The sequence below is a fragment of the Mytilus californianus genome, unplaced genomic scaffold (assembly GCF_021869535.1).
Source record: "Mytilus californianus isolate M0D057914Y unplaced genomic scaffold, xbMytCali1.0.p SCAF_13, whole genome shotgun sequence".
In the NCBI taxonomy this organism is placed as follows: Eukaryota; Metazoa; Mollusca; class Bivalvia; order Mytilida; family Mytilidae; genus Mytilus; species Mytilus californianus.
The window spans coordinates 41,318,287-41,390,375 of record NW_026262615.1 but is presented as its reverse complement, the minus strand read 5'-3'; the positions used below and the strand labels follow the sequence as shown (position 1 = coordinate 41,390,375).

The 72,089-nt window shown below is 32.4% G+C and overlaps 1 protein-coding gene and 1 long non-coding RNA gene across 4 annotated transcripts; both read right to left on the bottom strand.

The window, feature by feature from the left end:
* Nucleotides 1-759: 759 nt before the first annotated feature.
* Nucleotides 760-3,832, bottom strand: LOC127723681 (uncharacterized). Its single transcript, XR_007992201.1, has 3 exons — nucleotides 3,747-3,832; nucleotides 3,234-3,530; nucleotides 760-1,548 (listed from the first exon to the last, which is right to left on the bottom strand). It is a non-coding gene; the product is annotated as an uncharacterized LOC127723681 (long non-coding RNA).
* Nucleotides 3,833-29,690: 25,858 nt separating this feature from the next.
* On the bottom strand, nucleotides 29,691-67,150 carry LOC127723680 (uncharacterized). 3 transcript variants are annotated; one of them, XM_052230417.1, is made up of 10 exons: nucleotides 66,155-67,150; nucleotides 64,196-64,520; nucleotides 62,438-62,527; nucleotides 61,916-62,212; nucleotides 57,695-57,754; nucleotides 49,444-49,848; nucleotides 40,549-40,620; nucleotides 35,031-35,436; nucleotides 33,228-33,283; nucleotides 29,691-29,915 (listed from the first exon to the last, which is right to left on the bottom strand). In XM_052230417.1, the coding sequence occupies exons 1-8, from the start codon at nucleotides 66,824-66,826 to the stop codon at nucleotides 35,231-35,233; spliced, it is 2,127 nt and encodes a 708-aa protein (XP_052086377.1). In that variant the 5' UTR covers nucleotides 66,827-67,150; the 3' UTR covers nucleotides 29,691-29,915; nucleotides 33,228-33,283; nucleotides 35,031-35,230. The 3 variants fall into 3 exon arrangements, with proteins under 3 accessions (XP_052086377.1, XP_052086379.1, XP_052086378.1); XM_052230419.1 differs by lacking the exon at nucleotides 40,549-40,620; XM_052230418.1 differs by lacking the exon at nucleotides 57,695-57,754.
* Nucleotides 67,151-72,089: the final 4,939 nt, after the last annotated feature.

The window sequence follows — 72,089 nt, the reverse complement described above, 5'->3', positions numbered from 1 at the left end:
TTTTCCCTTTTGATAATCGAAGAAGGGTTTTTGAATTATTAATAAAGGGGCAATGAACACGAGTTCTGCTCATGATTCAGTTCAAAGGAACGAATTATTTTTTATTGAAAAATTGAACATAAAATTTATAAAATGCACTTTGTAGATTATTCTGTATGCCAGATATAATCTATCAACTTTAATTTATTTCATCTGGATTTTTTTTAAAGGAAGATGAAGATCATTAATATATATTTTTTTATATTATTTTTAGTTAAACTGTCCTTTGAACTGGATTGCTAGAGGGCCTCTGGATATTGTTAGAACACTATGGACAAACATATATTTCTGTGGTTTCAATTTTAGTTAAAATAAATATTAAAACAATGTTTCTTTCATTGACATTTATTCAGAAACAATTATTTAACCTGAGATATGTGGTTTAATATGTCTCTGATTAATTCAATTAAGAATCACAACAGTTACTATGAACTATTCTTAAGAAAGTAAGGATGACATTTTTTATGAGAAGAGTAACTGAAATGAAACCATGGAATATTTTTTGGTCCATTCTTACAAATATCAGGAGTGTATCCACCAATAAAACCGGTGGACGTGTTAAATTCAAACAGTCAGCTTCTAGAGACCACCATTTACTTAAAATAAATAACAGGAGGGGCATCACTGTTTATATCCTGACGGGACACTACTAAATTACAGCACTGATTTTAACTGTACATACATTGTACAGATCTCATTTTAACTGTACACACTTGAAGGTTTTCAGCTGTTCACTCACGCTGGAGTATATACACTCAAAAATGAGTCCACTCCATGACGGGAAGATAGATAGATACATGTCAGGCAGACACGATATTTAACAAATGACCGCTTTTTCAATGATATTTTCATAAACTGAAACTCACATTTTTATTAAACTTTCAAATTTGTGCCCAGTCACACTGCTTACAAATCAATAAAAAGGGGAAAACATTTGTTCAGTCCAATTTATGATCACCGTCGTATTGTTGTTGTTGTTTTGGGGTCGAGTTATTCCCCTTTAAACGTCCTATTTTTCGACTTGTTGAATCGTCACTGGGCCGGTTTACCTGTCGAGTTTTTCTATCAGTGGGCTTTTCTTCAACAAAATATCAATAGTTATTATCTCATCTATAGGAATAGACGTTACTATTTCGTGTGTCATTTCAATTTACATTTATTTATTTTCAAGTGTCACTTCCGCGGCCCGTATTTTCATCTTTCACCACCAAATTTGCAATGAAATATTGTATTTTCAGCCTTTTAATAATAACGTAGTGAAAGTTTGGAACCTGTCGCATCAAAAGGTATACTTGGTTTAGAATGGGAAACAGGTTAAATTTCTTTACGCAGCTTTTTTCGTGACGTCAATGCCGTTTCTAAAAATTGCCATTTTTTTAATGGAAAAGCACGTGAGCTTTGTCGCATTTTCGACGCCATTATGAGAACTGCTGCCCGGCTGAAAGGACATACGGTATCCATCATAAACCAAAGTCTGGTTATATTTGTTTTTCCTTAATTTTGATATATCTAAAAAAAAATAACATTTAACTTTAAAGATTTGAATAGAATTAAGTGTTTACTGCTTGTTGTTTGTAAGCCATTTCTGTAGTTTGATTATTCGTCATTGTCTCCATTATTGTCGTTTTTTCGATTTTTGTTTTTATTGTTGTTTTACCGGGTTTTGATTTTGTATGCTTGTTCTGTTTTGCGCGTTCTATTTTGTTTGTCTGTTTGGTGTGTTTTTAACACACAAAAGAAAAAACAGCTTCACTAATGTAGAAGACTCTTTGCATGAACATGATGAATAAAAAGTCGAAGAAATTGATTCTTTGCATTTTGCCTGACACGACATCAAGCTGCAAAGCAGGCACAGATTGCTAAATAAAGGCAACAGTAGTATACCGCTGTTCAAACGCTGCTAAACATATTTTGTACCGTTTAATTGTAATTTATATCTAAATCATATATCAATTTTATTTCATTCTTAAGAATACTAAATGAGAAAATGTAGATAGTACAAAATAAAATTGAATCATTCATGATTTGTGTCTCTGTGCTGAGTGGTCTTGCGTTTGTTTGTACTGTACTCCTGTCACGCAGTGTTGTCACTTTAGCAATATTTTTTAACATTGCCATATAAGCGGGAGGTTTGGCAAGCCATAAAACCAGGTTCAACCCACATTTGTTTTCTTAAAATGTCCTGTACCAAGTCAGGAATATAGCAGTTGTTATCAAATAGTCCGTTTCTATGTATGTTGGCGTTTGTTTTTGTTGCACTTCAGTGTTGCTGTTGTTCCGTTGTTTTCCTTTTATAGTTGATGTGTTCCCCTCGGTTTTAGTTTGTAACCCGGATTTGTTTTCTCTCAATCGATTTAGGACTTTTTAACAGCGGTATACTACTGTTTCCTTTATTGTCCCTTATGAAGGAAAGAAGATGTGTGTTTTCCTTCAACATGGTTGAGTGACTTTATTCTAATTTTACTGTTCAAAGTATGCATAAACAGCAGATAACAGAAAATGAAATAAAAAATATTGAATCCATGCTCGACTAGTGTTTCACAATATGAATTTAAAAAAATTGTTACCATTGAAAACTAAAATGGTTAAGCCTAATTTTGGACATAAAAATAATATTTCTGGTCTTCTCATATTTCGGCAGCTACCTCCTTGCTAAAGTGGGACTTCCATTTTGCAGTGTAGGGTGTCTAAATACGAAACCATTTCCGGTCGAAATAGGGATGTAAAACTTAATGCCACGTTTAGGAAAAATGCTAAGATGTTTATACGTAAAATAACCCATAGGTCCGCAGGTTACAGGCTGCAAGACAAAATATCAAGCAATATCCAACACACCATTAATTTCAAGCGGCAGTTCAAACTTTCCGCCCTCATTCCGGTCGACCCTTACCTTGCAGAATATTTCTGTTGTAGGTAACGTTGATTTGTTCTTGTCCTGAACATGTTTGAAAAATTTCCCACTGAATGTTAGGCAATATCAATATTTTGACATGCACTTTTTGTTTTCTAGCATATCAAAACTAAAAAATACTATAGTCTCACGGTTATTGTGATACGTCCAATGTTATATGTACATACGTAGACAATACAGACGTTTATTTGGATCTTTATAGCATACAATATAAATTTGTTAAAGGGCTAAGTAAGATACTCATAATGGTGGAGTACATATTAAGTGATTATGATTCACAAACCTTCATTAGCATTCAAAATATGAAGCCTGACATCAACAACGCAAGGTATTTCTGTATTGATATCACAGTCTTCTATCATTTTCGTAAGGAAGGATATGACCGCAGCTTCAAATGCTTTAGAATCACTAAGTACATTTGCTGCTATTGTTGTCAACATATTCAAGGAGCCTTTCCGTACAAATTTCTTCTTAAATTGTTCATCTTTTTCTGATGGAATTCGAAGAGTTGCTTCTACTGTTACGAGATTCCAGTGCTTAGGAGTTGCTATTTGCCAAAGAACAGGACATTCCATTGCATCTAAGTTAACACAGTAATATTTTATCTCTTTTGTAACAATTAACAACCAAAGTTATATTATCAGATGACAATTTCTTTATAAGATTTAGTTATGTAACATTGCTATTAGTTAAATCTATTAAACTTATTTTAACATTATTTCCCTTTAAAAATACACTACATGCGAATCATTGTAGGAGACGTTACAAAGTACTAGATGTAAGAAAGAAATTCTACCTGCACATGTTTCCTCAGGTACAAGTAAGTTAGCAGGTCTTTCATACTTCACTAACAGTGTTAAGTTCTGTATTGCTCTTAATATTTCCACTAAAAATGAAATCAAAATTCAACAACAATAAAAATAGGCTATTAAGAATATTCATATTTAAGATTTTAAAAACTCAAATGAGTAGTCTTGAAAATTACACTTTCTAAAAAATTCAAAACCAAGTCTTTGTATTAAAACCATAATTCAGTAAAATTTTTAGATTAGTTATGGTCTTTTTATTGTACTTAATTTCCATTGGCATGTGGTATAGCGACAATAAAGTCAATAAGAGTTTCATGTTCCCGCTGTTTTTGTAAAGTTTTGGACATATGTCCCCAGATGTAACACAAAAAGGTGTTGACTTCAATTTCAACCTAGCGATTATTGTTTTTACCATTATTTTGGACAAAGCGACCACAAAATCATAAAGCAGTGTATTTTATTGTGGCATTGTTGAAATGAAAGTTGGTACATGTTATTCATACGGTTTGAAATAAACATTTATACACAAATGCGTTGCTTAAAAGTCTTTCTATCTTTATCTGACCTTAACATTAGACAAACTGTTCCTGATACTGTTAGCACTACAAACTGTTCAAACTCTGAAAAGACCATATTTTGTGCTCGACCATGAAAGGTCGAGCACAGATTTTACTTGATAAGACTCGACACTATCTCGACAGTACTTAACTGTACTTAAATGTACTCGACTTTGGTCTCGACTGTACTTAATAAGTCTGATTCAGTATTTGGTATTCTTGGTGTAGTCTGAAATGGTCTCGACAAAGTCTCGACCAGTCTCAACATGTCTCAACTTGTCTCGACCAGTCTTGACCTTCAAATTTAGTCTTGACTGGTCTGAATCAGCCCATCTAACTCAATTATATATTGATCTTACAAAATTCAAGGTTATTTGGTAGTTTGGTTCATTGCTGTCAAATTAAAGGGTTTAATAAATAGATAAAAAAAGCTAGAATTTCTGTTCGGACTAAATTTAAATAGTCATGTTTATAATTTTTTAAACTTTTTCAAATCAACTTAGATTTTCATCAAACTATACAGCTATCTCAATTATACATTGATCTTACAGAACGCCAGGTTGTTTGGTACTTTGGTTCATTCCTGTAAAATTTAAGGATTTAATTGATAGGTAATTTTAAATAAGCTAGAATGTTCAGTTCGGACTGAATTCTGTTAGTCACCTTTAAATTTGTTTATTTCTTTTTCAAATTAACTTAGATTTTCTTAAAACTATACAGCTATCTCAGTTGTATATTGATCTAACTGAATCCCAGGTTGTTATGTTGTTTGACATATTGCTGTAAAATTTAAGGATTTAAATAATCAAGGTAAAAAAGCTAAAATTTTCAGTTTGGACTAAATTCAGATAGTCATCTTTAAATTTTTATAGCTATTTCAAAGCAACTTGGATTTTCATCAAAATCTACAGCTATCTCCATTATATATTTATCTTACAAAATATCAGATTATTTGGTAATTTGGTTTATTGCAGTCAAATTTAAATATTAAAATTATAGGTATCTATCTGAATTTATTCCAAACTGAACATTTTAGCTTTTTTATACTTATTAACTAAGTCCTTAAATTTTACAGCTATACACAAAAATACAAAACAACCTGGTATTCTGTAAGATAAACATATAATAAAGATAGCTGAAAAGTTTGATGAAAATCCAAGCTGATTTGAAAAAGAAATAAACAAATGTTAAGGTGACTATCAGAATTCAGTCCGAACTGAAAACTAGTTTATTTAAAATTACCTATCAATTAAATCCTTAAATTTGACATCAATAACCAAACAACCTGGCATTCTCTAAGACCAATATATAACTGAGATAGCTGTATAGTTTGATGAAAATTCAAGTTGATTTGAAAAAGTTCTAAAAAAATTTAAAGATGATTATCTGAATTGAGTCCGAACTGAAAATTCTCGCGGTTTGTACCTAGAATAATCCAATACTTAAATTTGACAGCAATACACCAAACTATATAACAACCTGGGATTCAGTAGGATCAATGTATATCTGAGATAGCTGTATAGTTTTATGAAAATCTAAGTTAATTTGAAAAAGTAATAAACAAATTAAAGGTGACTATCTTAATTCAGTTCGAACTGAAAATTCTAGTTTTTGTACTCATTAATTAAATCCTTATATTTGACAGCAATAAACTAAACTACCAAACAATATGGCATTCTGTAAGATCAATGTATAATTGAGATAGCTATAGAGTTTAATGAAAATCCAAGTTGATTTGTAAAAGTTATAGAATTAATTAAAGATGACTATCTGAGTTTAATCAAAACTGAAAATTCTTGCTTTTTTTACCTAATAATTAAATCCTTTAATTTGACAGCAATGAACCAAACTACCAAGTAACCTGGAATTTTGTAAATTCAATATATAATTAAGTTAGATGGGCTGATTCAGACCAGTCAAGACTAAATTTGAAGGTCAAGACTGGTCGAGACAGGTCGAGATTGGTCGAGCCTTTGTCTAGACCATTTCAGACTACACCAAGATTATCAAATACTGAATTAGACTTAATAAGTAAAGTCGAGACCAAACTCGAGACCAAAGTCGAGTACAGCTAAGTACAGTTAATTACTGTTGAGATAATGTCGAGTCTTATCAAGTAAAATCTGGGCTCGACCTTACTGGTCTTTTCAGACTCTGAGCAGTTTGTAGTATAGGGATCTTGTTCTTTGCAAATCGTCTTACCCAAAATGTCTTGCAATTAATTGGATATATCGTTAAAAAATGATAAAAGCACTTTAAAAATGTCGTGCGTACGAAGCGCTAGTTTAGATTATCCTTCATCCAGAACTCTCAAACCTAAACATTTAAAATATAGGGATGTGTATGTACGTGGAAACGTTAAGACTTAAAAGGAATATCATTCAAAATCCTACCCTTTAGCTTAAACTCAGTTTTTAAATAGCAGCTGTCCACATGACCTTTCAAATATTAATCCCAAATCAATTACGATTTCCCTTACCGTATAGAGTAAGGTTGATAAATCTTTGGCCATATGATTAAACCTATAACATCCGAAAACAAAAATGTTGCCCAACTATCAATCTCCCAACACCTAATCGAACTCTGAGTATTCTGTTGCCCTGATATCTGATAAAGTCGATTAACGATGTAATAATCCATCTTTGTTTTTATCTTTATTATACTTTTTGTACGTTTAACGGCTTCTGTGAGGATGTCTTAATGTGACAGGGATTGATAAATATACAATATGTTGTTAACCTGGTTTTCACAACTGAGTAAAAACTTATATGACATTAATATGACTTTCAATGTTATTTGAAAACGTAACGTATATGGTATGTTTATTTCAACGTACATACCTGAAACCTGTTTATGTTGTGCTAGAGGCGGAAGTTCACAGCTCAATGATACTGAAAAACGTATTGAAGCAGTTTTAGGCAATCTTAACTCTCGCAGATAAATCACAATTAAAATGAAATTTACCTTGTAAAAATACTTTTTTTCTAAGCTATCAAAATTTACATTTCTCTGTCATGGCATTAAATCCATTATTTATACCAAATACAGTTACTAGTATATAAAAATATCCAACAGCGGTATGATTGTCAGTATTACCACTATTCAACAGAGTCAAAATGACGTGCAGGTAAGCAACTATAGATCCCCGCAAGGCTTTCAGCGATGAACAACACTATAAAATAGTTCATCTATAGACCGCCTCGACATGACAAAATATGAACCAATTCAAATAATACACCAACGGCCGGTTTTATGACAAAACAATAATTTTATATATATCGAAATACTACACAAGCTTATATTGGTTTATTTTTGTGTCTTTATATATAAAATGCATTAAGATTCACAAACCTTCAGTAGCATTTAAAATATGAAGCGTAACGTCAACTCGGCAAGGTATTTCTGTATTGATATCACAGTCTTCTATCATTTTTGTAAGGAATGATATGACCGCAGCTTCAAATGCTTCAGAATCACTAAGTATATTTGCCGTTATCGTTGTCAACATAATTAAAGAGCCTTTCCTCACAATTTTTTTCTTAAATTGCTCATCTTTGTTCGATGGATGTCGCAGAGTTGCTTCTACTGCTTCTAAGTTCCATTGCTTAGGAGTTGCTATTTGCCAGAGGACAGGGCATACCATTGAATCTAGGTTCAAAATAGTATTATTGTATGTCTAATTTTTACAATTTACAACCTCAATATATTAACAGATTATTGAATCTTCATAAAATGTTGGACTATAAAGTTGCCGTCAGATAAATGTAAAAAATTATTTCTTTCTATACAGTGTTTATTTCTGCCTTAACAATACAAAGAATGCTTAGTATCAAACATGTATCATAAGCAACTTAAAGTATATTAACTGTGTATCCGCCATCTTGGATTGTACAATAGCAGTACACAATCGGTCTAGTTATTTGCATTAATCTGCAAGTTTTGAGACAGGGTTGAAATCTATGTGTAAAACTGTTTATTTGTATAGAGAAAAAGTGGTTTATTGCACTATCCAAATGTTTAAACTTATACCATGTATACCAATATTTGTGTTTTGTGGAATTAATTTTTCAACTTGCAGGTGTAAGGTGGAACAAATCTTATATAACAAAATTATACTGGAATAGTAGGGAAAGTTTCCTATTTTACTTGTAGCAAGGAAATTGGTTCGGTGACACCATATTTTCGTTTTATTTTCTTGAAGCATATTATGAAAACTATCTTTTCATATTTTATTTCAAAATTCTATTTCATTGATCTTTTTTATTCACAAAAATGTGTTTTTTCATGAACAATCTTTGCAAATTTAGGCAATTTTGTACGACTTGTAGGTTGAAAAATAGCACGGTGACCCATACTTTTTATTATATTTTTGAAAAAAGCATAGTAAAATCGTCATTTTGACAAAGTATACGAAAATTCTATCTGAGGAAATATATACCGAAGATCTACCTTAATAATGGGCTACATATATAAGGCTGTTCTACCTGCAAATATTTCCTCTGGCACGAGTAAATTAGCAGGTCTTTCATACTTCACTGACAGCGTTAAATTCAGAATAGCTCTCAATATTTCCACTAGAAACAGAATCAACATCCATCAAAAACAAATGATAAACTTTAAGAATATGCATATTTAAGATGTTGTAATCTCATTTGAGTAAATATCACACTTAAGCTTTTTTCGTTCAAATCTTTTGAACGTTGTGTTCACCCAATTCAGACATAAATAACTGATGTTGATAGAAATAAAATAAGATTGACACAGACAGATGAGTAACAAAAGGTTATAGCAACCTAACAGAGAAACAAAATAAAAACGAATGAAAAATAATGCACTTGGAATAGTTACAAAATGGTCATAGAAACAACGAAATTGAATAATTCTTACCTGTTTTAAGAATCTTAACTTCAACATGTTCAGTGTTTTATATAGATATGAAAAAAATAAGTTTACAGTTTAAACCACAGGAGCCATTAACACTCAAGGGTGTACAATTGATTCCCACTGATTTCTGTTTAATCTGGTATATGGTTTCTTACCCTATAAAACAAACTGAGATTGTTAATGCTTTATCCTTTATTCATTACAAATATGTTGACTAAAGCCTCATATGCAAACAATATCATTATTATTATTATACTACAGAACTTAGAATTCACAGCATACTAAATATGTTTTAAAATTACTATCACAAATGGATTGACCGATACTAAATTCAATAGGGATATGTTTTCACTGTTTTACATCTCTATATATACCAGAATAGTTTTATGAAAATATTTCCGATTGTGTCCTATCCCTGATGTAGGTTAATTTACTAAGTGTAGATTTGGATAACGTATAATGTTTTTGAAACAGCGAGACGCTTACCCTGTCAATTCATATGATCTTGCTCGTTTAGGATTTTAGACGATTACCTCCGTTTTTGTTTGTTACCTTGTTTTTATCTTCTGAACCAATTTATAAAATTTGAGCCTTAATACCGTTATACACTAGTGTTGCCTAAATTCATTTCATCTTCCATGCAACTCCCGTTCAGTCGTCAATAAATCTAAAAGACATACCATTCCGTTCTGAAAAATTAATAACATCCTTGGCTTGTGTTTTGTCTTGGTTTTCCTTGACTTCCTTAATATCTGTCCTTTCAGTTGGCGTCCTAAGTGTTGAAAACTTCTTGCCTGAGATTCCCTCACTTCTTCGCCCTTGTGTTTTATACAGGTTTCCAGCTTCTTCTCTGTATTTTGTAATTTTACTGAGAGTGCGTGTTGTGCTTGTGCTGTGTTCAGTAGTGTGTTGTTTGATATCTTCTGTATTACTGATTGACATTCTTTCAAGTCTACTTTCCATACCCTTTAAATGACTATCATTGTTATAACAGGAGGATTTCAATTCTTCTAATACCTGAAATTTAAAAAAAGGATGTATTACAGACTTATTTTACAAAATTGGATAGATTGATTTTAGGGAGAACGACATTTGTTTTTGACCAAAAAAAACTGTACATTTGCTCGTTAAACTATAATCATTACATAGTAAGGTACATTAATACAAATAATTCTATTAGGTTACCTATATAACGCCAACCAGTTTAATCACAGTGCATCTACTTATAGCACAGACATAAAGATACACAAAACTGGTTGTTCCGCGTTATACCAATCTTATGTATACGACCAGGTAAACTCAATTTTTGACAGTAAATCCGACGTTTTACGCAGGCCACTCTTCATATACAATACGGAATAAAATAATCGAATATAAATGCCCAAATTATGGTTAAATGAAAAAAAAATCTACCGCTGCCATGAATTATTTCTTAAATATTACTGCCAAAAACTGTACATGGCAGGCATGCATACATTGCTTGATATTAATGGCATTTTATTTTATTAAAAATCATTTCAAATACAATTTATTTCCAATATTCTGTTACAATTACCTTATTAGCTCAGAAGAGCAGAGTTAGGGTCCCTGTGTTACATTCTCACTCCTGTCCAGGGAAAACAGGCGAGATAAATGTCCACTTTACTTATAAAATTGCATATTGTAGCTTTTTTATATCAAATTTACACAAAGTCAAAGACACCTAACAGTATACATTAATTCGATTACACTTGATCTATAAACAGTTATACCGGTCTACAACAAGGTATGTACATTTTTGGTTAACATTGTAAATTTAGATAAGTTGGTAAACATAATAACCGTTTTTTACAATTGAATGTATCGACACGTTAACTAACCATTGTAAAAGTACACACTCGACCTAGTAATTGCATAAAAACTATCTGATTTATTAACTGTACCATATCATTATTAATATCTGGTTCTTTATTTTGTAAATAATTTAAATTAAAACGATGTTTTCTTTTAGTGCGCAAATGAAATTGTCTAATAATTCTAATATTTTTCCAAGTGATGTTTTCAAACTTTATTAGATTTCGAATTCACATATTGTCCATATTAGGATATTGTCAAATAAAATTTCCTGTAAAGGTCTGTCATAACAACCGTGGATCATATTTCTCTCTTTTTTTAAATTCTATCATTAATTGGTAAATCTTTGTACATTTATAAAAGAGATGAGTTTGTGTTTCAAGAAGATTGTTTGCAAAAATGGCAGTTACCTTGAACCAACGAATGCTCAAATTGGTGGAGTATGGGTTCGGTGTACAATATCATTTGTATGGACTTCAAATGGAATTCACAAATTTAATCTTTTATAGCTAGATATTTTGACTTACTCCTAACCCGTTTTCCTCAATCAATACTTACAAATACTAAGTTCGCAATTTTAATTTTGTCTTAGGTATGGTATTTTGATTTAGTACTTGTTAAATATCTTTCGGTCAGAATTTCGTATTACATTCCAGAATGTATAGACCAAGTTGTGGTACTTATTCATATTATTGTCAATTCAGTGTGATCCGATAAATATATTTCGATGCAGGAAATAGATAACAAGCCAGATTATTATAGAAATAGTCTATATTGATGTTGAAACGCACACATCATTTGTTTATTATCTATCAAAAATTAAATATGTACAGATTTACGATGGAAGAACTGTTTATATACTTCCAAACTATCAAAGTTGTAAAAATCATTCGAACGGTTTTCTTAATGTACCTACCGATCATTACTATAATAAAAATAAACATACAATTTGTTTCAATGACATACAGGACAATCTGAATGATTACACGTCTATGGAAATAAAATGTGATCGAAGACTTCTGGAATTGAATTCATCTACGAAACGTCTAACCATTGATGGTATTTTATACACTCAATATTTTAATCAATAATTTGAGATTTTATATGGAATAAATGTTTTAGGTTAGAAAAGCTTTGTGTTTCACGTGGATATCCGTTAAAGGAAGTTATTCAAGTATGTTTTCCGTTTTTAATAATTTTCTCATATTGATAATGTAATCAATTTAGCGTGGGAAACTAAGTTGGATATATATAAAATAAGTTGCAGAGGGTCGACACGATCTTGTAATCTGTTAATAATCATGAAAATTAAATCCTGCAGAACTATCACGTTAAGCTACCAGAGTCAAGAATATCAAAGGGCAATGAGCTTGGTAAAATCACCATATGTATAGATAATGACATGGAGTTATATATATATACTAGTACTCACAACATTGACCTCCGTTACTCTTTTTAACAATTCTGATATTTCTTCTTTTTCTAAATAAACCTTTTGCAAGTCCTTGATTTGAATTCGAATAAGTCTTTTGTAACGACGGTCTGCTAGATCTACCAATGCATTCTCTAGTTCATTCCATACCGTATTTAATTCTGTAATCGAATAGCAGTTCATAGAATGTGCATGACAAATCTGACTTCTGTAAGTTGTAACTGTATTCAATGCAGTGATCTCGTTTTGAGACAAAAGCGCCAAATTTCGAAGAAGAAACGATATTGCGCTGATATCTAATTCATGAATCGCAATATTTCGTGTGATGTACTTGTGTAGACACACTTGTACAAGCATACTGCTATTTCGGACAATATGTCTCTCATCTTCAGTACCTGACTCATCATATATTTTCTTAAAAATCCAGTTGTGCATTTGACCCGTTCGCTGAAGGCTGCAACCTGCAGGCGGACAAGCACAACACAATAACTTTTTAGAGTGCCACATGTGAACAATTTGATGTTTCTTGTCGTCAAGAAACCGTTTAAAAGATCCACTGTATGGTGGTAAAATTTTATAATCAGCAAAGGCTGATAAAACTTCAGTCCCAGTATCTACTGCACATTTAAACAGTCGCAACAATTCCTGTGATTCACTATTGTTGTTATTCATTGTAATTGGCATAAATATTTAAATATGTCCTATACCGCTGATAAATTATGAACATGCTTTCAAATTTGTTGTGAGAAAAAACAAGGAAGTAGATCTAAAAATAAATTCGAGTATGTTAACAACATTGCAAATCATTGTAGTTAATGTTTCTTAATTGGTGGATATTTAAAGGTCGAAGTCGATCTGATGGTGTGGATTGAGGGGGTCTTCATCTCTGATTTCTTTAATGTTTATGCCATTGTTCTCTTCTTTATTTTTTTGTCCATTTTTCCTTATTCCTTATATTTTATTACTATATTCTTTTTTGGGACTTATTTTTCTCTTTTAATTTTTTGGGGGGAGGGATAGGGTCTTATATTTTATTTATTGTTTTGTTCATTTTGTAAAACTAAACCAGATCTTCCTGTCTAATGCCCAAAAAAAGGTAATTTAAAGGATAAACACATGTTTAGAAAGTATACAATTTATGCAAAGCTTGCAGCCTGGCCAATTTTATCCCCCCCCCCCCAAAAAAAAAACAAAAAACAAATAAGAATTGACGGAAAAACGTCATCTTTACAATACAAGACATAAAGTCTAACAAGATTTACTAGACTATATAAATTTTGATACAAGCTTTCTTTATCATTGTATTGTTTTAAAATTCCTTTTATTTTATAACGTCTAGATGTTTTCGTTTTATAAAAAATGCGATAAACGTGTACTTAATAGGAGGGGGACCTGATGTTACATCCGAATTTAATATGAGCAATTTACAGGACCTTTACCTTAAAAACAAGCTCTATGTAGTGTATATACGTATACTATATTGATATATATGTATAAAGTAGGGAACATGTTTTGATCCTGTTTTTTAACGGAGTGTATCGTCTTTTTTGTGCTTTTATTAAGTTAGTAGTGATCCTGTTTGAGGGTACACTTCTATATTTTTTGTTTTACTTTTACGACGGCCGGTGAAAATAGGCTAAAGTGGAGGAGAGGGATGTGTGCTTATAAACTGGTTGAAACCCAACAAACCTGTGTTCCAACAGGTTATCTGGGCCATATACGGAAAAATTATTTAATAATAATTTTAACAACATCCTTTGAAGTCGTTTTTTCCGGTTTTTATTGATCATGGAGTTAAGTACTTTTTCGATTATATCTGAACTTATTTCAATTTTCATTTCCATTCTTGTTTGCTTTTTTGTTATATTTGTTTAATTATTGATCGGGGTAACAAGCCACGAGGGATGTTGAGAGCTCATAAAAGATCTTTAAAATCCCACAATATGTGTGCGCCTATACAAAATTTGGAACCTCGTAAGGGTTTTTGTTCAATAATTTCCCAATATCTTTTTTATTCTCATAGATAATATAGCGGAATACCTATCACCTAAAACAATCCTATACCAAAATATTTCAAGTTTCAAAGTAAGCCCACGTTTTTTTTTCAATTGAGAATTGACAGACAAAAAATATTTTTCTACAGGTTATTTAGTTTTGATTTGTTGGTTTTTTTTTTTTCTATATAATTCATTTTGTTTTGTTTTGATGTTGTTGGTGAATTTTGTAGTGGAACACAAATTATAAATCTAAAAAGATTGCTCACTAAAATTTGTTGTTGATGGATGTGGACAAAGTTATATGAGGAAAAATCAGGTTCTTGTTAAAAGGTTAGAGTTGAAATATATAGAAAAACAAAGGTTGACGGAATATATACAACATTTGCTTTAGCAAAAAGATTCTTCCTCGCACTAACTCAAAAGAGTTCAAAATTGAAAGCTATGTGTTATACTAAATTATATACTAGGCTTATTATATGTAAAACAAAAAAGCTACGATGTACGATATTTTACCAAATTACGGATAATAACAATTAACTGGTCCTTGAACATATTCTGGTTCCTTGTGATCAAATAAAAGACAGGTGCTGTGTTAAAAATCCAATCCAGTAAAAAGCATTTCATTTGCAGAGTGTTGTCAGATCCTTGTACGCGAAGTTCGGACACAGCAACTGTATTTTAATTAGATTTTGATCCAGTGGTAGTAAATACTTATTTTACGAAATCATGCAGAATACTCGTAACTAGTGTGTCTGTGTGTGTTTTTATTTAGACAGCTTGACCGTCTGGCTTATACTTTTTGACCATTATTAACGACCGTTGTCGTGAGATGGTTGAATTGTCCACATGTTGTTCCGGTCGATTAACTTTGCAAGTTGATTACATTATTTTTCTTGTCCAATGAATTATTTGTCACAGGACATTCAACAAACCACAATAGTTTTCAATAGTTGTCAATCTGAATGTGATCCAGTGATTACTAGAAACCGATTTTTCTTGAGCATGAATACGGGTGGTAAAAAGTTAATTACCACTACTAAAGACAAATAATAGACAAAAAGGTGTAGATATAATCACTGTTATTGTTTCTAACTCAAACTGAATAAATTTTATGTGATTGTTAAACGTTAAAGTACACCAACTTTCTAAATGATACAAGAATTCAAGAAAATTACTGTTTGCATCAATTTCTGCCGTAAGATAAACAAATTTTATATTGTCGAAGATTGGTCATACATTCGTTGTTAATTATATGAATAACTACTGCAAAATCAAAACATATAACAATGAATGTCTTCATTTAACTTTATGTCAAATGAATTGACAGTACAAAATCTGATTACACTAGTCTCGTGTTTTAATATACAAAAACAATAGTGTGTGAAGGCATATTTGAACAAATATAAATGATGGTGGTCTTATTTATTTTCTCCTTCCAGTTAACGTTTTCCTTAATTTGTATGTATTTGCAATCAAAGTTTCAGTTAATAAATACCCTTTTTACAAAATACACACGAAAATAGGATAAATAGATAATAATAAAAATCAATGAAATAAAGATTAATGTATTCATAATTTTGCCTTAACAATGCTTTTTATCGCCTGAGAACTGTAAAGCTGAAACTATTCATGCCATTATAACTGTACTTTTTGTCCTCCAGACAAATCCCTAGCCATAAACATGCTCGGATAGATTTGGTTGAATGTAAAATTGAAGATGGTGACTAATACAAATCGTTATGACTTATTACAAATCATATATCATAGGTATACAAAAACAACGATTAAACTTATGACTGAAGAAGTTGAGGTTCCACAGATTGTTGTCTATATCAATTATGTGTTAACTGTGATAAAAGTAAGTTTATTATCATGATGAAATTATATCTTAACTCAATAGAACGTCATTTACATACTGTATTGAATAATACAACCATGTCACTTTTCAGAATAGAAACAAAATCTAAACTAAACCGTCCCATTTCTCTGCGACATTTTGTATACATGTTATTTCGAATTTTAAACTTATTTGCTCTGCACTTTTGTAAAAGCGATTGCATAAAAAAATAAGTGCTTACATTGCCAGTAATAAAAGTCACCGTTCTTTTTCTTATGTTTTTTTCCACTCTTCTAACGTACGATAAACCTTACCTTTTTGGGGGGGTTGAGGGCGGATCAAGTTCTTACTGTTTAGAAAGTGTTGGCGTGGATTCAGGCTATTTTAGTGCTAAAGGTAGATATTGTTTGTCGAATTGTTGTAACTTCTTAAAAAATTGTCTCTTGAGTAGCAGTTCAAGTTTTAGAGTTCAAGAGACTCTGGTCTAATTGACATTGGTACTTTACTTGTTTTTGTAACAGTGCTTCTTGGGTATATAAAGCTGCTTTTGGTAATGAATTTAACCGACTGACATTTTGTAAGGAAGATCTGGTTGGTGGGGTGTCCCTAAGGTGTTCACAGTCTAGGGTGGGATTACTGGAAGCGGTCCAAGGGCTGGTGATAAATGTTCACTACTTGAGTGTAGACCCGTAAGCATTTCTACTCTCCTTCCTTTGCAAAATCTAAATTAATCCAGAACTCCAGATGAATCATATGTATATGATATACTAGTAGTGGTGTGAGGTGCTAGGGGTTTGTTATTTCTTCGGGTGATAGTCATCCACAATACACTTGTAACTAGCATTCAGCTTATTCTTCAAAACTAAGTGTGATTGAAAAGTCATCACATGTCTTCTAATTTCCTCTTCACTCTTTCCTTTTCTCAAATAGAATAAATAATAGAAATAGAATTTGGGTCACTATACGTGTATCATAACTATCACAATATAGCTGCTTGACACACTTGTTTGGCACAAAGTCTCATCTTTGGAATGACAAAGATGAAACAACATATTAATTGATTAAGGTCGAGTTTTCCATTTCTATTGAACTGGGTCTTTTTTTTCAACCATTTAAGTTCAGATCGTACATAAAGGTCGTTTTCATGAAAGAGTTTTTAATGTCTGCGGTAGTAGACACACCTTCCTAGAGTGTTCAGACATGCTCCTCTTGGGTTTGCTGTGTATTCAGTCGCACTGTTTTGCTCAGTCTGAATATCTTTAATGTCTAATTGGTCGAAATAGAGCTTAACATATCAGTGTCCCGTTGTTCGCATTTTACTGGCGCCATAATTATAAGGGAAACAATGAAGTTGTTCAATTTTGCCATTATCGAGGCAGTCATATTCTCGTATTTCAAATACGTGTCTGGTTATCAACATTTGAGTGTTAAGAATCTAAAACACCAATTGCAAAATCCGAGTGTCTCAAAAGAACTCCCCAGTGCCCCTTATAAAAGCCATATGTCGGCACTTTGAAATGCCCGTTTTTAATTTTTCGAATGCAGTTTGACAATTAGCTGTCCAGACGTTTTATCTGTCACTTCTTTCAGGTCTTTCACACAAAAAGTGAATAGTTCATAAACAGATGGAAATATAACTCCCCATGCTAAATAATTGATTGACCTCTTTCATATTCTAATGCATTATTCATTCTAACATTTTTGCATTATTGTCAGGATTTGGTTTATATTATTTTTTTTTAAATTACGTGACCCTTGATCTAACATTTGCACTTTAATCAATTCTAATTTCATTGTTAAAAGGGGTCAACAAGAAAAAAAGAAATGGTCAACATTCGGTCTTTCAAATGCTTTCTTTTTTTTTTGGTACAATTCCTACAAATTTGACCTGGTTGACCACAGTTATGTGACTTTTTAAACCAGTATTGATAATATGAAGCTGATCAGGTTTATTGGGGGGTTTGAAATTTGGCTCATTATTCTTTTCTTCGAACATTTTATTGCAGAGTGTTATCAAGTCGGATTCTTTTATAGTCACAGTCTTTAAGACACTTGGTTCATATGGCTGGCTTTGTACAACCCCTTTAGTTTTATTCTCCCTGTTTGGTTTTATAATAAGGATCTTACTTTATTTTGTCATTAGGATTTTCATTTTCTTTTTATTGTTTTCGTACCCACGGTTTGTGTTTGTGATTTATTAGACCGGAAAACCTTTCCATAGGTTTCTTTTATGGCTATATGAATACGGGCTTCATATAGCCATTAAAGAAACCAATGGAAAGGTTTTCCGGTCTAATAAATCTAATTAATTGCAGTTTGGAATTTCATGCCTACATCAGGAAATGCCTGTATCAAGTCAGAAATATGACAGTTGTTTTCCATTCGTTTGATGTGTTTGAGCTTTTGATTTTGCCATTTGATAAGGGACTTTCCGTTTTGAAATTTCTTTGGAGTTCGATATTTTTTGTTATTTTACTTTTTTGTAGATTCTAGAAATTTCAATCACCACAATGCCTCGGTGGCCGATTGGTCTAATTAGTCGAACTAGCCTGTCAACACTGTAATTGTGTGTTCGAACCCCGCATATGTCAGTTTACCTGCCGAAGGTCTGTGGTTCTTTCCGGGCACTCCGGCTTCCTTTTCTAATAAAAAAAACTTACAGCCATTAATTAGCTAATAGTTCTGAAATGGGCATTAAACACCAATAAATCAATTAAACAATTAATGACCCCAAAACGATTTATGTTTCATTTATAAGTTTGTTATAAAGTCAATGGACTTTTGCTGTGAGCTGATCAAAAACATTGACTAGAAATTCATAGCAAATATGACTAATAACACCCAAAATATGACTGGATTTCAGTTCATTCAAAATACTCCACAATTCATTGACAGGGTCCTCACAGTGCTATCACAACGATAGTGTATAAAATGTACGAACCAATGATTCAAATATAGTATGGTTATCCAGTAGAAAAATAATACTGAGTAACCAATGGCAAAAGGAGAAACAACAACCTCAAACTACTCAACATAAACTATGGATTTATGTGTTTTACTGACACACTTTATCTGAAACTTTACTAGTTATTCAATATAAATTTCAATGAAATACACTCAAAATATCCTGGTCCTTTCCAGGATGGATATGCTGATACTAGATTCCTAAATCTTCTATTGAAACTGACAAAACAAATGTACAACACTTGGTTTTATATTTCCTTGGGCCTTCAAATGAAACTATTATGCTGACAAGGGTTTATGTAAAAGTGTTATTAGACAAATACAATGAAAATTCATGAGTTTTGCAAAAGTAAATTACTGAAAATTATGCTGCAATTTACAAATAAATTTGCATTTAAAATTTCTAAATCTAATTTCTAACCCGATCTTAATTCAATTCATTCTTATTCAAATGTTTAGAAGATGACCCAGAGTATCTAGTAGTGGATAAGTGCAATTTTTTTACTGAAAATAAAGTGTTAATTGGCTTCCTCACTCTAATATAAAAAGCCTTTTCACATGCCATGTATATGACATTAGTAAGAGAGGAACCCAATTGTTTAAGTACATTATTAAAATTCATAACATACAATTCAGAATGATTAAAATCACATGGCCTTGGTTAAATTGAGGATAAAATAATTATACTATCTGGATTACAAATCCTCAATTCATATATAATATCGCGAATGTACTTTTCAAATATAGTGGGGCGGATTAGTACCGAAATTTGACAAAATCGTGAAAATGGTGAAACAAGCATACGATTTGGCACATACGTTCTTTAGAGTGTACTTTAGCATATTAGAGGGGTAGCCAACATATTCCAAAATTTTTCATGGCGGCCATCTTGAATTTAAAATTGACATCATTTTGCTCTATAGTGGAGATTTAAAACAGATCCACACCTTTATCAACGTGATATAGGTCATGACAACTATTTGAAAAACAACAAAATGACATGAAAACATGTCAAACAGACAGCAATTGACAAAAAAAAATCACCACTTCCGGTTAGGGTCGTAAACGTTCATACACTCGAGTGAAATAATGGGAATAAGGATATGCGATAAAAATGTCCATTTGATATATCGCTAATCATGTAAAACATGCAGGAAGGTGGATTAATGTATTGATCTACCATGTTTTCCGATTTTCAGCTACAGGAACACAATGTTGTACATGTCAAACCAACTTTGTAACACTTACATCTACTAGAACAAGTTTTCTTGCATCCACATTTGTGTAACTCCTGGCAAGATGCTGCAATGGCTGCTAATTGTATCCAATTGGGAATCCACAACCAATCGGCGTTCTCCTTAATCCATTCCCAATCACCCAGACTATCTAGATGTTGTTCATTTGTGATTGCCTTTTCCCATACATGACCACCTTGATATGCAGCTCGTTTGGTGTGGTCAAGCAGTGCAGCTCCGGGGCGGAATTGTGTTATTCTGTCTTTGTTTGCATGGAAACAATTCAAGCCTGGATTCATTGATGTCAAATGTTGTTGCAGTTGTGTCGTACAGTACATTACTACAACAAATTCCTCCATCAACTCCATATCAGCTTCACTGACCAATGCATGTTTCTTACTCAATTACCCAAACACCTCTGTTACGTCATCATATATTTCTCACGTCTGCCATGCCGATTTCTTTCCCTTTCCACGAAATGCAGAGACAGTGTCACATCCAGTGAAAGCATGAAAAATGGCAAAAAAACCCTCTGATTTATGGGCCAAGAGCATGATCAATATCGTGATTCGGAAACTTTTGCAGGTCTTTTCCTTTTCCAAATGCAACCTTAAGTATTTCTAGTTGTAGTGTTTTGAAAAGAGACACTGCCAAAACCACTACATCAGTGTCTGAGCTGATTATCAGTGTCGACTTACATACCCTTTCAGGTGCACTTTTTTACCACAAAAATCATTTTGTCAGATGGTAACCAGCAAATGTTATCGGCTCGTAACCCATGTTGAAATAATGTATCTGTAAGCTGTCTCTTCCTGGTTTTTGCAAGGAGTAATAGTCTAAGATACACACAATATGGTGTTTCACGATCAGCTGAATGTCTGTGTTGTACTGGAACCTCCTGTGTATTTGGATGGTAATTAAACATTAATAGTTGGGCCAGAGCTAAGTCGGACTTTGTAGAAACGCGATTTAATATCAGGCAATGCTCTATCATTTTCACCAACTGTAACACAGGAGGTGGTATGTTCTGGCATCTTCTGCAAAAGCTTGTCCTTCAGGCGCGTAGAATGTACCTGTGCAGAAGAAGAAACAAGTGGTGTCAATCTTTCTTCGTATAGGTTTGCCAGGTCTGCTAATCGAAGCACCATTGACTCTTCAGAATTTCTTTGAGTTTCAAAGATGTATGTAGCCAGCTGAGCTAATGCAGATTCTTTTATCATATTTTCCTCCTAAGTACAACTGCTTTCGGCCTCTGTTTGTCTCTTCTCTGTCTTTCTCTGTTGTATACAGCTGCTAGACATGACGGATGATACTTCATTTCTGGTGCTATTACATCACCACTACTTCTGCCAACAGCTATTTATCCTGTTGAACTGTTGCACAATCCACTAATCGTTGGTTCAGTTTCATTGTCATTGTCTCTCTAAAAGCGGATAAAGGCGACCCTTTATCACAAATGAAACATTTATACAAATTTTCAATTGGATCTGGTTGTTGGTCTCTAGAAGGAGAAGTACTTCTTAAAAGTTTAGGGGACTTACATTCACTCAAACTTCCAGATGTCATCGGTGACATATGACGTTTCTGTGTTCTCTCAAGTTTTGTATTTTTAAACTTTATTCTGCAAAAATTATGGTATTTATCATTTTTCTTTGTCATTGTGCTTTCTATTCCCTCTCCGTGGTTTTTTCGGCTTAATTCTAGAAGGACAGGGAGTGCAGTTACTTCATGAAATAAAAAAGGGGGATATTTTTGCCCAACATTGTATATCCTTCATCTAACGATTTTAGTAAGTCCGTTGTGTCTTCATGACACAAACAACATTTTTTCTCAATCAGTTTCCCAACTATCTGTTGAGGAAGCTGACAAGCGAATTCTTTTTGCCATTTAAAAAAGAAACAACTATTATATAAATAAACTAAAGTGATGATCAATGCGACATATAAACAATAACGCAAATATTGTTTGAGTAAAAGATCTTAACACTTCTGATATTCAGGTCGAGGGATTATCCTTTTACCACCTGTATAGCACTTAATTGTATGAGATAAAACTGAATTCGGTTAACCCAATTAAAACTTTGCCTACATTAAGCCCATTCGTTCATCCAGTATTATTTAACTCCCGTGCGATCTGTACACCATGCTGAGGAATAAGCACCTCCTCCTTGGCTCGGCTCTCCTGCGTTAGCACATACTGTCGATTCAGGTACGACTCCATGACTTAATAGTTGGGGCAATCATGGAGTATTTGGAAGCACTTTATTCTTATAAAGCTGATACTGGACCCCATGCCGAGATTGTTGGCAGTGATTTATACCAGTGTGCTCTGGTAGTGCCAATAAATCATTCTCTAAAAGACTTCTAGTCGTAGGTGATGAACATTAAGTAATGACTGGTAATGACTGACATTTGACAAAGTCAAGCGACATCACAATGGACGGATGCCAAGCAATGGTTTTAGGACGAACGTCAAGTGAAGACTAAACATTACGAATTGATATAGATAAGCTTCAAAGACCAACCCCAAACAATGATTAAAATTAATAACTATCAATGTAATACGATTTAAACATTGGAGTGTGATAGTACGGATCAAATGTAAGATATTTTTAAAACAATAAGTGAGTTATCGACCAATATTTGACCGGAAGTGATGTTTAATTACTACAATAAGAACAAATAAACCTTCATTCACTCAATCAAATAACATTTGGAATAAAATACAAGCAATATGTATGCAAAAGGGAACATACATTAATGTCTTTTACCTGGATAGACGTCATTTTGAAAATCAAAGATGGCCGCCAAGATCGGATGGATTTTTTTCGTGGCTACCCCCTTAATACAATTACATACACCTAAAGGCATGTTCTTACAAAGTTTCATGCTTGTATCACAATTTGCATGATTTTTGTGGTAAGCTGCTCAACTTTATATGAATAACATTCTTTTGTAAATTTGAACTTACAGATGGAAACGTCAAAAGTATCTATGACAATTTCCAATTTGTTCATTCGCAACTAAAGTTAAAGAGAGAATCTTGAATAAACGCCATCGTCCATTTACTCGTCTGTGTTCAAGAGTCAATTTCAATAATCGGAAAACATACAGTCGAAATTCAAGTGTGTTGATAAAATTGAGAATGGAAACGGGGAATGTGTCAAAGAGACAACAACCTTACCAAAGAGCGGAAAACAACCAAAGGCCATCAATGGGTCTTCAACACAGCCAGAGAGAAAAATCTCGCACCCGGAGGTGGGCTTCAGCTGGCCCAAAATTTAGAAAATATATAAGACTAACAAAAGGCCAGAGGTTCCTGACTTGGGACAGGCGCAAACATGTGGCGGGGTTAAACTTTTTTGTGAGATAGCAAACCTCCTCTATACCACTAGCCAATGTGGAATAAACAAACACACAGCAACAAGCACAGTAAAACTCAGTTTAAAAGAAGTCCGAGTCCGATGTTAGAATAGGTAAAAGAAAAAACTAAGCAAAATGAAAATGATCAACATAAACTAACAAAGAACTACTAGCATATGGATGTATATTTATAACGTAGTGCAAAGATCCCTTTAGGTGTATAGTAGGCTGCTTTATTTTGACCAAAACGATAAGCTTGACTGTCATATACGGTAATACAACAAATGTTTGGGAAGCGATAGATGTTAGCAACGTTCGCAAGTAGAATATTATTAAAAATATAAATCGTCGCGAACATGTAAATCTTAGATCTTTCTTCGTATAATTACATTAAATAAAATGAGAAAATCGAGAAAGTATTAATGAGTGTCTGTGAATGCGTTTGGAAATTTCAAAGAAGAGAAGCTGTCTTTAAGGTAAGAATCGGTACTCCAAGGCAAATTCAAAACGGAGAGTTCATTGTCAAATGGTAAAATCAAAAGGTCAAACACATCAAATCAGGAATATGACAGTTGTTTTCCACTCGTTTGTTGTGTTCGGGCTTTTGATTTTGTCATTTGGTAAAGGACTTTCCGTTTTGAATTATCCTTGGGAGTTCAGTATTTTTGTTATTTTACTTTTTTTTTGTTTACTGTTGTTTGTCTTTTTGTCTTTTCTTCTTTTTAATGGTACAGGTCCTGTGTACTCAACGTCTCCTACAGTTTTCAAAAGAGACCCTTGAACCTTTACAGTTAAATTGCACATATGTGCAAGTTTTACAACAGCTATTATGGAACTGTTTAAGGACGTTTTTCTCATTTTTGCAGACTTCGAAACTTAGTTCTTCTTCAAATATTTAAAAGTTTAGTATAGAGCATTCTCCATTGTTAAAGAAACATTCAGCACATCCCGGTCCAATTTACCAAAAAATGTTGACAAAGTCTCCGCAATGAGAGCTATTTCGCGGACAGGGCTATTGTCAACAAAAGTTCTGATAGTGACTTGAAAAATGAATTTTTTATACATTTATAAAAATGCTGCAGTATCCCAAAACCGAGTAAAAAGGCCGACGGATAATCATTTGTTGAAAATTTAAAGTTTAAGATAAGATATTCATAGAAATACTAGGGAAAACAGCAACTCTCACGACAATATTTCCATTGATGAACGGGATGCACTAACAGACTTTCGATCCAACAACAACATCCTCATCAAACCTGCAGATAAAGTGGTCATCATGAATATATAAGCCACCTTTAATCTATAAACTCAGAGTCCACTTAGCGATAAAAGATCCTAGTATTTAAAACCAGTGTCGGACTACACTTGTATATCGAGAACAGAAATAACAGATTTGGTAGAAATGCACGAAGAGAATTATCTAGAATATTTGAAAATCAATATCCAAAAGTTTATACAAGATTTTGGAAAACTGTATATCATTTCATACTAGAGACACTACTAATTACTTAAGGATAATGAAGGCATTGAATCATCTCATAGTCGACGATTTTTTATGACCGTAATCAATAAACGTGTAACTACGAATCCCATTTTTTGTTAAAAGGTCTTTGATTTATGAGACGATGTTGTCGATTTTCAATAGAGCATTGGGAATAATAGTTAAAAGTTAGACAAATCAGAAGTTTTAAATTTCTGCAAAAAATTAAAGTTTGATGTAAAAGATTTTGGGGAAGTTCCCTTTAAGAATCCACATCTGATTTACTATGTTGGTTGAATATACCTCATCACAATATATCTGGAGGTCATCTTTTTCTGTAGAAAGAAAGTAATAACAATAACAAGAATTGAGACATATTTATCCCTCATGCGACTAAAATTCATACTCCCATAAAAATTTACTCCCGAGATATCGAATCGCAAAGTTACTTTCCTTGATAATTCCAACTCTTTTACAGAGGGCATAATATACAAAATCGTGTATTCAAAACATACTGCCATCAACCAATACTGGTCCCACAACAGCAGCCATATTGTTATTTTTACTAAAAGTGCACTATACAGGCAAGCGAATATGTTTAAACACAGAAACAAAAATAAACTGAGTAAACTAAAAAGACACTCGAAGGGAATGATTATAAACACCAGACTATTAAGTCACGTTTTCAGGAAGTAGAGAGTATCTCAATGAGCAAGTTGCTACTATTAGATATCGACAGTGTCGGAAGCACTTACAGCCTCGTTTTTTTGAGGACTTTTAAAATTACGGATTAAAAGACACAGCTACCTGTGTTAATATACACTATCACACACTTAGGTTTTCATATTGTATTATTGCAAAGATGTGAACTGACAAAGGCCATTAGTTGTGCTTATAATGTTTCATTTATCTAGATCGTTCAAACTTATCTTATATATTTAATATTTCAAATATCATTTTGCAATCCTAACGGTTTACAATTAACATAATTCTAACTCATTTGCCATAGTTGAAAACTAAACATATAAGTTTATCGCTTTCATGTATCACCTCACATTGAAAAACTACGAACCAACAATGCACTATGGTCATCTGATAACAACATGTACGTGGTGGATGGAAAGGTATTCTTCGATTGTTTCACAATTTCAATGGAACTATTTTCAATTATTATTTCCGTTATGTTGAAACAACATAGCCAGAAATTAGTAGTACTTTTGCTAATTAATATTCATAATATGTAAATGAGAATCGTACCACATGATAATAGTTTGAACTGGGCTGGCTTGATATCATTAAAATTTTTAAAACACGGATATTATAAGTTGCCCGTCACAGAGTCATTGTTTATAATCACGCTGATATTTCCGTAAAGTTGTCAGGCGGTCAAAATCAAAACAATGAACGCGAATTTAGTGAATATTTCGTGTTTTTGTGAGTTTATTCTTCTTGAAATAGAGGCATTTTAACTTTACGTGGGAACCTAGAGTTCAACGACTACACATACAAGGTTTGGAGTTTCTTATTCTTTGGACATTCAAGTTTCAAGTTTCACCCCGGCAACCTGTATTTCTAATGACCTTGTTAGCCAATTTTCAACACGAAGTTTGCAAATTTGACGTTTCAGCAATTTTAGCCTGTATTTTATACTGCAATGTTAAAAGCCTCTCGCTTCGATTTTTAAAATAGCTCAGGAACCTTGATTTTTGCAACGCCAGTCATTATATTTCGTTTAAATGGTGTATATTGTTGTGTATATTTATTTTCTGCCCCGGCAACCTGTCTATCACTTAAATCAAAGTTAAAACAGACATTTTTTCTAAATTCCCTATCATTTCAATATAATTTCCGTGACCCGTATCCGGTTTCTTTAGTATAATATTCAAATAAGCAAAGCGGCGTTGATTTCTGGATATGAAAGAAAAACTTTGCAAAAGTTGCAGATGAAAAAGTCCCATTTCCATGCACAAGGACTTCTTTCTTATTTTCTATCAGATAGATTTATTCATAGTTTTAACCTTATATAACCTTTGGTTAAGATTAAACAAAATAAAACGCAATGTCAAAACTTGACTTATGAAAATCATTTGATTCGAGTTACGCATGTTTTCAAATATACGTATATATTTCGATACGTTGGTTATGTGTTCATTTGAAAAATATCTTGAGTAAGTACTGAAATAAAATATCTGTTTTATCTTAATATACTAAGCAAGCACCTCCTACCAGTTATAAACAGATAATCCAATTTTGTGGAAGTCAACTTAGCTTAATGTATTTGGATACTTTTTATTTTGGCAATTGTATTTTGAATCCATCCTTTTGTTTCAGATACCAAGCGCCATATCCAGTGATTTCAGATATCGGTTAATGACTTAAAAGAAGCCATGAAGAAACACTTTCCTTTATTGTATTCGAATTCTCAATTTGACTAACCAAGAATAATATCAAAGAAACGCAGATAATGTTCTTCTCGTCGGGGATCATGAAGCGTTTGTCCTAGATATCAAATAAATAAACAAATGTTTCCCTTTAAGGCTGGAGGTCATAAACGTTTAATCAACTCTACTCATGACTTGTATTGTAGCATGCCAGTATTCTATATTAATTTCTATAATTTCTCAATTAATTAAAAAGGATTTCATTTAATGGTCATCGATTACACAATTTGAAGACATCTGTAAAAAAAGAGGCTGAATATCCCAGAAAATTTATTAACTCATAAGCCGCGAAAAGACAGACAAAACAAACGCAAACCGGAAAAATGATAAAATGAAAAAAAACAAATGTCTACAAAACTTAACAGATAACTAAATATAGTTCAATAAATTGAAGTTAAAGTAGGTTGATAATTATGCATCTTGATTCCTCACGTTCACAAAATCATTTGACGTTGACCCTTTCTTGATATAACGTTCGAAAAACAACTACATTTATCGATATTAATCAAATTCTTGAGAAAACCTTACGACTAAACCACTTTACAGAAGTTGATGAAATTACAAGACAATTTTGCAGTACATCATATACACATCAGCACTCCATGTTTAAATTCAATTTAATATGAATAAATTTGAAGATGTGCTGTGTAGCATCCACGAAATTTGACAGACTTTTATTGCATTATCGTGAAAATATTGCGTAGTGGTGTAAGTCACGATTTATTACATACTTGGTTTTTTAGATGTATGTGATTTTTACAGTTTGCTTGTTTTCGCCGTTTTATAAGTAAATCATTTAAAAGTGTAGACTAAATCAGAAATTATCTGAATGGAGTTAAGGTGTTACTTTTAGTTTTTGATCTGCATTTTATTCATTTTGAGTCATTTAATTTTTGATTATTTAGGAAGGGATTAAAACGATGCAATCCCCACACAGTTCGTGCAATTCTTCCAATCACACCAAGTATTTTATCAAAAAATAAAGGAGGAATTCGATTTTGATGATGATAATAGTTACACATATTGGTCCATTTTTCTTTCTGTTTTTTTATATATAGGAAATCCAATTTAGTTAAGCCAGTAGATGATAGCTCTAAATGTTTACATAGAGAAGATATTTCAGTTTTTAAAGATTGTTCATTAGTTCAATTTCATTGGTCTAAGACTATACAGTTTTGGGTAAGATATTTAGAAATACCAACTGTTAAGACTGTATCTTCTCCGTTATGTGCATAAAGTGTGCCTTTAAGGCCATGTGTAAAATATTTCCAGTTTCAGCTTCTTCCCAAGCTTTCCTTATATAATCTGGTAAACAAAATTAAGCCAGTGTCTTACAATATGCTGCAAACTTAAAAAAAAAACATTATTGACAAAATTGGATTAGATCCAACAGGATACTCATCTTATTGTTTCAGAAGAGGAGGTGCAACTTGTGCATTCCAATGTGGTGTATCTTCTGATCTCATTCAATTACAAGGGGATTGGAAGAGTGACGCCTATAAGTTGTACCTTATATATGGTTTAGCTGATAAATAGCAAGTTTCATCAAAAGCGATTGGATGTCTGTGATATATTTCCATATGTCTTCCGTTGGAATTAAATTTTTACTAGTTGTTAATAATTTATATTATATTGCAGGTTTAAAGGCTTGGGATAAACCCAGCATTGTTATTTCTGATTCTATTTTAAAGTATTTTACCATAGATGAGAAACACGCAACTACAGGCTTTTGGTGGACTGAGTTGTTAAATGCTCCTAAGAAAATCAAGAAATAGGGTATTAGGGTATTACCTTGGTACCATTTTATTATTATAATTTTGCATGTGGGTACGAATGACTTATTCAATATAAATGCTAGTCTAATACAAGACAGAATCTAATCGGGATATAGCTAGACAAGACAATACACTTTATTAGCCTCTAACACGTTTATTTTACGAGCGGTTATGCATTGGTAACAAAGAGAAACAGACTTTATACGAACACACAAACACTACAGATATTTAATAGAACAATTAGAAGAACGTTCTTGTAGCAGAAAAAAAGTGTTTGTTCTTCATTCAATAATGTTTTGAAAAAGAGGCGGAACTTAAATCTTCTCTTGATTCCAATTTCTAGAGTGCTTCTGTTGTATCTGTAAAAAGAAATGTATATATCTGTATTTTGTACCTATTTTAGTTTTTGTTTTGTATCAGCGACATTATATTTTTCCTACTTTTGGAAAGATTATCGTCGTTTTCTCTCTCCCCATTGTAGGAACATGAATTCTACATTGTTTTCTGTTCTTATCCAGATTTGAACCCAAAAAGCTTTACTGGTTAAAATTAAAGTATGGTCATGTCCTGACCTCTTCTACCTGCCAGTAAAATTCTTAATACAGTTAGGCGTACGTAGTGGTGTACGGTATACATAAATACACAACAACGTCCTTTGCCTTTTGTAGGGTGAATATCTCGCTCTCTGCACGTTAAATCAACCCTCTTTATATATCTGTAGATACAAGTAAAGTGGTCTTATCTGTAATTGTGTCCTATTTCAGATGCGACATTTTGACTGATTGTGAATTCGCATGGCGGGTGATGCATGTATAACACAATACGCTTACCCTGTCGACGCACCTGGTCTCGCTCATTTTCAAGTAAATACAATTCTATCAATTTTTGTTTGTTACTTTGATTTGCAGTGAAGAAATAAACTTCTGATATTTCCGTAATTATATTCAAAAGTACAAGCAACATGTTCTTTTTATAAAGATAATTACATATTATTAGGTCAAAGAGTTGTTAATTACATGTAAAATATATTGAATACACTTAACAATTATACGAGAAGTGTTTTGATACCCGAGTATATCTTAAATAATGCAGTCGTATATTATGATAGATAAGCAAATAGATAAATCAAATTGATAAATTTGATAAAATGAATTATATAGATAATTATACAAATGTATCATGTAAACAGAGCTGCTTAAAACTGTTTTTAAAATATAACTGTCGGTATCTGTTCTAGAGATGAACTCTCATGATCAATTCTAAAATTGCCCAAAACCGTTCTAGATCTATGCAAAACTGTTTTAGTGAACAACTGAAAAAACAGGATAAAGGGTATATCTGTCCAAAACTGTTATATAGCAGAACTGTTTAAAACTGTGTCTAAAAAACTGTTTTATACTTCGCCAATATTGCGGGGTTTTTTTGGGGTTTTTTTTTTGTTATAATTTAGTCTTAAGCGTACTTATTTAAAATGATTATTCCTGAAGGATAACAGTTTTGCAGTACTTCTAGTGAGCCCATAACTGTGCTCGATTGTTAATTCAATTCCTATTGTTGTTGTTGCCCAATACCTAGGCAGCGATATTACCACAAGTTCAATGATATATGTACGCTACTTAAAAATATTTCAATTGTGCTTAAACATAGACCCGGATCAGGGATTCCCCTGGGTCAATTTTTTTTTTGCCACCTCTCTCGCCGAAACAATATATTTTTCGCCACTATTTATTTGTTTCGCTATAACTAACATAAACATATTTCTTGTTTAAAACTTTCCTTCTTTCTAACAAAAAGAAATCAGTTTGCTGCATTGTTGTCTTTTATAATTCTACATATCTATTTTTTTTCAACATTGTAATAAATAATCACTCAATAATAACAAACATTTACTTTTTAAAAGCTACTTTAAAATTGCAATATAAATAATGAAATCAACATTTTGTACTTCTGGGAACACGGGATTTATCTTCAATAAGTTTATCGGATACTTCCCGTCTATTTGAAGGATAAAGACTAAAGTCATAGAATTTTCTTTCCTTTGTATATATTTCTTCATAACAACCGTTTTTTTCGGAACCATCGTTAAAAGAAAAAGTCGAGACGTAAAACTATGATTCAAACATGTCGCTAAAACGATTGTAAAGTACCCACTTTAAAACAATTATGTCTTTCAAAGTTAAAGGATAAAGTATAAGGCAGAGAGTTTTCTTTCTTTTGAATATATTTCTTCATAACAACAGTGTTCCTTTCCGGACCATCGTTTAAAGAAAAAGTCGAGATGGAAAAATATGCTTCATACACGTGCGTCGCTAAAACGAGTGTGAAGTACCACAGGCACTTGTTTCTATCCATGGGAAGGTCGACTATCAATATATAACAGAAGAAGGTGGCTAAAGAATGTCACGACCGTCTCCGCTTCGGACGCTTTTTGTATCATTAACTTAATGAAAAAACTCCTACCTTATATGAATCGCTTCATTGAGTATTTTTCTTTAACACTAAACATATTTTATATCCCCCTCAGTGTTCCTCTTCATCGTAATCTTACTACCTTCTCACTATATTCAACTCGGTCGTGACATTAAAAAAATTTCGTTAGCCACCTTCTTCTATTATATATGGATAGTCGACCTTCCCATGGATAGAAGCAAGTGCCTGTGTGAAGTACCCATTTCAAAACAATTATTTCTATTAAAGTTGTAAATAAATCCTTCAGGTGACATGTGACGCCATTTACATGATTTAACCACACCTTTTTATTAAACAATACAATCAACACCTTTAGTAATTAGTCCGTTGTTGCCGATAGCTATAGAATGCAATCAGCTAATTATTGATTTTCAGAGTTCAAGGTGAATTCCCAGTATTTTCTGATCCAGGGAAAAGTCCGAGAAACCCGAAAAAAGTAAACAAATCGAAACGTTATATTTCATAATACATTTTAGGTCTTCAGTCTATGTCCTTTATTCATTAAATGCTCTAAAATGTTGTATGTATTATCAACAGTAGCTTATGAAGATTATTAAAAAACACTTGTAGATTGGCGTCATATTTTATATTGTAAGGTACATTTTTTTGTAATAAATTCCACACGATACTGATTTATGACATATAATTCAATTAGAATCACCTGTTAACAAAGTCAAAAGTCAGAAGTGACCTTAATATACACTAGTGAACCAAATATGAATTGAAACGGTCATTTTGATCTGACAAACTCTTAAAATACAGACTTTACAGTGGTGAATTTAGACATGTCAGAACTGTTCAGACAATTTGCTTGCAGTTAATTAGGAGCTGTCCAGTCTTTGTTCACAATGTTTGGTTGCTGTGAATTACCTGTACAGAACAGCAACATACTGAATTGTCTGAAATGGTGCTGATCAGTACTAATTTGACTGCAAGCAAAATGTCTGAACAGTACCGAATAAACAACCATATAAAATTTTGATATTAATTAAACTCGTAGCAAGACTTAACGTTTTTAGTTTTAGATTTGTCTGATGATCTTAACACCAAATAGACAGTTCAAGACTTAAATTTGTTTACTAGTGATAGCTCATATAAAAACCACTGTGTAATCAGAGTATAACGCAATAGTCGTGGAGAACGTTATAGTTCTTAGTTGTTACTCAAATCTCTTATCTTATTTCTTTATAAAATATACAAACCTGTGTTTTTCGTCCTTTAGTTTGGAATACTGTTTGTTCCATGCTAAAATTGAAATCTGAAATGAAAATTAAAACTAAGTTTTTCTACATCCATGCCTATATAGCTATTCCAGTATTGGCCATTTTTTTTTAGAATTTTTGCTTTTCAATGCATTTCAACTTTGTCATTGATTTAGCCTTCTAACCGTTTTGTTTCGAGTGTCAATGTTATGAGATGTATTGTTAAAACAAAATCCGCGTCGGTTTCTACATAGTTCCAGCCTAAGCATGAAAATTTTTTTCAACAATCAACAAAACTCAACACTACTTTTCGTCGTGATCAAATGCAATATCGACTACATCTTTTCTATAAAACGTTAACCGTAGATAAAAATTGCTTGCTTTATGGTTAGGAATTATCTACCTACGAGAAGACCAATAATGATACTAACATTAATAACATAGAAGCCTTTATTATAGAGATGTTGGACTTTTTCCTGGACAACAAAGAACGACATGGTATAATGTACACTTTGGGGACAAATTGGTCCAAAACTATCTGAAATTATGAGACCTTTGTAGAATTAAATGTTTAATCTTTGTTATTAAATAAAACTGTGTGGTTTTAGTTTTAATTATTTGCCAGTTATTGATATATGTAGTATAGCCAGGATAAAACAGAAAATTTAGTAATATGGCGAATTTGCAAATTATTGTGAACAATCGACTAAAAGATGCTATGAAATAATATAAAGCACAAGCATCACCAAACAAGTATTTACACAGAAACTGCATTTTACGAATCAACGACATTAATGACGCGAAAGCAAGATATATAGCTCCTTTATTCCGTTCTCGTCGGCGTCGTCTTCCGCGGCGTCACACAATCACATTACGTCTGTGGTAAAAGTGTTTTTAGAAATAGATTACTTTGTGAAAAATTATGAAGTTTTATGAAATTTTGACAAAAGCTTTTTTTTTTTTTTATTGTATTCAGATAAAAATTTTGAATTCGCTTTTTCGCATTTTACTGATAAATAGACTTACATGTTCCTATGATTAAAACGTTTAAAATCAAAGTTTTTCGGAATTGAAATTATTATATGTTGACGTATTTTGTGGGAACAACCTTACCTATGACAATCAAGTGGATTTAACCACTGAGTGCAAAAATTCGAAACACAATATATTTTAATAATTATTCCACTTTCTTTTCTTGAAGAGTTTACTAAGTTAAAGTGTATTTTTCTACAAGATAGGCTGAAAGACGGTTTAGCTGAGCACGCTGTATGCCATCGACGTAAAATCAATTTGACTTTTTTTATAATTAACTAAAAAACCCAAAAAAATCACACGTTTATAATTTCACATCTATTACTCGTACAGCAGAGTTAAGTATGCCTTTTAGATATCAGGTCGAAGACTTTCATCATATCTGTTTTTCTTATTTTTTTTTTATACAAATTTCTTGTATAGACAGATCACTGATTAAGATAATATTACTATCTTGTTTAAATCAATTGGCATAAACCAGACATAATTTGTTAATATTTCGTTAAAGTTGGTATATTGACAGATTGAAGTCTGCAGAACTGTATTTCAATGGCACTTACAAACAATCTGTTTTACACGATAGCTAAACTATTGTGACATCGGAGAAAACCACTGCTCAGTATGTTCAAAAATAGATTTTTCCAACAACACCTTGATTATACCATTATGCACTGTTTATAATTGGACCCTATTACCTGATTTTCTCAGTACTATGCGAAAAGACTTTTCATTGAAAGATGCCATGTAAGGTTTTAGTAGATGCAAACTTACGTTCAGATGCTGCATGAAAGATTTGATGTGCTAACTCTTTCTGGTCCATACTTGTTGCATCAATAAAATCTGGTAGATGACCAAATAATCGTGGGCTTTCTCCAGAAATAATCTTTAACGGATATAATTTAGCTATATTGTAATTGACAATATCGTTTACGTAATCTGCTATTGCCGGACATTTTTGCAGATTTATTGACTCAAGGACAAATACTGCGGGTTACTTTTGTAAATTTATTATCAATTTGTTTATTCCACTTAAAAATCCAGTTTGGATCTCCGAGTTTTGTCATCTGATTTAGTAAAAGCAGTAACCATGCCTCGTCGGCAAGTGATCCACAAAGTAATAGCTTCTTTTCACTTAATCCTTTCCTAAAATCAACCAAGTGATAGACCGGAATCGTGGCTGGAAAATAAATCATACATTTGGTATATTTTTCAAGAAATTTAAAATAAGCTTTTAGCTGAATCTGATTTGTCGTCTGATCTGTAATGTTACCGATTGTGACCTCTTCCCGATTGTGATAGTTTGAAGGAGTGTGAATTTGCATGGCGGGGGTAAATGCAAAGCAGAAGACGCTTACCTTGTCGATGCACCTAGTCTCGATTATTTTGGAGTTCAGATTCACTCATTTTTTGTTTATTACCTTGATTTGTCTCTTTCTCACATATTTGCAAGATATGAACATCGATAAACTACTGTCGCCTTAATTTATGGCGTATGATTAGAACACGGGTTTGTCGATGTTTTATCCTCTTTCCATTACAAATCTGTTGTTGTGTCAGCAGACAAAGCATGTAACAATATTAATTTTATATACAGAAATCATTAATCAAAATGGCTTACCAAAAACCTGAAATTAAAAGCAAAACTGGGAATACGGCATAAACATGATAAACCCCTACATCATTCCCGAAAGAGGAGATTTTATAAAATCACAAATCCACCGTTCTCTCCTTATGATTAACATCATAAACGACGATGAAAATCTCCCATCGTTATACAGAAAAACTTAGCGTGTACAAAAGTCCTTATTAAAAACGTCAAGATATTCTCATCACCAGCCTTTCTACAGTAAAATATTACCTTCAGAAATATTGTGATGAAGTATATATAAACAGCGGTGTCAATCACATGTGGATTCTTAAATATTCTAATGATCTGCTTCAAATCTTCAATCACAGTCTTCACTATTTTGCAGTAATATCATATATTTTCAATCTTGCGGTAAAATCAAATGTTTTGATTTTTCTACACTTCACATTACTATTCCATATTATGCTCTAATAAAAAATCGAATAATTGTTTAATTAAACTGAGCTTTTTCTTCAAAAATAGGAATTGTTTGATAGATTTACATCCATTGGCAAAAGTCTTATTTTGTCTTTCATTTAAAAGTTCAAATTTCCCTGTTACCTACCGCATCTCTTAAGAACAAAAAACAAATTAAAATTAATACAATTGGTAAGTCGACTATGATTGATTCATTGATACTTGCTAAACATCCAGTGGCAATAATTTATTGCATACGCATTATTCCGGACGAAGTACTATTTACACTTAAAACAAATGGTGGGTTCTGCAAAGTTGGACACCAAGGATGAAAGATGGAAAATATTTCGAATGACTGCCAAGGTGTGTTGGAAAGCGGTCGACATATTTTGCAATTCAACCGTCCACATACGAACACTACATCCATCTCCTCTTTCAAAATGTTTTTCAAAATAGAGGCCAAAGATACCTAAAGGACATTAAAACTCATCTGTCAAAGACACACTGACGACGCCTCAGCCAAAAAAAACAACAACAAATTACTAAAAGACAAACATTAGTCCAAATATAAACAACTTTGAAAACTAGAGATCAAGCAACAAAAAAACCGCGCCAAAAACAGGGGTGATCTTTGGGAAGATCCTGCACCACGAGGCATACGATTTTACGTCCACGTTTCGATCTGACGTGGCTGTGTATTTATACATCCCACACAAGCAAACGGAAACCTCACTGTAGCAAGGGTTTACTGTCAGACGGGAGAAGTCCAGGAATAACAAAATTTCTATAGCCTTGTCATCCCTTGCAAGGCGATGTGGCATATACTTTGGTGAGCCAGCAACCCTGTGACACATAAACTTTAAGATATCTAGAGTCAACATGCACTCTTATATATAATACAGGTTCCTTTAAAGAATATCAAGCTCTAAAAAAAGTAAGGAGTTAATTTAACATATATCAAAGCTGGTACAATGTTTGTTTTACATGTAACGCACTACTAAAAGACTATACTATCCTCCTCCCACCCCCCAACCCCGAAAAAAACACAAGTAAACAACAGTATGTAATCAATTTCAAAGAATTCTAGCAATTTGGAAGGCAAGTAGTTTTTAACGAATGATATCATTGAAAACAACATTTTTATTTCGATGACTGACTTCAGGGAAGATTTCAAAAATATTCTATGTAAACAGTTAAGGACGACAAGAGCTTGTGCTATGCCTAGAATCTATGCTACTAAAATAACGAGGCACAATTTGTTAGCCGGCTTGACGCAAAACGACGAATCAAAGAATTCAACTTTATATATAACTAAAATAGGACAATGGTGTTGATTAAAAAATAACACCATTCCAGGCCCCTTTGTTTTCCACATAATTAGCAAGTTGCAGGTCGAATCTGATACCGATACCAATAGTATATATCACATGTAGTTTCCGGTTGTATAGTAAGAAAACCAGGACGGGTTCAAACAGAAAGATTTTGAAAGCAGAGAAAACTCTGCACCTTATATTCATCATGACTTTATCAGATGACAATACGAATACTAAACATTCAGGCTAAAATAAGGCGTAGGTACTTTAATTCAGTCACGGATCCGCGATGTCGCGAGTGTGTTCCAGTATAATGTAATATTTCCATATACGAATTTTAAAATGAAAAAAATAAAAACATGAAAAACTTCAATTTTTTCTTTGCACAGCACTACGTAAAATTGAGAATGGAAATGGGGAATGTGTCAAAGAGACAACAACCCGACCAAAGAGCAGAAAACTGCCGAAGGCCACCAATGGGTCTTCAACACAGCGAGAAAATCCCGCACACGGAGGCAGGCTTCAGCTGGCCCCTCAACAAAAATGTGTACTAGTTCAATGAAAATGGACGTCACACTAAACTTCAAAACATATAAATGAAGTAAAATTAAAAAACATACAAGACTAACAAAGGCCAGAGGCTCCTGACTTGGGACAGGCGCAAAAATTTGGCGGGGTTGCCTGAACGCCACTATTTATTTTTTAGCTCTACTGGCGTTAAGGGTCAAGTGAGCTTTTCGTCGTCCGTAGTCGTCGTCCAATGAGGTATATAGTTAAAAAAATTACATGCTTTCCAACCAACCTGGCCTACAAGGCTTATTAAAAATAGATCATAGGGGTAAAATTTCAGTTTTGTGTATTATCCTCTGTAAACAGAAAAATCTGACAGGAGCAGAAATGTTCAAATGTTTACATCAAAACTGTCAGACGACTAATTCTTGGAGTTATTGCCCTTCCTTAAATGATATATTTTACCATGTTTTATTCATTTTTGCCTTTTAACTATAATAATAGATAGAAAAAAACTTATAATAGCAATAATTATCAACATGACAAGACTTACAAAAAAGTCAACATGTCCGAAAACGTCAAACGACACCTTATTGTAGTTATACACAGTTAAGAAAAAAACTTAAGATTGACACGCACCCTACTTCCATTGCTTTTTAACAATTCAGCTTACTGTTTGTGTCATGTATGCGCATATGCATCTTCCGAAGATTTGATTCCAATGGATAAAATGCTGAAATATGATCTCTTTTCTGTGAACCATGGCAACAATCTGCGTTTAATTGATACAAAATATTTCAAAAAGGGGGAGGGTGTGTCACAAATTCCCCCAAATTTGTTCCAAAGTAGAATTTCAATCCATTTGAGTGATACGTTTCCTGAAACCATTGACATTTATCTATCAAGAAATGAAATTAAAAGCGTATGCATTTCAAGTCTTCTAGTTTACTATTTTTCTTATGGTTTTATCTACTGTCTTATTTCGGTCTATAATATATGGTTCTGTCGTGCAATTATAGGAAAGGTAAGAGTTAGCATTGATATGCAGAGGTGTTTGCTTAGTTTTGATGTGTAAAGTGAATGACGGCTGACTAAAAAATGTATTTGTTTTCAATATAACGGAACTAGAAACAATGTGCATACAAGTGGGAGGTTTCGCTAGCTTTAAAACTTGTTTTTTCTCACCATTTTTTTCAGAAAATGCCTGACCCAGTCAGGAATAAAACATATTTTTTATTTGTTCCGTTGGTCGATATAGTCGGGCGTTTGATTTTGTTTTATGTACTTCTTCCTTTTTAAATTTAGCTCGGAGTTCGGTATTTTTTACATGTAATACATTGTAGTTGAATTTTAGAATGAGGATCAAGCTGGCCAAAATGTCTCTTCTATACACGTTTGAGCTAGCCACTCAAACCAATGTTAGTCCTGAAGATGTTACATTAAGGCTGTTTTAATACGATTTTTATTCATTGAAGTTTACAGGCATTGTTTTTGAATAAAAACATTGAAAAATAAACATATTTCAAAATCAACTGGTATGAACAGAGAACACTGTAATCTTTATGCATTTGAATATCACGTAGAATAGCAAAGTACATAATAAAAAGACATAAAGGAATATTTCCCAGTCTAAAAGAATTTAATGCATCAAGGTCAGTTGTATTAGAATTTGACTAACAATTTTTTGAAAAAAGTAATGGTTGAAAGAGATTTACTTATTGTTTTCTTGTCATGAAGAGTCAATTTCCTGGTTACTTATATGCATATATCAAAAAGTTCTTTCATAAGGGGTAAGCCAACTCATTTATAAAATAAAAAAGCATTATTTTGAAAAAGTTGAATACGATTTAATAGTAAAATTATGTTACTGCCATTTAATCTGTCCGTTTTAGATGCAGTTAGGTAAGTGCTATATATAGGAAATAATGCATGAAAGTCATATATTTGTTGGAAGTTTTCACATGGCCTGGGAAGTTATATTCAAATTTTATCGAGGCCATTCGGAAATGAAAACAAATGTATGGCTTGCATGAAATATTTTGATACTAATTCGGTAAAAAATTGAAGCGAAGGTTAGTGTGCCGTGTATGTCATGTGTGTTGCTCTTCTATTTTACGCCTGTACGATAAATCTTACAATGTCCAATAATTCTGTGGCTTGCATGAATTATTTCTCAAATAATCTCTAGAACAAATGTGCTTAATCCTTCTATTTCTCAACCCAAACATTCGTTTTCGTTTGCTATTGTTAAGACCCATTGGTGGCCTTGGGCTGTTTTCTGCTCTTTGGTCGGGTTGTTGTCTCTTTGATACATTCCCCGTTTCCCTTCTCAATTTTAAAAGATAAACGGTTCTTCCATGGAAATACAAAATACCCCACTTACAGCAAAAGTATCAATTGTTTTCTTATTATTGCTATTTACCTATAGAATCGCACCTTTCACACTCTACTTCCAGTTTACAATCAACGTTTCCAATCCTTTCTCTAATATGATCTATAATAAAAAAAGAAGTGAACTAAATATTGGAAGACACAAAGTGAATAATCAAACAACATATGAATAAGAGAAACAGAAACCATTATCGTTAAAATATGAGAGAAAAAGAATAGACAACAGGTAGATCAAGACTCCATAAGACCTCTACAAAGACATTCGTGTTAGAGGCTTGTGAACCGGATAAGGTTATGTTGCATTTCTAGTAATAGCCGTCTTTTTCAGATAATTTATTTGATTAAATGATAATCCGGATAAGGTTATTTCATCCATGTTTCAAAGAGGAAAAGATTATGGCGATGACAAATATTACAATTAGTTGTTTTCTGAGATATGAGGATTCTAAAGCGATGAAGGTGTTCGCAAAACTTTCAGAAAAATAACTTTAAAGTTATTACCAGTTGGTGCTATAGTGTTCTACAAAATGAACAGGCAAGCTCTTGAATACAGTAACAGGGTGATATATTTTGTTGTTATATAAAACATAAAGAACTATTAAGTCATTTTCAGTCTTTCAGTCAATTGTTAGACTTATCCACTGTGGTAAATTCAGTACTGTTCAGACAATTCACTTGCAGGTAATTTAGATCTGTTTGGTCTGTTCAAAATGTACAGTTGTTTTTATTTAACTGTACATATCAACAACATTCTGGATTGTATCTATTTCAAAATCAGACCAAAAAATTTAAACGAGTAAAAACAAAAGGAAACATGGTGGCAAATGACCAACGCCAGCCACTGAATGAAAGGCTCCTGATCTTGGACAGGCACATGAAGAGTGTGGAGGGATTTTACATGTGAGTAAGTGATTAAATCTCTCCTAACCTTGGACAGTTTTGTAGTAGACTAGTACACTCTAAAACCAAACTTTTAAAATCAGATCGGATATATGCTGGTATTTTTCAGGAACATCCTATTGTATTTATTGATAATTTGTTCTCGTCCTGAACATACATGAAATATTTGCCACACGACGTTAAGCAACCAACAATCAACAATTTATAAATCTTCAGTTAACGTTAAGCAACCAACAATCAACAATTGTATAAATCTTCAGTTAATCTATCACACCCCTTTAAAAAGTAGTAGACGTAAAAACATACACATATTTTGTTTGAATTTCAAAAATTATTTGTTGAAACCATTATGACTGAACAAAAAATGTTGAAGCAAACTGGCGTTATCAATTCTTTTTGTTGGTTATGCAAAAGATTTGTTAACTGAGAGTCGTCTTTCAGATCAGATCTTTTTCCGTATTAGTGTGGCATGATATGAAATAACATTTGATAAACAAAACAAAAAAAAAGTATGATTAACATATTACTTCACATTCGGCTAAATATGTGATGTCCTTTCCGAAACTAAACGTTTTTGATGATTAGATTTATTTTGGGGTTTAAGGGTCGATTATATTGTCTCATTTGACAGAGCTTTATGCGATAAAAATGAGAAAATTAAACATGTTAAATACAAATTTCTTGTTTTAGGTCATGAACAAGAGTGCACACGCTGAAATATCTCGCCTGTTTTACTTAGCATTGATTTTCTTAAAGATAAAAGTTTTACTAAAAGCATTACAGAAACTTAACATTTTTAAAATCTATGACAATGAGGTTAAGGTCAGATAAATCTCGTCAAACAGACATGTAGACCTTAAAATTTTTGTATACACCAAATATAGTTCACCTATTGTGTATGTTAATTGAAAAACAGACCAAAACACAAAAACTTAACATTGACCAATAAACCATAAATACGAGGTCAAGGTCAGATGATACCTGCCACATAGACATGTGCACCTTACAATTATTCCATACACCAAATATAGTTTACCTAACGCTATTGGTATTTGAAAAACAGACCAAAACACAAAAACTTAACATTGACCATTGAACCATAAAAATAAGGTCAAAGTCAGATGATACCTTTCAGACAGACACGACCTTACAATCATTCCATACACCCAATATAGTTGATCTATTGCTTATAGATATGAAAAATAGACAAAAACACAAAAATTAACATTGACCAATGAACCGTGATAATGCGGTCAAGGTCATATGATACCTGCCAGACAGACATGTACACCTTACAATCTTTCTGTACACCAAAAATAGTTGACCTATTGCTTATAGTACTTGAAAAACAGACAAAAACACAAAAACTTAACATTCACCAATGAACCATGAAAATGAGGTCAAGGTTGGATAAAACCTGCCAGACTGACATTTACCCATTACAATCATTCCATACACTAAATACAGTTGACCTACTGCTTATAGTATTTGAGAAATGGACTTAATCACGTAACTTTCACCTTGATCGCTGATCCATTAAAAGAGGTCGAGGTCAAGGAAACTCTGTCTGACGGAGTGAAGACGTTGCAAGGAACCCATATACCAAATATAGTTACCCTATTACTCATAATAAGTGAGAAATTCACATGACAAAAAAACTCTTCTTTTTTTTCAAGCAGTCGCTGAACCACGAAAATGAGGTCAAGGACAATGGACATATGATTGACGGAACCTTAGTAACATAAGGTATCTGCATACAAGGTATGAAGCATCCAGGTCTTCTTCCTTCCGAAATATAAAGTTTTATACAAATAGTATAAGCCGCCGGAAAGTATTACCTATGTCTTGCATACTGCGACTTTCGTCGCATGCGAGACAAAAACTAACTTTGTGAGGAGCCACACTGATTCACACAACAAATACACCAAAGATAATATCATCAAAAGGTTGTGAACGTATTTGTTGAATTTGGTGGACTTTTTTTTTAGCAGACAGTCAGTATTTCAATGGAAACGTATTGTGCAACAATACTGGCCGACTTGTTTATTTACTCATATGAAGGACAATTTTATATATGTTATGTCACTCAATAACCCAAATCGTAATTGGTGCTTACATCTCATACATCCCAGTGAACTAAATATTAAGAATACTACTTAAAGATGAAGGTTTACTTCATATATTGATATTTTCCCCGATATTGACACAAATGACTTCAAACTAAAATGTATAACAAACATGATGATGTCAATCTCCAATTGTCGACTTCCCATACCATCTGCTCCATCGTATGACGTAAGCATGTATCAGTAATACTTAACACTCTTGCATGTTCAAACTATACGAACTTCATTAACAGGGTTGTTTTTCTTACACAAAACCTGCTCCAACAGAGTTATGAGGAAGAACGAGTACCGAAATAGACACTACAGTCTCCATCACAAATTGATTGACCGATACGTTGCGTCGATATATCACCTTACTAGCGGCATGTTTTCGCGGGCTAAGATAGTAAGATACCAGTATAGTCGTCTGATCTGATATTTAACCGATTGTGTCGTCTACCAAACTTTGAGTGAATTCGAATGGCGGGTGATGCATGCATAGCAGGCGACGCTGGCCCTGTCTTGTGTTTTTTTTTAAGAGTTCATGCAATTCCCACAGTTTTTCTTTGTGACTTTGTTTGACTTTTAATCGATTTACGAGATTTGAACATCGCTAAACAACTGTCGCCTTAATAAGAATCAAAATATAAGAATCTGCTGAGAACCTTGTTTTATGATAAAAAGAGATGATTCAAAGTTTCCCTGCAGTGCGCATGTAGTAATGGGCTAGCCGCTTACGCATATGAATATAAAAAAAACAGAAATCACGGATATACGGGAATAATAAAAGCAATCACTACGATAAACGCTCATGTTTGTGAAACAGCTGTTCTGAATAACCAACAAACTGTTAAACACACGATGTTAATCTGGTAAACGATATGTTGGTGATCAAAACAGTTATAACACAAACGTATGAACGGCCATCGTAGTGACTATAAAGATATCTCCTGACCGCACTAAGAAAGATTTCAATTGGCTAACTAGAATCATCATAAAGCACAACACTGCTTGCTCTGGGCAGAAGAGACAGAGTTTGGATAAGAATATTAAGAACATCGTCACTTAATGCACGTCTATTGTAAATGCTATAGTTGCGTGCCCTTTAAGACTTTTGAATTTTACAAGTGTCAGACAAAACAAGAATCAGCCTTCCTGACCTCTAAAGCTTCTTGCAAGATATCCTTATGTTAGAAAGACGACAAGAGTCCTGGCACCGCTATTTTCTCGATATGTTTATAGGACTTTAATTGGTAGCTTCAGGTTCAAAATATATTTCTAAATATTAACGGAGTTCACTGAAATTGAAAATGAGACCTTCCTTTTATTTCAAAGTTATGAAAACCCTGGCTAGGGTTAGGCATGACAAAAATACAAATGTTTTCAAATATATTCTGTGTTTTCTAATTCAACAGAGGACAGTAAGTGCGAGACTCAGTATGATATTCAACAATTAAGAAAAAAGTATAATAACAAAAATACCGAACTCCAAGGAAAATTCAACTCGGAAAGTCCCTTATCAAATGGTAAAATCAAAAGCTCAAACACATCAAAAGAATGGACACTGTCATATTTATTATATGGCACAGGCATTTTCCTATGTAGAAAATGGTGGATCAAACCTGGTTTTATAGCCAGTCAAACCTCTCACCTGTATGACAGTTGCATAAAATTCTATTATATTGACAACAATGTGTGAAAAAAACAAGCAGACATCTATACTAATAAAGGAAGAGACCGATTTCATTGAGCCGCAACTCCTCTGAAACCACACAAATTCGGAAATATTTGTGATATGACGTATAAATGTAGTGTTTTGTACGTCCTAAATTTGTCTTTTAAACAATCTTTTTTCCACAGAAAACACCAATTTTTGAGAAAATATCCAAATTCGGAGACCGTTATCGATCCTTGTCTTATACGCTTTCGCGCATGCTCAGTCGACGTACTGCCAACGAAATCTATATTACCTCATCTATACGCGGTTCACCACCAAACGGTGTATTTGGGATTTGCTATATACACGGGTCATTATACAGGGTTGACTCTTCTAAATTCAATCACTGTCACATTGTTTCCTATGGTATTATTTTATTCAGCAAAACTTTATAAGATGACAATACGAATACTAAAAATCCAGACTTAAAATAAGGTGCAGGTACAGTTTCCAATTTGTTAGCCGGCAAAACGTAAAAACGGCGAATCCAAGAATTCAACTTTATATATAACTTATATAGGACAATGGTGTTGATTGAAAATTACACAATTCCAGGCCCTTTTGTTTTCGAAATAATTAATATTATCAATAATTAATAAGTTCCAGGTCAACGGGTTCAAGCAGAAAGATTTTGAAAGCAAAAAAAAAACAACTGTGCACCTTATAATCAGCATGACTTTATCAGATGACAATAGCAATACTTATAATCCAGGCTAAAAATAAGTCTTATACATGATTAAATACTTTACTTTAGTCACGGACCCGCGATGTCGTGGGTGTGTTCTAGTAATAGTCAAAAATAGGGGTACAGCAGTCAACACTGTGTTATAATCTTAATCACTATAAAAACAAACATATATGTCAACAAAGAAAAACAAAATGGCATATAGACAAAGCAGATAATCAAAAATGAAAGACAAGTATACAAAAAATGACCACAGCACAACAACACATTGGCGGAATGCATAAGTACCGAGCGACGCCAGAAAGATATTACCAAAAATGGACTATACAGTAAAGGTTAATAATTTACAAAGGCAAATAAAAGAACACTATAACACGTTATTAAGATGATAAACAATATCTGAATGTGAAATTAAATGATCTGGTTTCTTTGATCTTCTTGTTTTGACAAATGTCTGAAGGAACTCCGACTCATAAGAAATAAGAAGAGGTCGGCAAGGAGAGGCGCACAGTTCGTTCCCATAGGAATGCCGACAATTTGTTGAAAAAGTCTACCTCCATATTCAACAAATATGTTGTTAATAAGAAACTTCAGCATACTGATCACGTGTTCCTCTGTGTAGCATGATTCACCTTTAAGTTCACTATTAACAAAATATGCCGTATGGTATCCCAAAGTAATAAATTTATAGCATATGCTACCATTTTTGTCGAGCTTGCGAAATTTATTTCACGAAAGCGAGACTTACTGATCTGAGATTCCGTCGTCGTCGGCAGCGGCGGTGGCGATGGCGTCGGCGGCGGCGGCAACATTTAGGTTCAGTCAGTGGTTAAAGTTTTTTTGGACATTAATAACTTTGTCAAACATACATGGAATTTTTTATGAAATTGGGACAGAAGCTTGTTTATGACCAAAATACAGTATCCAGAGCAAAATTTTGAAAATATTTATTTTCATTTTTCCGTATTTTACTAATAAATGGACTTAGTCTGTTTTACATTTAACTTCAGATTTTGTCTGAGGTTAAAGTTTTCAGTCATTACCTTCATGGAATTTTATAAAATTGGGCCAGAAACTTGTTTATGACCAAAAGACAGTATCCAGAGCAAAATTTAGCAAATATTTATCTTCATTTTGTCGTATTTTACTGATAAATTGACTTAGTTTTTTTAAAGTTAACACTCAGGCTCAGTCTGAAGTTAAAATTTTTTCAGTAATCAATAACTTTGTCAAAGCTTTATGGAAATTTACGAAATTTGGACAGAAGCTTGTTTATGACCAAAATATAGTATCCAGAGCAAAATTTGGGAAATACTTATTTCAATGTTTCCATATTTTACTGATAAATGGACTTAGTTCTTTTACAGTTAACAATTAGATACAGTCTGGGGTTAAAGTTTGTTACACTTCAATGACTTTCTCAAACCTTCAAAGAGTTTTATGAAACTTTGGCAGTAGCTTTTAAATGATCAAGAGATTATGTCTGAAGCATACCTTTGAAAATAAATCTTTTTTCATTTTTAGTATTTTTCTGATAGATGGACTTCATTTTTTACAGTTAACATTTAAAGACAGTCTGGGATAAAACAAAATATATATGATAAATTTGTAAACCTTCATGGATTGTTATGAAACTTGTACAGAAGCTCATCTTCAAGACCAAAAAATAGCATCTAAAGAAAAGGTTTTAATTTTTTTTTTAAATTTTGTATTTTACTGATAAATGGACTCACTTTTTAAGTCAACATGACACTTTTTCACTGACAGCAGCAATCGCAGGCGAGACACAGGGTTCCGCGGAACCCCTTATGAATTTTATTATATTGAAAAACATTGTGGATTATTTCTTTCAGACGATTTTTCAATTTAACATGGGGAATGGGGGTATACAGGGTTGAAAAATCAAAACTGTTGATAGAATTAATTTCAGAGAAAAATCGAGATTTATGATTATCCAGAAGTTCGTTAGAGTTTTTTAGAATCCACACACTACGCGAGTAAACAGTTTCACAGTATTTCTGAAGACCCTCTTTCACTGCGGACAGAATTTTTGTCAATCTAATAGACAATTCCTTTGTAGAACATGCAGAAGAGCCGGCAATGTACCGTTGTTTGTACGGAATTTCGTGAAGCTTAGGTATCCAATACAAACAATGTAAGTCCTCAGATTTGCTGTTAAATGTAATGTTCATTGAAGCAGTGAAGGACTAAGGATTCGCCAAAATCTCATCCTTGTCAAATGATATGTTTTTGTAGGTGGGATTACATGAGTGCTCATTTATTCCTATTTTTTTCGCAAGACACTCGTAGTAGTACGATTTACATACAAAGACAATATTAATTGAAGCTTTGTCCGCAGGAGAAACAACATATTTATCGTGAATAGTTGATAGACATTTCACAGCTTCTTTGTCTCTGAAAACAGACTTTAATGGATCTTCACACAGTTTTTCAACTTATACATTCGACGTTTTATCAGAGACCTAATTATTTGACCCATTCTGACAAAGTGTCCAGTTCAACTTCTTCTCGTTTAGCCCATACTCTGGCATAGTCCTCAATGGAATCCATCATTATTTTGAAGTTATGGTTCCAATGTAGAAACGATTGTTAAGGAAATGGAGGTGGATTAATTTGCAGTCTCTAAGAAAAAGAGCTAGCACAATCATAAATAAAGATACCATCAACAAATTTTTTTTCTTAACATTTTTTCTTACATGTGTTCAGAGTTCTCGTAAACCCAGCATGGTATTGAAAGTAAATCGCACAAAGTTTCGGAGACCAAGATTTCTAATTCGATATTCAAAATCAACCTGACGAAAGAAAGCTGTGTAAAGGCATTCAATATTATGTATTTGACCTGACATTTTACTCATCAGCGGCGTTCGAAAATGTGTATTTGATCCTGATCGAATACACTTTTTTATTCCTCGGATGTAAGATGTGTAAGAAGGGAAATAAAAAGTAATAACACATGTGGTAGGTAGTTAACATATCCCTACCCAATATTTCAATCTTCATTCAGAACTCGTTTGCCTATTCGTTTAATATGTTTTCTTAAACATCACACACACTAAGGTTTTGAGTTGAACCCCGCTTCGGCAGATTGCGTCCGACTTTGATTTTTTAAATTGACTGGGACAGCCGTTTATTCTGCCGAATATCGTTGGATCTCATGTGTGTACTACGGCTTCAACTATCGAATAAAACTGACCAAAAAGTTATGATTTTTAATTGCAAATCACCCACAGGGACAATATTTTCAATTCATTGTTCAAAATTTAAAGTCTTATTTTTTTCTTTTACATTCAAAAGGTGTAATATAAGCTTTTTTACTTTAATAGAAGAGTCGCAATATTTTGATAATTTCCGATTTTTGCCAATATATAGTTTTCAAATATTTGAGATGAATTTCACGTGTGTCACTTCTTAGGTTTCTAAAATTGAACATTTTTGGTATGTTTAACATGCATAAATTGTGTTTAGCTGCATTTTTCAATTATATATGCACTAACTTACCGGGTAGCTTTGACTTCAGTGTATCCATAAGTCTCGGGAACCATAAATGCGCACATGTTGTACAGTTGATATATGGGTAGTCCCATAACGTCCAACGAATATGACTAATATAATCTAGTTCGACAACTATAATTGGCATTTCACTTTCTATGTAATCGTAATACTCTGTATAATTTTTCTGTGTGACGGTTAATATAACTACTTTGAAATTCTTAAGATACCGATTCAGTCTCCTTTTTAATGGAAAACCATGCAGATAATCTACAGCTGGAATAGCACATGTGATACCATATTGTTCTTTTAACAATGTTGACATGGTGTGTACCCATCTGATTTCTTTTTCGTGGTCACCATTTAAGAAAGCTACATCAAATTTCTCAGATTCGTTCCTGTGCTTTGTTATACCTGGAAATAATGATTTAAATAACATTAACGCTACCAATTATAAATGTGCCTTTAGTGCTGCTCGAGGCCTTAATATTAGAATAGATAAACATTTCTCGAACGTTGAAGAGCTGATTTAACCAAACAGTATAGTCAAATTTGGACAAGGAATCAGAGCTTTGCATGAGGAAGTACGAGTACTTTATATTCCTGAATTTAAATGATTTCCAAAATTTTTAGCAGTAAATTTCAATCAGACAATTTCAGTATTTTCATCCCAGTATCGAAGTACTTGCTACTGGGCTGGTGATACCCTCGGAGACTAACAGTTTATCAAGCAGAGGTATCGATCCAGTGGTAGTTATAACATTCAAGATGATATCATTTAAAACTAACAAATAGTAGGCAACTGTTGTATTATTGCACAATTTAACTTTGTAGTCATTAAGGAGTTACATAAAAGTATTCTCTTCACATCATGTAAATCACTTGTATGAAATGGGTTCCAAAAATATGTGATAAACACATTTGGACTGTTTGGCATGATTTCTAAGTTGGAGTTCTCTTTAGCTAGCAAACAGGGATTAGTTGCCTTATAAACGTCCTGTATGTTTCTTACAAGCAGCAGCAATCATCTTTTTTCCAGACTTATCTTTATCTAAAGCTGTGACGAAAAGATGTAAATAGGAAGTGCAAGTTCTAAATAATGAAAAATTATTTTTATATTTAAATTTCATAACAAAAATCATCATCTTTAATTTTATTTGTGCGTTTCTTATGGAGGTAGACGGAGAAAAGGACTTCGGACGTTCATAACGTGTTATGTGTATTCTAATTGAAATGTTGAATTGTGAGAAGGCCAACAATTCATCAGATCGAAATATTTCAGATTGGATTTTAAGGATGTTCGCTCCTCTGTTTTAAAATAACAAGCTTTGTAAACGACTGTTATAAATTAATAGTATATAAATAACGGTTCTTAAAAGCAGAAAAAAATTTTGGTCCGTGTCCTTGTTTTTGAGATATAATCAATTGAAAATTCGGCGGATATGATTCTCATTAGTTTTTCATATTTTTAACTTTGACACCAATTTTATTTCAACAACCATAAAAAAAATAACAAAGATGAAATAAGATTTTAAAAAATGGGTTCTAAACTATATGTTATAAAATTATGAAAAGAAAAGTAGGGGTAAGCAGTCAATTTTTTTTTATTGGCACTTCATGGATTAAACTAGAGGATTCCGAATATCTAACAAAAAATCAAAAACAATGGATCCAAAATCCTGAAGTAGACATTTCGCAAACTTTTCGATGCTAACACTTACACTTATGCCTAGGATGACAGATCATTTTTTAATTTGGGGTTGTATCAAGGTTTATTAAGATTACATGTCGTTACATTAACCTTATCTAATGATGGTTTATTAGGGCTTTCCACTTTTCTGTGGAAAGACTTATTGTATTTTTTCTGATTATTATTAGGTCTTTCCACTTTTCCGTGGAAAACTTTGCTTTTGTTCTGATTATTTTTTTTTATTTTTTTTGCCGCCTAATTTTTTTCTTTCGCTGTTTGGTTGTTTCGAAAGATGTCGCGTAGATATTTGGTATATGATATCGAACAGTTTATACGCTTTTGAAACTGACTATGTTTAACCGAATACTTTTCTTTGTAAGAGTTATCTCCCCGAACACTGTTTTTCTTGTCATTTCTAATACTTTGCAACCGTAAAAGAAACCGACAAATTTATGTTTCCAAATTGCTCGTTATATCCTTAGGATGTTCTGTTTAATTTTGACCGAAGCGGTATAGAGATTCCATATGAATAATTATTTCCCCTTCTGTATTTGATATAAGTGAAAAGTATTTGTAACTGGCAAACCATAGGTGATAGAGACAGGTTCTTTTGATTTGAGGTCCTTGGTCCATTAAAAAGAAAATGAGGTCAAGGTCAAAGGTCAAATTCATGTTCTAAATTTTGATGGTGGCTTGTTATCACTTACTTTCAAAAATTGTATAAGATATCAACAAAATGCTTTTACAGAATTGTTAGTTGCGACATGTCATAACACGTACATTTTAGTTGAAAGGGTACGTAGACATTTAATGGGAGTTTTCTCCCCTCTTATATCTAAAATTAGCTGTATTGTAATATAAATCATTAATGATATACAGTAGAGACCTAGAGTCTTTTGATTTTAGGCCCTTGTTTAAAGACCTTGAAGTTAGGGTCAAAGTCAAAATTTGATTTGACGTTCTAGATTTTGACTTTTGCTCTAACTTCTTATTGGTTCAAAATAAAGTCAAAGGGTCTTTTACATTGAGTTACATATATATGACCATGATAAAGGTAAACCGGAAGTGACCTTTTGTGTACCGGAAGTAGCCATGTTTGCCTTACTTCATGTACAATTTACTAGTACTTTATATTTGTGGAATAAGTGTGAAGTAAGGTTCAAATTGAACCGTAAGTAGCATTTTGTAAACCGGAAGTACCTTCTTATCTCCCTTATTTTTCTCAAAGCTATAATAAAACCATATATGTTTGGAATCAGCATAAATTAAGCTATTATCTTACACCAGAATTGACATTTTCAACCAAATTTTAATATTTTCCTGTGAAGATATGTCTATTTAGGGTGGAAAGAACTTTAATAGTTCCCTGAACAATTGTTTTTTAATAATTATTATTATTTTTTTTTCTTCTTCTTCCGCCAAACCGTTGTTTGTGGTATAAAGTTGTATCGCAGGATGTCACTTAGATATTTTGGATATTATATCGAACACTTATTGCGCTTCTCAAACTCATCTTGTTAAGCCGAAGACTTTTTTTATTGTAAAAGTTATCTCCCCAAACACTGTTTTCCTTGTTAGTGTATCTCCTCTGTAACCAAAAAAGATAACGACAAAATTCTTTTTCATATTTGTTCGTTTCATCCTCGGAAATTTTTAACTGATTGGATCGAAGCAATCTGGTGAAATCTTATAGGAGTTATCTAACTTTACCAAATAAATTTTTCGTTATGTTTTTGTAACTCATAAATCATAAGCCGTATAAACCTAGAGTCTTTTTATTTGAGGTTCTTGGGTCATAACTTAGAAATAAGGTCAAGGTCAAGGGTCAATGTCATGTTCTGAATTTTGTCTTTTGCTTGTTTTTGCATTTTGTCTGATACTTTTACAGTTATATGTAAAAGAACTAGTGCAAAATGTGCTTTATAGTGATGAAGATATGATACATTTGGTCTGAAACAATCCAATGACATCTTATAGGAGTTACTGCTCCTGAAATGTTTTATTTTAAGTTACTTTGATTATTACTTCAGATTGGTACATGATAAAGCCATAAGGTCTTTTGTAAAATGTTAGGTGACATATGACCTTGAAAAAAATCAACCGGAAACGACCTGGAATTAACAAGAAGTAGTATTTTTGAACTTATTTTAAGGGAAAGTACCTAGAAACCAACACTTTTAAATTGGCATGCATAAACCTATCATCTGAGACCGGAAATGACATTATATAACCGGAAGTAGCAAAATAATTCCTTATTACAAGCATAAGTATAAACAAACAATATATTTTTGGAATTAGTGTGAATAAAGCTATCATTTGAGACCGGAAGTGACATTTTCTAAACCGGAAGTAGCCAATAATCTCCCTTTTTACAGGCACAAGTATATAAAAACCATATATTTTTGGAATCAGTGTAAAAACAGCTATCATTAGAAACCGGAACTGACATTTTCTTAACCGGAAGTTGTCAATTGTCTCCCTTATTTCAGGCAAAAGCATATAGAAACCATAGATATATTTTATCATTAGGAAGAAACCTATGATTGGACGCCAAACGTAACTATGAGTTAACCGGAAGTAGTTTATTATCAATTACTTACAAAATTGATGTGGAAAGACCTTCAATTGTTCTCTGAACAATTGGTTTTTAATTATATACATTTTATAAACTATGATGATCAAAATGTTCTTTGTTAAAACATTAAAGAAAAGTGAAATTTTGAGAGTTGAAAACTAAAAGGAAATAATTGTAAATCCTTTTATGATGTTAAACATATATATAAAACTGTCTTAAACAAAACAGCTGCCGTGGACGATTTCTTTTTAATGAAATCCCCAAAGCAGAATTAAAAACGGTATCTAAATAATAATAACCCTGTCGTAAAATGTTGGGTTTTTTTAATAAAAAAAAAACATGTTCATATGGCCCTGTAAAAGAAAGTTTATTCCGGCAATTTAATAGTTTTCTCTAACACATTGTGCACAAAAAAAAAAACTCTCAAAAGCAACTTATATCTGACGAAAGAATTTATATCTAAATACTAATAATGAAATATTCAAAGGTTGGAATAACTTTTTCAATTTACAGATTTTATCTGAGTTTAATATGGGAACCAGAATTATAACTAAAAATAATACATTAAAATTGGGAAAACTAAGCATGTATCCTAAGATTCATATCCCTGCTTATCATGGTAGTTTAACGGAAACATTCTATTGGTTTTCACACTTACATTAAGATAGCTATTCTCTGTCAATTTTTGCTGTATATTTAAAAGTTTTAATGGAACGACCATTAAACTCGGGAGAGAGTAGGGAGGAGGTAATGTGGGGTTTTTTTTTTGAACAAAATATTCTGATTCCCAACTTTTACGAACAAAATATCTTGATCAGGGAAACAAGTTCGGAACAAGATCAGCCAACATCCTTAAACCCCTGAAGGCGCCAGTCAACGGAAGAGGAGGAATTTCTTGAGTTTCCAGATATACCAAAGTCAAGCCTTTTGATACACCAACAAAGTTTGAGAATCGATCGGGTGGAGATTTCTACTTTTAGTTTAAACTCGATCTGTGGAAATGCATTAGGAACATATCTTATAGCTTGTAATGTATATTGATATTTATTGGGTTTTTCTTTCTTTTGATAATCAGTTCTGATGATATGTATAGAAAATGTCATAATTACTGTTTAATTTATTAACAAATAATCTAATTTTGGATGTAACCCGTCTTCTGCTTGGCTGAATTTTTTTTTATCTGCTCAAAGACATAATTTTGTCATGTGATCGTGACGTCATAAACGTTTTTTCTTTATTTACTCCTTAAAATGTAACTTTGAATTAAGAAGCGGGTTATTTAAAAGTGTGCACCACATTTGTGATGTTATTTCTTCATAGACAGAAAAAATATTACAGTCATTCCTTAACTATTTTAGATCATAAAAGATTAGTAGTGCAGTGAAAAATCAATAAAAAAGGGCCCTTATGTTGATAGTTAAATGGGCCGACTAAACTCACGATTTAACTGAGGATATCCACATACGGATAAAGAAATCTGTACACTATCATTTAAGCCCAGTCGTAGAATATTCCCACGTAAGGGATTGTATAAGATCGCGATAACTTGTGACTTTTGGATCTTACACAGAAATGGTTTTTCTTAATTTCCGAATGATAATTCAGCAATATTTTGATATAAAATGAAATTACAATTTTTCGTTTGTATTCAATACAGACCTTAAAGTCAAACGAAAGTATGTATTGAATCAATAGAATGTGGCATTTGTTTGCAATTTTACCGTCTGTCAAAGTATTTTGAATATCTTTCATAATGCATCCATAGTTAATTTTGACAGAGAAATAATAGAAAAACAAATGTTAAAAGTTTGACTGATCATACAAATCAAACATTTATGAGCTTATTCAAAATACTCTTCATATCTCAATTTATGTGTGACTGTTTTACAAGTTTTTAATATGCAATTAACCTTGTACTTCTTGACTTGTTTTAATACAATCTTCGTATATGATCTTGTACATGCTATTGACTTTTACGCATCAAGACAATTATTATGCTTTATATTGTCTTTTAGGTTTAAAAAACCAATAATGATCTTCATTTTTTTTTTCATTGAAATTTGAATCTGGTATAAATCTGATTCCTTTCCTCTTTTTATTCATTATAAATTGAATGTCTACCAAACTTTTCTAAAATGTCTATATGAGAGAGGCAAAAGATACCAAAGGGACATTAAACTCAAATTTGGTAGGTCACATTCGGGAAAAAGGGAGCGGTGTTGTATTTGCAACAATTGGAGCATATCCGTTGTCATCTCGTGATGGCGTCCGTAAAATTTACGAAGAGATGATTTCAACTTCACCACTTGGAACTCTTGGTTTAATAGCTTTCTTGTGAGCACCAACCCTCATCAAAGAAATAATAATGGGAAATACAAGCCCTAGAATATCGTATCAACTGGGAGATATATACTCCGTATGCAGGCACTGCTGAAATGTTGCTAAATAGAATGGAAAGTTCACAGTTGGGAATCTGTATCATCTCTTTTGTCGTAAAGTTTTTTTTCAACCGACCCTCATCGTCAATTTCTAGATATTAGTCAAGATATGAGGCGGACTTAACTGTATCTGTTGCATCCATTATTTCAATTTCAATGGGATAGATGCGTTCAACATAGTCACCAAATTTTAGAATTATTTAGTGACAGAATATCATCTTTATAGCAGAATGTGAAGTTAAAGAATACTGCTAACTTTTTTTCTTTCTTCCTAAGAAGTTCCTGTATGAAGTCAGTCGCGTTTGAATAAAGGAACAGGTCGGCAAGAAGACGAGCACAGTTGGTTCCCAGGGAAATGCCGATTGTTTGTTGAAAAACACGTCTTCCAAACGTTACAAATATGTTGTCAATCAGGAAATCAAGCATATTAATAATGTCAGTTTCAGAGAATTTTTTTGTTTGAATCAGAGTAATTTTTTATAAGGTACGATTTATCCCTCCCTAAGACAAGATACTTGTATCTATATATGTTGTAAAAAAAATACTGTATATCTCAATCTACGATTGGAATATTTTGGTTGACAATTTTCGTTGATAAAAATAAATTTGTCATTTTCTCTTTGAATCGGGATATTATAAGTCACCGATCTCTGACAATCAGATGTAAATAGAACAAGCAAAATATAGAACATGTCCAGAGCATTATTCCATTATTTTTTTTTATTAATATTCATGCTGGATGACCAAAAAATTGTAAAAAAAAATAGTGAAACAAAAGAACAAGTCCCCCTACTGACCGACAACAACAATTTTCAAAGATGTGCATCACTATTCACTATAGCACTTAACGACAGGCTTAAATCAAATGACAGTATAATTATCTTCAACATAAGACAAAAATAACCGTGAGGTTATTTGGTCTGTCAAGGTTTTTAATTAACCTTTCTTGTCACTGTACTATATGATCTTGACATATTGTATAGGCACATGTCTATTGTTCAGGACAGTGATTTACCATGTATATGACTTTTCATAATTTGTTTTGTTGGATTACTTTCATATTCATATATACACCACTTATACTTTATGCATCTCCAAGATACTAACTCACTGAAAGCAAAGTGAAAATCCTGTTTTTAGAAACAATATTTCTATGCCAAGTATATAACCAAAGAAACATCAAGGTCAAGAATCTAAAAAGCGCAGAAATTATTCATAAGGTCGACGCAAAATGTGTATTTAACCCAATGACATGTATAAAGTACAGTAATTTTCAGAACATTTCTATGCATTTTTTATCATGTTTAATTATCTTAAGATTTCCCTAAACACCGAGGAGAAAAGATGAATTTCATTACTAGCTTGTACGTTTGATGATGTAAATATTTTGTATGATTTTGTAGTTATCAATTTTAATCTGACATTAATGATCCCAAAGATAACTTGTATTCACTGTCAGTCAGAATATAGAAAAAAGAAATATCGATTAGAGCATGCTTCAGAAACTCATTTAAATGGTTTGTGGAACATACTATCTCAATTTTTGATAATGTTTACCTTCAGTTTGAACAGCTTTTTCGTCTGAAGATGGGCTTGGTGATATGCATGTGACGTTTACTGAAACAAAAAGGAAATAACAGTATAGAAGTCTATACAATACTCTATGTGATAAAATATATTCAAGGTTTAGTTGTTGGCCCCTTACATTCGAAGTTGAAACAAAGCAGTAATATATATCTACTTAATAACATTATTCAGATCATGCAGATGTTAATGTTATATAAGTTTGTCAGTTCAGAGTTTGAATTTAATCTGAATATTTTTATTAGGGCTTAACATGCCTTGCGTTTAGGGCAAAACAGCCAAAACAGCCAAAATAGCCTAATATTTAGCTCAATTGGCCTAAAGGGTCAAGAGAGCTTTTCTCATCACTTGGCGTCCGTCTTCGTCGTCGGTTCACTTTTACAAAAATCTTCTCCTCTGAAACTATTTGGCAAAATACAACACAATCACCATTAGTGTATCATGTTATAATCAACATGGCCGACATGGCTAATAATAGAACATATGGGTAATATGCAAGTTTCATCTGAGCTGCGTCGGATAGAACTCGACCTTATGTAACTGCACATACACATGTACATGTATAAGACTTAGATTGATCTTGGAACATTCAAATACGAAATAAAAGATGAATTTTGGTCAGTCATGTAGGGTTCATATATCACCTCAATTTTCAAACAGTTACAGACTTTGCATAAATATTTTTTCAACTTGAAACAAGTTGACAGATTTATTGATATTCATTTGCATAAGGTCGATTTCTATCCGACACAGCTCATTTCTATTGTCGTTCAGTTTTAAATCATATATCAATTTTTGAAAAAAATCTGTGGACTAATGAAATAGAATATCTTCCTCATGTAAAAATTCGTGCCAAATTTCATGATTTTCCTTATATAGTCTATGTATTGTTGGCACACCATGTTGTTAATTTCAACAGCTCGTATCTCAAAAACGTAAACGGCTTTTTTATTGTATTTTCTTGTGTATTTATACAAGCAGAATTCATATGTGAAATTTAAATTCTGTGGAGTAGTTAATTACGTACACTTCGCCTTAAGTAAAAATGTTCCTTCCGATGTTGGTCATATAATACTGCAAAATTGACCAAATGTGTCAGAGTTGTTTTGATCTCTTTGATAAATGCGATAGTTTGCTTAGACTGAGAAAGATAAATGTAACTATTTTCGTACTTGATAAGTAGATACCCTTTCCATTTAATGCAAGTTTTATGCGCACTTTTTTATTTGATATACAGCTTATTTGCTTTTAGAGTAGATTGCTATTTACAGGAAGAACTTTCTAAAATTGGGATGAATGAACATATTCTAAAGAGTACAAGAGCCGGTATGAAAGAGCATAACGGCTTTAGAGAGAGTTTTTTACATAAAAAAAAAAGATAGAAGCCTGGAGAAGGGACAATATGTACAACATAGTAAATGCACAGTTGGCCTCTCATGTCAGTTAAGATTAAAACAACAGTTAAATGGGTCTTTGTTTTGTATATCGTCATAAGGCATCTTCGAATGTGATTTTTCGCTGAACACACGCATTAAAATACACATGTATTTCATATTTAGTTTAAAATTTTTCCCAATAAAAGCTTGTAGTGGTTGATTTTAATTTTCCGTTAATTTTGAAAGATTAATGATGCATGTCTCTACCAGACTTAACATGCGAGGCATAACATTCTTAGAAGAAGTTTACAAAAATAACATAACATATACATTCGATACGGTGCATTTATTATACTGATACAATTTTAATAAGTCTAGCTATTAAATTCGATAGAACAGATAATTATAAACATTAAGCACATTGAAACTTGACAATAGTTTTATGAAGGATAAAATAATTTCCACCCCAAACAAATACGAAAAACTTCTTCAGCATAGTGTGCATGCCAGCAAAAATGTAACCAAAACAAAGTGTTTTAGCCTCTTCCAAAAAAAAAAAAATAGAAACGACAATTAAACTTTATTCAATTACATTTAGAGGGGATTGAAGGAACTGCATACAGTCTTCAATTTATATATATATATATATATATATATGATTTACTTTCAATTCATATTTCATTTTCAACAGCCTTCAACTTATAAAATAAATTATACTTTGAATATACCATGCAAAACAAATCTTTTGACTGCTTTGGACTTCTATGATAAATTTCTAATATTGTTGATGATCTTTCTGTTTACTTATTATATGGATATTTTAGAAATTTATACACCTAATCATACATCACATATCTTCCCGTTTGTAGCATTAGAATTGGATCCATTCTTTTTGTTAGCTGTTTAAACTTCGCAAAAGTATGCTAATCTTTCGAAAATAATAACTGTTACAGTTCTAACTCAATGCGGTTAGATTTTCAATTTTACAACAGAATAGTGTAGTGTTCTTTAAAATGTGCTTGCATGACATTTAATAGCTGTTTAACCAGCTTATACTGTAATTATCTATTTGAAATTTGCTTGCATGACATTTTAAGAATTTAATTAGCTTGTTCTGTTAGTAACGATGTGTCCTTTTCGCATCGACAATTACCTAATAAGTGTTGCTAGTTAAATTCGCCCTATAATTATGGCAAGTTTGGGTACCCTCTTTTTAAAAAGACGAATATCTTGTTTTTCCATTTAAGGTAGCGTTATAGTCATATTCAGTAAAACTATTGATAGTTGTAATTAATAACTTTATCATTTAACAGATATCCGCACAAATGAAACACCTAAGTGCAGAAGCGATAAAAATGAAGCATTCTCAAAAGAGTTATATATAGTATTTGTTATTGGCTGTTCCTATGCTACACATATATTGTATGGTTAATAAATGGAGAGTGAAGTATTACTGTTGACACAAATATAAAGTATGACAATATTTATGTATATTTAATAACTATTCATTATAAAAAAGGTTATGTGCAATGCAGTAATGAAATGAATACGAAAGAAAATGGTGTTTTAATGATACATTTATGTTTTATTAGACTAATCATAAAGAAGTAAAATTTACATTTCAACTTCATATTGGCATTGGTGATTAGTTCCTTACTTTAAGCTAAAAGCTTATATTTTTATTTGATATTTAAAACATCCAGACTTCTAATTCATTACAGACATAAACTTTTATGTTTACACAATTTCACGTAACGTTCATAGTTAACGGCGTTTTTCTCACAATGACCTTATACTTTTATAAGCCTTGGAATGTCATGGCGGGAAAAAATTATATTTCTGTATTATATGAGACGACAATAAGGGAAACATATTCCCCAGAACTATTTTAAGAGCTTTCTGTAAAATAAGCATGGTAGAACATACTTTCTAGTCTATGTATTTTGAAATACACGAAAAATCATGAGCATTGATATGACAATAGTCTTGTCAAACTGCTCATTAAAGGGTAGCAACTTTAACTTATTTTTGCATAAATGCAAAAACATTACTCAAGATTTGAAACGAAACAATACATCTGACTTGGTAATTTTTTTTATTGCACATAAACCTGAGCTTTTAAAGAAATGCAATTTGACTATTTTATTGCGTAATATATGTAATTTTGAAAAAAAATTAATTTGAACCTCATATTCATTGAAAACGAGTACGGTTACTTATCTTTGTTCATGACTCTTTCAAAGATCCCACTAGTATCTACACTATATAGCAGAATAATGAAATAGACATTTGAATAAAAACTATTTTCCCTTAATGTAAACCAACAAAACAATCTTAGTTCAACAATTCCTACAAAAAAAGCTACACAAACCTGTTAAACTATTACAAGGGTGATATACGCATACGAGGAAATGTGTATTCCCATTCACGTCTGATTGTGCCTTAATATAAACAAAATGTCAATTAGAACCGCTTCCTTTCATGTATGATAACCAAAAGTCCAGACTCTGAGATGCCTCGACTGTTTAACTAATATAATTGAATATATGCTGAAAGTCTTAAAGATAAAGATGTTACTACAAGTATCACATCAACTAAACATTTACAATTAACCATGCCACACGGGCATATGCACCGTACAACCGATACAGCTTATGAAATAACCATGACACACAGTTACCAACGAAAACCACTAGTATGTATATAAAGAGACATTACAGAGGCTTATTTGGGTTTAAGTGTTAATGAAAGGACTCCCGCACCTTACCCTTTTGGTACATTATGTTGCCATTACTTTAGTGCATTAAGATTCACAAACCTTCATTAGCATTCAAAATATGAAGCGTGACGTCAAGTCGGCAAGGTGTGTCTGTGTTGATATTACAGTCGTCTATCATTTTCGTAAGGAATGATATGACCGCAGCTTCAAATGCTTCAGGATCAATGAGTATACTTGCTGCTATTGTTGTCAACATAATCAAAGAGCCTTTCCTCACAAACTTCTCCTTAAATTGTTCATCATTGTTTGATGGATTTCGAAGCGTTGCTTCTACTGCTTCTAGGTTCCAGTGCTCAGGAGTTTCTATTTGCCAGAGGACAGGACATTCCATTGCATCTAAAATCAAAATAGTAATTTTTTATATTTCTTATTTTACAATAAACAATCTCCATTATAATATAAGAAGATTCAATTTTGAAATATAACGTTGCCGTTAGTTAAAGGTAGTATTTTTTTTCTTCACTGCGTATATTTTCTCTAAAGGAATTCAACACATACTTAATATTAAACTTATTTCATATAAGACAAATATTATTTGCTACATATATAAATATATTCTACCTTCACATGTTTCTTCAGGTACAAGTAAGTTGACAGGTCTTTCATACTTCACTGACAGCGTTAAATTCTGTATGGCTCTTAATATTTCCACTAAAAATGGAATCAAAATTCAACAACAAAATAATTATAAAACATTTAGAATGTGCATATTTAAAACTTCTAAACTCACATGAGCAGACATAATATTAATCTTTGGGTTTTTTTTTTTTAATCTTTTGAACATTTGTTTTCTATTTTCTGCATTCAGACATTTAAAAGATAGGTGACACCAAGCAAACAGAGAAAATAAAAAAAAAATAAAAAAAGTACACATGAAATTCAACAAAAAACGTCATAAGAACAACGAGTTTGAATTTTTTTTTTCTGTTTAACATAAGCATTATTAACGTTACGTATAAATAAACAGTTTCAAACAGAGGAGCTTATTAGGGAAATTCATGAATGTACAATTCAAACCTCCTGATAAATCTTGCATGTCTTGTTTAATCTGGTATATTATTTCTGATCCTTTATCATATCTTTACGTTAAATATGTTGTCGTCCCAGCATACAAAGCCTCAAACAATGTTCTTTGTATATGTAAAATTATTTTTTGAAAGGATAACTACAGAACTTGAAATTCACAGTAAAACTGGAAATCCTACATCATTTACAAAAAAGAGAACTTAAAAAATCACAGTCCGTCCTTCTTTCTTTGATATGATGAGGAGAAAAGACGTTGAAAATATACTGTCTTTATTGAGAAATGAGAATAATTTGTGAATATGCATATTTAAAATTTCTAAACTCATACATGTATGAGCAGACATAATATTTAAACTTTCTTTTTTTCTAATCTTCTGAACGCTTTTAATTTCCAATAATAAAACAATGCGATTGATAAATAGAAATGGAAAAATATAGAGTATGGGGCTATTTTCGCCTCGCATTTCGTTGGCGGTTTGGACTTTAGATGGGACAATTCAATGTTCACGTTTCATGAACTAGTACAATGCATTTAAAGAACAGTTTAATGTTCGCATCGGGTAAATTTTGCGGTAAGATGTCGTCCACGAAATGAAATCTGTTTCATATCTTGATTTTTTCCTCCATATTAATAGAGATGGACGACTTCAAACAAGAATCTATAATAAACATGATGATTTCAACTTTAAAGTAGTCAATTTCCTATTTTGCAGCAGTAACATACCCTTTTGGTATGGCATTGACATATCGCTACTAGAACGTTACTCTTGTTTACGCTATACGGCCTTCATTCATAGGGATAAGCTCAATGAAAAACAGTGCTCCAACACAATCATGAGGAAGAACGACTAAAATTGATTTTTCGATAGGTTTTATAATCAACATCACGAATTGATTGACCATTTCTATTTGTCTATGTCTGAACTGTCTGGCGACAGGTTTATTGCGGCCATAAGAGACATATGACTGTAATTTTACTATGTTTCTTGTTACTAATTGTGACATTTTGACTGAGTGTGGATTCGCTTGTTGGTTGGTGTATGCATAGCAGGAGATTCTTACCGTGTCGACGTACCGTTCCTCCTCCTTGGAGGTTTTAAGCAATTCTCTCAGTTTTTGTTCGTGACCTAGATTTTGTATTTTCTTAACCGATTTATAACAGTTAAGCTTCAATAAACTACTGTTGCCTAAACTTATCTCGTATAAAGATATGAAGCTCATGTATTGTCTTTTATTCATTTTAGAGTAATAACTTTCCGATCTGAGATAATGAACAGAACATAACATCCTTGCCTTGTGTTTTCTCTTGGTTTTCCTTGACTTCCTTGATATCTGTCCTGGTTTCATGCAGCTGATTTCCTATTTGTTGAAAACGGCTTTCTTGAGATTCCATCACTTCTTCGACCTCGAATTTGATACAGTTTTCTAATTTCTCCTCTGTATTTTGTATTTTTTCTGAGAGTGCTTGTTGGGCTTGTGTTGCCAAAACTCTTGTTTGTTCAGTAGTATGTTGTTTGATATCTTCTGTGTTATTGAATGACATATTTGTAAGTCTGCTTTCCATACCTTTAAAATGCTTGAAATTGTTATTACAGGAGGATTTCAATTCTACTAAAACCTGAAATAAAACAAAATATGTATTGCCAATTTTGATTTTATATATATATATAATTAAGATGGAGAATGTGACTTTAGTACAAGCTACGTTTTTTTTTTTCTTAAAAGATACCATTAGAGTTACTTGTAACATGTATAAAACAAATTTTACATGTCTATCATCTCACTTATTTTTTATGTGCTCCATGATCATCTGTGTTGATTGTGTACTAAGCGCGTTCAGTAAACTCCGGCAATGAAACACGAAAGTAAATAAGCAGGTAAAGTTTTCATTGAAACAAATATTTTTATCGATAATAAGTTATGAATTCGTAATAACTGTAAAAATACAATTGTGCATGGAGGACTTAGGTTGTATACATGCATTGGATCAATAATGTCCTAAAAATTTGAGAGACTCGTTTTATATGACTTTAAGATTTAAAGTGCACAAGATACGAGTTTTTAAAAACTTTAATTTGTCGCCAAAGCATCGTTTAATATTATATTCTAATCAAATAATTCGAGTTCATATAAAGCCAAATCGAATTTTTCCTCGCTATGACATCTATAATTCGCTTATGGTTAACATTTAAAGTGTTTTAAAAAAAGATTTCTTGAGACAGAAACAGACTGTTCATATATGCATGCATGTCTATTATTTTATAAGAGCCGAGGGGTCAATTTTTTTTATTGAATATGCATTAATGAAATTGAAATCGCTTATCTCAGACTATAAGATTGTAAGACTTAAGGGAAAATATTTGCTAGTCACTTTTCAGTCGACTCCTACAAGAACTTTATTTTTATTCTTAGAAAAAGCATTAAATAAGTAAAAAGGGCTATGATAGGAAACTTGAACTATATCTGCCATAATTTATTACACCAAAAATAATTATTGATAAAATTCAGAACGAGTGAAAACCCACTTTTAACTGAATTTGGTAGATATACGAAAGTCCAAAGAAAAGATAGGATTTGTCCAGTGCCTAGATAATAAGATGATAAAATCCATTTCTGTTTAAAATGTAAGTTTAGTAATAAATGACGAAAGTGACCCAATTGTTTGGTATAACTAAAATTTTAATAACATTGAAAAGATACGCTTAAAGATTTCATCCATCAATAGATTTCCAAGTAATCAGGGTCTTCATCATTATGAATGAGAATGAAAGACCTTCAGACTAAAAAATTGAGTGCTATAAAGAAGTTAATTGTGTGATATATATAATATAATTATGTATTTTTCTTTGTGGTTTATGTTACCTGTATACTTATTTATGCTCAGCCCCGATTGGGCTCACTGAAAACGTTTATTATTTATATATAACAAAATTTTTTTGCATACATCATAGAGAATCATTCTTTGCACATATTTGCCGTGGATCAAGCATTTTGCTTGTAGCAATAAACAATTTTAATGCAAAAAATTATTTGAGGGGAGTGGGGTAAACTATGAAAGTTACTTTGCCTATAACTACGAGTCAGACTTAATAGGGCATGGATGGTATTGCATACTTTAGATATATATGAGAACTATCTTCGGACCTTGATCATTAATAAAATCTAGTTCATAAGTATAGAAGTGCAAGATTGCTAACTAGCCTTGATGTATTTGAGTAGTATATCGAGCGCAGTATCTTTAATTATACATACAATATTGACCTCCTCAGCGTTTTTCATCAATTCTGTTATTTCTTCCTTCTCTAAATCAGCTTTGCGCAATTGCTTGATTTCTTTTCGGATGATCCGTTTGAAAGACGGATCCACTAGATCTATTAAAGCATTCTCTAATTCAGTCCACGCTGTATTCAATAAGGCCATGGGATAGCAGTTCATGGAATAAGCATGGCAAATCTGACTTCTTGTGGTGGTAATTATATCCAATGAAGTGGTTTCGTTTTGGGATAGTATGGCCAAATTCCGAAGAAGAAACGATATTGTACTAATATCAAGTTCGTGAATCGCAATGTTTCGTGTGACATATTTGTGTAGACACACTTGTACAATATTTCTGCTATTACGGACAATATGTCCCCTATTCTCAGTACCATTATCTTCATAAATCTTTTTAAATATCCAGTTACTCATGTGACTCATTCGTTTAAGATTGCAACCTGCTGCTGGGCATGCGCAACACAATAGCTTCTGAGATTGCCAGAGATGGAATAGTTCATGTTTTTTGTCATCAAGATATTGTTTAAAATTTCCGTTGTATGTTGGTAATAGTTTATATTTAGCAAAGGCAGTGAGAACGTCCGTACCTGTGTCGACAACACATTTATAAAGGCGTAATAAATCCCGTGCCTCGGGTGTGTTGGTACTCATTGCAGCGGTGAGTTGGGTACATTGATATCTGATGACACATAACACTTTGAAGATGCTTTCAATTGTTTTCACTATGGAAATGTTCTCTCGATTGTAAAAAATAATGCTGCAAAAACAAATCGAAAATCAGCAGTCTGTGTAACTTTCCATATGCACATCAAAAATGGCTCATTAATAGTACTGGTCAACGTCGCTTTCCATGAATGCAAAACGAATGATTATATGTATTTATCCATCTACTATTGTTTAGATGGCTTTTCTTTTTAATGTCTTCCAACGTTTATGTTGATACGCAATGATAAGAGTTATTTGTGTGATCATACAAGGAAGTTTATCCAAAAATAGATTTAATTTGTTGAATTGTGGGTACTAGGTAGTCCATTGTATATCTGTTTAACACACCTTTTAGTGATTCAACCGATATAATACCACATTTAAATAACAATGACTGCAAGTTTGGTTGATATGTCATAAATTTAAACAAAATTCATTGTGACATATTCATAATATTCCTTCTTTCTCACATTAAAAAAAACAAGGTTAAACATGTTAAAAGGCAAAATATTCCATGAAGGGAAACAGAAACCTTTGTATAGACAAATGTAGGCAGTAAAATTTCATTGAGGATATCAGGCTGATAATTTGGTACACCAGACGCGCGTTTCGTCTTATATTTCGTTTTGGTAATATAAAATTATATTCATTTAGTGATCATTTCAATGTAAAAAATCATCAAAGATACCAGGCTTTCAATTTGGCACGCCAGACGCGCGTTTCGCTTACATACGACTCATCAAAACAGTTTGAATTGCTATTGCAAGCAATAGCGGATGTCATCCACCCCCATTGCCACGGTAACGGCAGCCAGTTTGTATTCCAAAGTCGATAGCCAGATATATATAAAAACGGTATGACAGTTAGCATTTCTGTAAAGTTTCGTTAAGTATGAAGCATTTTGAAATCATTCACATTTTTGTCGTTTTCATGGCAACAGAGGCCATTTTGGAAATTCCAAAGTCAAAAGTCTCTGATATTTAGCAAAGGCAGTGAGAACATCAGTACCTGTGTCGACAACACATTTATAAAGGCGTAGTGTCAAAAGTATGCTTGCCAGTTAAAATTTATATTCAATTTCATTGAGTTTGGAACATTTGAAATTTTTGACATTTTTGCAGTTTTCATGGCAACGGTGGCATTTTGGAAATTCCAAATTCAAATGCCACATCTACATATGCAAACTTTTTTCAGTTTCGATGGCAATACAGTAGTTCTGGAGATTCTCATAATCATCCAAAACCAGTATATAGTGGACACCTATGTTGTATAAAAATTTGATGATTTTAAGTTCAGGCATACTCCAATTATTCACCAAAAACAGAAAAAAATATTTTTCGCATTTGTTCTGTTTCCATGATAACGGCGGCCATTTAAAAGTTCCAAAGTCTAACTGCACATCTAAATATGGTGCTTCTCATTATGCTGATGTTTTATCAACATTGGTCCAGTAGTCTTACAGAAAAGCCAGGGACAAAAAGTGGAGGTCTAATAATGATAAAAAAAAGAAACGGAGGAACAGTCAAATGTCCCGACATTGTCGATTGGGTGACATAATAATAAGTTGAAGAGCTTTATAACCGACAATTTCGCAAAGTTGTGCCAAATACGGCTAAGTCTATATATACCTGGGGGTAGAAAAACCATATTGTTTTGAATATTTCAACATTTTATAAACAGTAACTTTAAAGTAAATATAGATTTGCACAAACGTTTGCAAACTATTTCAACATATTTTGTTTCATTGATATTGACCTCATATCTCTATTGTTTTATTGTTTTGTATTTTGTCATATGGTTTGTATCATTGAGTGCTTAAAATTAATACTTCAACTTGGTAAAAATAAAAACACATCGGTAAAATTGTAATTATTCATTTCTAAAAATAAATTCTATAAAGGAACACTATTAGCGTTATAGTTGCAATATAAACGAATTTCAAAACCATTACATTAGGATAAAAACATTCAGGTTAATAGATGAAGAAAGTGTGATGCAGCATATGTGTACAGTACTAGTGTATTTTGATCATTTTGCTTGGTTCACAGAACTACAACTCTGTCATAATTTTGTTGTTTTTGTTTATGGGGGTACTCCTTTTTTAGAGTGGATTTATTAGTTTTTCTTGTTTTGTGTTTTCGGTGGGGGATGGGTTGTGCACGTTTTCCTGTTGCATATTTGAGTAGTGAATTGAATACGCCGATTCCGATTGTTGATGTTTTGGTTTTGGTTTGATTAAGTAGTCAAGCTATAGCTGCGTGGGATTCCTATCTTTTACCCGACAACTTTCTTGTGCGATTTTGGTAGTTCTCGCGATATTTATGGCGTAGCGGATCAAGAGATTTATATTACCTTATAGGAATACGTTATAAATGAATTGAGTTTATCCTTCAATATAATTCACATTACCTTTTTAACAAATCAATTATCATCATTATTTCAATAATTTAATAGTACATTCATCCATCTACATATATTTTCCTCCACCCTTAAAATAATTTATTTGTATGTAATTCAAGAGAGTTATTTTTTTCTCTATACGTGTATATAAAAATTATAATAACCAGGTTAAAAACTGGAGTTACATAGGTACCCACATAACATTTGAATTTAAAAATAAGTATACAAATAAATATATTAATACAGTATTGAAATATTGATGATAAAAGAAAGAGAGGCGAAAGATACCAAATGGATATTCAAACTCGCACGTCGAAAACAAACAAACAATGCCATGGCAAAAAAACGAAAAACGACCGAAAGACAAACAATAGTACACAAAACACAACATAGAATACTTTATTGATTAAATAAGCCTAATAAAAATATCAAACTCCAAGGTAAATTCATAAAGGAGACGTACATAAAATCTGACAAACTCGAACGTTGGACTTTATCAACAAAAGAAACGAACGGAAAACAACCGTCATATTCTTGACTCAGTACAGGCATTTTCCAAAGAAAATGTTGTATTAAACCTGTTTTTATAGCTAGTTAAACCTCTCACTTGTATGACAGTTTATAGTTCCATATTGGCAACATTGGGTGAGCAAGCCTTGAATTGATTGCATACTTAAAAGGGTATTCTGAATTATATTGAGGATAAACTTAATCAATTCATAAAGTATTCCTACTTTATAAGTTTCGTGTATCTGAAGCGCTTTTCTGACTTAACCTTCATCATGAACGTTCAAACCAACACATTTGAAGCCAATGTATATGATTTTACTGTTGGACAAAATGTCTTTAGAATTGTTCTAATAACAGTACAATCAGCTCTTCTCATGACTCTGAACCGTCTTATTGATAAAAGTAATAATTACACCATAGATGTTAAATCATTGCGGTTGCATTTTAGGACGTGGTGCACGAAGTGCAAAACCTGCTTATAGTATTTATAGTATGGTGATGTCGGGCGGTTTGGGGAGATCGGAAGAAATGGATACCTATTTTGTGTTATCAACTCCTCCTATAGGTTTCAATCCAGATCCTTAAAACATCTTAAAAAGGTGACACGTATACTTGATTTTCACACCTGATATAACGGAATTGTTTGAAGAAGTATTACCACTTTTTGCCAGAATTGGGAACTGAGTCTTTTTTCCAGCAAATTGTACAAAGACAGTTTCTTTATGTGTAATCAGCTCCTTATACAGTTTTCAACCTACATCATTGTAGCCTCACAGAATGATTGTACATATATTGAAGTTTTGTACCTCCTATTGTGGCATGGATTGGGGACTTTCCCTGATTTTTTTCGTGACTTTGGACGTTAATCGTATTAGTCTTTTAAGTACTGTTTTCAATAAACGATACCTGTAGTTGTTTAAAGATCCCCCATATTTTGCACTTAATATTTAAGTTAATATATTTAAATTTCATTGTTGTCCATTTCCTAGTGTTTGTGAAACATTTTGTGCAACCCGGTCGTTTGAGTCTAGTGGATATATATATCAAATCACGTGTAGACGAGTCAAAATTAGATTAACATACGTTATTACTGTTTTCGAATCTGTATTAATAGAAATGATGTGGGTGTTGCACAATGTGGCGTTTTCGGCACTGTCTGAAATCTACTTGGAATTAATGTTCTTGCCAATGGCCTTAATTTAGATAAAATGTATGTGTTAGCTCATGACTTTTCAATAATGATGAGCACTCTTTTCTACGCTATTACTGGTGATGTTATATTTGTGACTATGTTTTAAGGTCTTTCTGTTTTTTGGTTTTTTTTTCTGGTTTATAGAGAAACATTCTTTTTATAATCGTGATGTTGATGCCCTTTTTCTAAAGCGATTCTATTTCATCAGTAGTTTTAATATTCGAGTCTGCATAATATGAAATGAAATTGTCTTTCCATAAGAAATAATCTCGTGCGTGTAACAAACATCCATGCATCGATAATAAAGTAATGACCCTAAATGAATTGGACACAACCCACAACGCAAATATAAGATACTAACAGACTAACTCCCTTTTAGGATTGTTAAAATTGATGAAGGATGATAAAGTTGTCCATTTATTAAGAATCAACAGGAACAATAACCCCTTCTCTAACTATAGTGTTATCAAAAGGCACACGTGTCATCACCGGTTATTGGTGAGGTTCGTGTTGCTCTGTCTTTAGTTTTCTATGTTGTGTTTTGTATACTTTTTCTTTTTTATCATTTTTCATTTTTTGCCATAGCATTGTCAGTTAGTTTTCGACTTATGAGTTTGAATATCCTTTTGGTATATTTTGCCTCTCTTTTACAATATTCTCTATAACAAAAATATCCGAGTCTATATATGCTTTTTTTATTAGCTTGCCTGACCTGAAGGGTCATAATCATCCTTGTGGTATTTAGTTTACAAATTGTATCCGACGACTCCGCTTGCCAACTAATCTGGCCGAAATGGCTGAAAATTATCTTGAAAATCGCTATAGATACAGAAAAATCTGACATGAGCAGAAATGTTGAGAATATTGAAATCTACTTTCTGTCAAATTACATCAAAACTGTCAGGCGACTTTTTATAGAAGTAATTGGCTTTAAATGATGAATTTTAACATTTTTTTTTTTCATTTTTGTCTTTTATCTTGAAAACTTTAACTAAAATTGATAGAGAAAATTCTAAATAGCAAAAATTACCAGCAAGACAAGATTTACAAATAAGATTACTTGACCAAAATCGTCTTATTAGAGTGATTGCCCATTAATGATAATCT

Excerpts from the sequence above, each read along its gene's own strand:
- LOC127723680 (XM_052230417.1), bottom strand. The coding sequence starts at position 66,826 with ATGAGTACCAACACACCCGAGGCACGGGATTTATTACGCCTTTATAAA. Across the intron at positions 62,213-62,437 it reads ACCTGAAGAAACATGTGAAG|ATGCAATGGAATGTCCTGTC; the intron begins GTAGAATATATT and ends TTTTGATTTTAG. Across the intron at positions 35,437-40,548 it reads TGAAAGGTGCGATTCTATAG|CCACGATTCCGGTCTATCAC; the intron begins GTAAATAGCAAT and ends TTTATTTTCCAG.